At 46.4% G+C, this 60,948-nt stretch overlaps 4 long non-coding RNA genes and 2 other non-coding genes across 6 annotated transcripts; 3 read left to right on the forward strand and 3 right to left on the reverse strand.

Annotated features, from left to right (window-relative positions):
* Window positions 1-1,280: 1,280 nt before the first annotated feature.
* Window positions 1,281-1,353, reverse strand: trnak-cuu (transfer RNA lysine (anticodon CUU)). Its single transcript has one exon. It is a non-coding gene; the product is annotated as a tRNA-Lys (tRNA).
* Window positions 1,354-6,800: 5,447 nt separating this feature from the next.
* On the reverse strand, window positions 6,801-6,882 carry trnas-gcu (transfer RNA serine (anticodon GCU)). Its single transcript has one exon. It is a non-coding gene; the product is annotated as a tRNA-Ser (tRNA).
* A 9,491-nt stretch (window positions 6,883-16,373) lies between these two features.
* LOC125979899 (uncharacterized) lies at window positions 16,374-19,076 on the reverse strand. Its single transcript, XR_007485491.2, has 3 exons — window positions 18,993-19,076; window positions 16,742-16,771; window positions 16,374-16,533 (listed from the first exon to the last, which is right to left on the reverse strand). It is a non-coding gene; the product is annotated as an uncharacterized lncRNA (long non-coding RNA).
* A 6,819-nt stretch (window positions 19,077-25,895) lies between these two features.
* Window positions 25,896-30,316, forward strand: LOC137840840 (uncharacterized). The gene is made up of 5 exons (XR_011087946.1): window positions 25,896-26,081; window positions 26,194-26,298; window positions 28,091-28,178; window positions 29,994-30,023; window positions 30,170-30,316. It is a non-coding gene; the product is annotated as an uncharacterized lncRNA (long non-coding RNA).
* Window positions 30,317-45,446: 15,130 nt separating this feature from the next.
* Window positions 45,447-46,179, forward strand: LOC137840842 (uncharacterized). The gene is made up of 3 exons (XR_011087953.1): window positions 45,447-45,558; window positions 45,736-45,906; window positions 46,052-46,179. It is a non-coding gene; the product is annotated as an uncharacterized lncRNA (long non-coding RNA).
* A 1,820-nt stretch (window positions 46,180-47,999) lies between these two features.
* Window positions 48,000-52,117, forward strand: LOC137840841 (uncharacterized). Its single transcript, XR_011087949.1, has 4 exons — window positions 48,000-48,097; window positions 49,630-49,720; window positions 51,721-51,750; window positions 51,959-52,117. It is a non-coding gene; the product is annotated as an uncharacterized lncRNA (long non-coding RNA).
* Window positions 52,118-60,948: the final 8,831 nt, after the last annotated feature.

Here is a 60,948-nt window from a genome sequence, read left to right on the forward strand (position 1 = left end):
TTAGGGTGAAGATGGAGAAGGCGGGTGTGGACCAGTGCCTGACTGCATGGACAACGTACTTCCTCACCGACCGGCCGCAGTTTGTGAGGTTACATCGCAGTGAGTCCGACGTGGTGCACTGCAGCACTGGTGTCCCCCAGGGTAGGGTGCTCCTTTCCTTTTCACCCTGTTCACGTCAGACTTTACCCACGACACCGCACACTGCCACATCCAGAAGTTCTCCGACGACATGGCCATTGTTTGAAATGTCGCAGAGGGGAACGATCTGGAATATAGGTTGGTCATCAAGGACTTTGTCAGCTGGTGTGAGCTCAACCAGCATCAGGTGAACAACACCAGCAAGATGAAGGGGTTGATTGTGAGCTTCGGGAGGACAGCACCCATCTTCACTCCAATGAACATCCAGGGATCGGACAGTGAGGTAGTGGAGAACTACAAATTCCTGGGTGTTCGCCTTAACAACAAACTGGACTGGACTGATCACACCCATATCCTGTACAAAAAGGGCCAGAGTCGCCTCCATCTGCTGAGGAGACTGAGGTCCTTCGGTGTGTGCAGGGCTCTCCTCCGGACCTTCTATGACTCTATGGTGGCCTCGGCCATCATCTACGCTGTGATCTGCTGGGGTGGGGGCAGTAGTGACCGGGACAGTGGGGGACTGAATAAGATGCTCAGAAGAGCGAGCTCTGTTCTGGGCTGTCCCCTGGACTCCATTGAGGTTGTGGGTGAGAGGAGGACGTTGATTAAGCTTAAATCCATCATGGACAACACCTCTCACCACCTCCATGAGATTGTGCGGTTCCTGAGCAGCTCCTTTAGCGGCAGACTTTTGCACCCTCGGTGTAGGAAGGAACGGTTCCTCAGGTCCTTCATTCCCTCTGCTGTCAGACTTTACAACATGCATTCCGCCTGATAAAGTGAATGTGTTTCGTCTCTACTAGCAGCACTTGTGTTTATCCTTGTCTGTTATTTACCCTTTTTTGTAATTCTGGCACTTGTTTTATTCTTGCACTCGTATTATTATTGCACTGATATGCGCTGCTGTGACAAGTGAATTTCCCTGCTGTGGGATGAATAAAGTTCAATCAATCAGTCAAGAGTTGGTTCAGACTGAAGTCAAGTTTTTGATTTCAAAGCATGACACGTTAAATTGACTATGAAAGGGATCGTCTGATCCGAAGTCAGGTGCCTTATCCATTAGGCCACATCGCCATGTGAAATACTCCATGTTTTCAGTGTGGCCTTGATAAGACTGTTTAACGGTTCCCAACAAGCAAGGATGCCCAATGTGGGAACCGAACCCACGGCCCTGAGTTTAAGAGTCTCATGTTCTCCCCACTGAGCTAACCAGGCTTTTCGACCTTGGAATTGTTTCATTTTTTCATTTTTTTTGAATGGGTTAGGGGAAATAGAGAAATGTTTTAAGTGTGGCCTCTGAAACACATCTATTGATAAGACTAAAGAATCAAAGGTTCCCGACAAGTGTGGGCTGCCCAATATGGGGATAGAACCCACAACCCTGAGATTAAGACTTGCATGCTCTACCACCTGAGCTAACCAGGCTTCTCCTATTAAGAACTGTTTCATTCTTTCACTTTTTTTTAATGGGTTTGGTTCACGAAAACCAGAAGCCACGTTTTAAATCTGGCCTCTGAAACACATTCGTTGATAAGACTAAACATTTAAAGGTTCCCAACAAGTGGCAGCTGTCCAATGTTGTCTCTAGTTGGAAACCCCAGCCCGGGTTGGAAACCCTAATTGGAAACCCTTGCCCCAGTTGGAATTCCTATTTTGAAACCCTACCCGGAGTTGGAACCCTAGTTGGAAACCCTAGCCCTAGTTGGAAATGCTGGCTCTAGTGTGCAATAGAGAAAGCATTTTTTCTTTTGGGTTTTGTCACTTTGTTGCACTGAAAATGGAGATTGGGGGGGAGTCAGCACAACAAAAAAGAAATCAGAAACCAAAACCTTTCTGACAGTATAGAAAAGAATAATAAATAATACATAGAATAAGGTTTACTGTCTGTGAAGTTGAGTTTAATTGAAATGGCCAGTGGTTGAATCAATTTTACAGTAAAATAGCTTTGTAAAACCAACTATTCATGGCCTCGGTAGCGCAGGCGGTAGCGCGTCAGTCTAGTAAACTGAAAGTTGTGAGTTCAACCCTCACACGGGGCTATGTTTTATTTAGTCCTAACCCTAACTCGAGCCCTTGTTGGAAACCCTAGCCCCAGTTGGAAACCCAATTTTGAGAATGGTCAGACAGAAGTACCTTTTTCTTTTGATGAAGTTCAGTTTGATGGAAATGGCTGGTGGTTGAATCAATTTTACAGTAAAATAGAATTTTAAGACAGGTGCCACAAATTCTCGTTGGCGCAGGCGGTAGCGCGTCAGTGTCGTAATCTGAAAGTCGAGAGTTTGATCCTCACACGGTGCATGATTTATATATATTCCAACCCTAAATCTAGCCCTACCTGTAAACCCTAGTCCTAGTTGGAAATCCTAGCCCTAGCCTAGTTAAGTTTGATCAAAATGGGCGGTGGTTGAATCAATTTTACAGTAAAAAACAATTGCACAAATTGCAAATGCATAGCCTCGTTCGCGGAAGTGGTAGTGTGTCAGTCTCATAATCTGGAGGTCGTAAATTCGACCCTCACACAGGGCACACTTTTATATAGTCCTAACTCTAGCCCGAGTTGGAAACCCTCATCCTCGTTGGAAGCCCCAGTTGGAAACCCTGGCCACAATTTGAAACCTTAGTTGGCTTCCCTAACCCGAGTTGGAAACCCTAGTTTCAGAATGCTCAGACTAAAAGTCACTTTATCTTTCTGTGAAGTTCAGTTTGATTGAAATGGCCGGTGGTTGGATCAATTTTACAGTAAAAAAGAATTGTAAAACTGTAAATGCACAGCCTCATTAATGCAGGTGCTAGCATGCCAGTCTCACAATCTAAAGGTCAAGAGTTCGGTCCTCAGGTGGGGCAGACTTTTTATATACCTAGTCCAAACTAGCCCTAACCCTAACTCTAGCCCTAGTTGGAAACCCTAGTCCTAGTTGGAAACCTTAGTTGAAAACCCTATTTTCAGTAGGGAGCAGGTTGCTCAGACTAAAATAACTTTTTCTTCTTTTAAGGGGTAGGGCAGCAAAGTAAGCAGGGATTGTGAATATCAGCAAGCACAGGTTGCTCAACTGGAGTCAAGAGAAACAAATTAAAAATTGTACATCAGATGAAAAATGTGCCTCTTTCTTTTGGCTTTTGTCACTGACATTTGGGGTCACCACAACAAAGATCAAAACAGCACACAAACAGTTTACCTATATTTTCCTCTTTCAATTTGATGATACACTAGACATGAATACCTGTTTAGATTTGAAATCTTATCCATTAGGCCAGATAGCCATACAGGAAATTCTGACAAGTGATAGCAGTGCAATAATTTTTGAGCATATACAGTAAATCTACAGCCTAGATTCAAGTGGAGTTAACTGACTGGATCAGAAGATTAAGGGGTTCAAGTCCCTTCGTTGTCAATTTAATGAATGTCAAGAGGAAAGTAGCCTAGTGGATAATGTGTCTAACATTAAATAATAGTTTTTATTTTGTTTCTGCATTACCCAATATATCTCCTTCACATTGTGACACATTCTCCCATTATCTGTCTGTGTTAGGTAGAGAAAAAGATTTTAAAAGAAAGGTAAGTACAATGTCAGTCACCCTCTGCACTCTGTCATCACTAATCAGAGGAGCCGGATCAGTGGGAGACTGCTCCTCCCCAATTGTAGGACAAGCAGACTGAAGAACTCCTTTGTCCCCCAAGCCATCAAGCTATTCAACTCCTCACTGGGGAGGAGGTGACATGGACATGAACAGGGACATGACTGTACACATTCTTCACGTCAATATACAATGCGCAATATTATGGCAACTACTGTGTAGTGTTTGTACCTCCCTCGATTTTCTTGCCTAGTTTATCTTTTGGCCTCTTTTACATTTCATTGCTATCTCTTGCACTGTGTGTATTTCTGCATCTTCTGTATATCTTGATCTCTTGTGTTTTTCTTGTGTATCTTGTATTTTACTGCTACTGGACACAGAATTTCCCTGAAGGAGTAATCCCAAGGGATTAATAAAGTTGAGTCTAAGTCTAAGTCTAAGTCTAAGTTGTTGTGTTTTGTTGTATTGTGTGTTGTCATTACCGTATTTTCTGGACTATAAGTTACGTTTCTTTTCATAGTTTGGGTGGGGGGGCGACTTATACTGAGGAGCAACTTATACGTGATTTTTTTGTCACAAATTTTCAAAATTAAAAAAAAAACGAAAAATGGATAAACGAACCGTGATGTAGCAAGGGATTACTGTAGTTTGAACTGCAAGTGACATCAGCGGCGCGGCGGTTGTTTACTTAAAGGACAAAGGATTCGATCACGGGATGACAAAGATGACGAAGGGCCCCATGTACTACCGGCATCTTTAGTGGCTTTGCTTGTAAGTGACACAGAGGACGAAGAGTTTTTTTTTTTCCCAATGATCATCACACACACATCTGGGTGTGGTGAGATTTGTCCTCTGCATTCAACCCATCCCCGTGTGATTTTGATCCATCCCCTGGGCGAGAGGGGAGCAGTGAGCAGCAGCGGTGCCGCGCTCGGGAATCATTTGGTGATCTAACACCCAATTCCACCCCTTAATGTTGAGTGCCAAGCAGGGAGGCAATGGGTCCCATTTTTATAGGTATGACCCGGCCGGGGTTTGAACCCACAACCTTCCAGTCTCAGGGCGGACACTCTACCACTAGTTTGAAGGATTTAATGATTTGGAGTGACACAGAAGGTTTGAAAAACTATTATATGTTTCACGCACACCCGGTCCTATTCTATGGAGCTCTCTTCCACCTCTGTGGCTGGAAGTGCCACCTCCAGGGATGGAAGTCCACGCCGCCACACGCCTGGAAGTCGATGCCGGTGCTTGGGGCTGTGTGGCGGTGAACTGTTTATGTTATTGTTATTTGATATATTTGTCATTTTAAAAACTTGTTCAGGAAAAAAAATATTATTCAGTGGTAATGTTGGACGTTTTCAATAAATACAAATTCATACAGTTTTAGGGTTCTCAGGTTAAAAAAGGCAATGCATGCATGGGGGCCCCCAGGGCTGCGTGCTCAGTCCATTGCGCTTCACCCTGCTGACGCATGACTGCACTGCGACCTACAGCGACAACCGCATAGTGAAGTTTGCTGACGACACGACTCTGGTGGGTCTCATCACGAAGGGCGACGAGACTCGGTACAGGTCGGAAGTTGACCTTCTGACCATGTGGTGCAGGGACAACAACATCCTGCTGAACGTCAATAAGACCAAGGAAATCGTTGTTGACTTCCGGAAGGGTCACACAACACACCTGCCGCTGATCATCGACGGTGCTGTGGTGGAGTGGGTGAGCTGCACCAAGTTCCTGGGGGTGCACATCAGTGAGGACCTCTCCTGGTCCGCAAACACCTCGTCACTGGCAAAGAAAGCTCAGCGCCGCCTGAGCTTCCGCAGGAAGCACAGGCGTGCATGTGCTCCTCAGGCAGTCCTGTCTACAATTCTACCATGGGACCATTGAGAGCGTCCTCACCAGTTGCATCGCTGTCTGGGGTGGTAACTGCACTGAACAGAACTTGAAGGCCCTGCAGCGCATAGTGAATACGGCTGGTAAGACTATTGGTGCTTCGCTCCCCTCCCTGAAGGACATTTACACCTCCCATCTCGCCCGCAAGGCAACCTCGATTGCCAGAGATGTGAGTCACCCGGCTCACTCTTTGTTTGACCTTCTGCCCTCTGGGAAGAGGTACAGGAGCCTGCGCTCCCGCACCACCAGACTCGCCAACAGCTTCTTTCTCCAGGCTGTTAGGGCCCTGAACTCGCTACCCCCTTCTGCGTAGCGTGCGGCACTGTTGCGCTATTTTCGGGAATGTCTGCTGTACGCGCACTTGCTCCTTTTTTTTTCTGCTCCTCTTATTTATTTATTTATTTATTTATTTATTTATTGTTGTGTTATTTATTCATTATTTATTCAGCACGCTTTTGTTATACTTGTTTACTTGTTTGTCTGTTGTGAGCCATGTCTTGTCACCGTGGGATAGGGGGGAACGAAATTTCGGTTTCTTTGTGTGTCTTTGGCATGTGGAGAAATTGACAATAAAGCTGACTTTGACTTTGACTTTGACTTTGACTCCACACAACGATAGACAACAGTGTTTCAAAGAAGAGCTCGTCTGGGAGTTTAACCCGGGCAATCAAAGAACCCTAGGCGAGAATCATTCCCCTGCACCAATGAGCCCCATAGTAGACCAGCTGACCCCATTACATTCCAGCAGAATTTCAAAGATTCTCCCAGAAGGTAAACTTAAAAACACATGGAAGAACACACACAGGTGAAAAAAAATGTTTCCTGCTCAGCTTGTGGCCAAAGATTCTCAGAGAAAGGAAGCTTGAAAAGACACACAACAACCCACACTGGTAAGAACCCTTTTTCCTGCTCAGTTTGTGGCCAAAGATTCTCTCAGAAGGTAAATTTAGAAACACATGCAAGAACACACACAGGTGAAAAGCCTTTTTCTTACTCAGTTTGTGGCCAAAGATTCTCAGAGATGGGAAACTTCAAAAGACACACAATAATCCACACTGGTGAGAAAAACCTTTTGCCTGCTCAGTTTGTGGTCAAAGATTCTCAGAGAAGCGACAGTTCAAAACACATACACAGGTGAGAACCCTCTTTCCTGTTTAGTTTGTGGCAAATGTTCTCTCAAAGCAAGCCTTCGACGAGGATGGGATTTGAACCCATGCGTGCAGAGCACAACGGATTAGCAATCCATCGCCTTAACCTCTCGGCCACCTCGTCTTGTGTTGATACGTCATGTTACGTATGTTGTGCCAAGATACTTTGGATGTGAATGAAACCGACGAGGATGTGATATGAAATGATGAGTGGAGAGCACAATGGAGTAGCATGTGCTCCTCAGGCAGTCCTGTCTACATTCTACCGTGGCACCATTGAGAGCGTCCTCACCAGTTGCATCGCTGTCTGGGGTGGTAACTGCACTGAACAGAACTTGAAGGCCCTGCAGCGCATAGCTGTCAATCTTACATGCCAAATCGAGACTCACTTATTAATTATATAACAAAGGCGACCGGATAGGTAAAGTGCAATCAAAAACAAGCATACAATAAGCACAAACACGTGTTCAAGGTCAAAAACGATCTTTATTAAGCCCTAATTAGTCCTGGCCAGCATGGCGGGTGCGGCCGCAACGGGCAGGATGCTCTGGAGCTGGTTGTGGGGTGCGGGCCAGGATGGTAGGACCGTGCCTTTGTTCCTCTCCTTCGGGGGAGGAACTCTTTACCTAACCCTAACCCTAACCCCTAACCCTAACCCTAACCCTAACCCCAACCCCAACCCCAACCCTAACCCTACCCCTACCCCTAACCCCTAACCCTAACCCCGAACCCTAACCCCAACCCCAACCCTAACCCTAACCCCTAACCCCTAACCCTAACCCTAAACCCTAACCCTAACCCCTAACCCTAAACCTAACCCCCCACCCCTAACGCTAACCCCCCCCTAACCCTAACCCTAACCCTTACCCTAACCCTAACCCCAACCCTAACCCTAACCCTACATAACCCTAACCCTAACCCCTAACCCTAACCCTAACCCTAACGCCTAACCCTAACCCCTAACCCTAACCCCAACCCTAACCCCAACCCTAACCCTAACCCTAACCCTAACCCCTAACCCTAACCCTAACCCTAACCCCTAACCCTAACCCTAACCCAAACCCTAACCCTAACCCTAACCCAAACCCTAACCCTAACCCCTAACCCTAACCCTAACCCCTAACCCTAACCCTGACCCTAACCCTAAAACAAAACAAAAAACAAAACAATAAAATATTCAAAATCATAATTCATAATATCAAATCGTAATTGGAAAACATTCAATGAGGCTAAAACCAATTTTATTTCCAAAAAAGAAAAAGTCAGAAACAAAAACTAAAATTTGAAAATAGAAACTCTAACCAAACAGAGACTATAAAAGGACGCGCGGCGCAACAGACGCTCAGTGCGTGGAGAGAGAGCAAAGAGAAAACAACTCAGCAGCAATTACAAACAGTGGATATCAGCATCAATTTCATTTTTGTTTGTTTGTGTGCCAGACCTGAGGAAGGCCCTAGCGGCCGAAACGTTGTCAAGGCACACTTACATTATATATTGGCCAAACAAAATCTAACAAAAGAAATTTTATTAAAAACTATTTCAATAAAAACAACCATATTAAAAACAATTTTTTTTATAAAAACAAATTTATTATATATATAACAAAGGCGAATTCCAGCCATGGAGCAAGGTTGGACCACGGTCCACTATGGCCGACGCCGCCGCTTTGCTCATCAGAACCCTGGGCTGGGAGCTGGGAGGTGTGCCGGATGGATGGACCGTGCTTTTGCCCCTGCTTCCAACAGGAAGGGGGGCTCCTACCGCAACCCTAACCCTAACCCCTAACCCTAACCCTAACCCTAATCCAAATCCCTCCCTGACTCCCAATAGGAAAAGAAATTCAACCTGTAAATCAAAAATTGCAAATTAAGAAGTCAAAAATTTGAACATAAACACAAAATTGAATATAAACTAAAAAGTGGTTGGAAGTAAATATTTACACTATCAAAAAACAATACTTACCTGATACAAACCTGAAAAAAGGAAACATAAACACAAAATTGAATATAAACTAAAAGTGGTTGGAAGTAAATATTTACACTATCAAAAAACAAGACCTACCTGATACAAACCTGAAAAAAGGAAACACAGTTATACTTACCTATGCCGAGATCACATATTCACGCCCAATCGGTGCCTGCAAGAGAAAAAAACAGAAATACACAAGAGCGAAAACAACAAGTTAATAAGCTAAAACAAGTAGATGGGAAATTATCCGGAACGAAACGCAAATTGCTGACATAAAACTATATAAGGACCGCTCAAAGCAGGAAACTCAGTCTCGATGCGGCCATGAAGGAGGAAACAGCTCCACATGCAATAAAACTAAATTTAGCTGCAATTCCCGTGTGCCAGACCTGAGGAAGGCACAAAAGATGCCGAAACGTTGTCGATGGCCACACGGAGGATATAAAAGGGAGCGCAAACTAGCGCCGATAGGAAAACAATTAGACGCAAAATTATAATTTACCCACGCTCTACCCAGATAGGAGAGCGCATGGATGCCGCACAGAGCAAGATGCTCTCGCTCCACCCAAATAGGGGAGTTGATGAATTAAGTGCGAGGTACGACTAATTTGAAAGCAAGTACAGCTGTCAATCTAACATGGCAAATCGAGACTCATTTATTACATATATAACAAAGGCGACCGGATAGGCAAAGTAAAATCAAAAACAAACAACAATTACAACACAAATACTTGTTTATTAAGCCCAATTTGGCCTGACCAGCATGGCTGGCGCAGCCACGACGGACAGGGTACTCTGGGGCTGGTTGTGGGACGTGGGCGTGGATGGTAGGACCGTGCCTTTGCTCCTCTCCTTCGGGGGAGGAACTCCCTACATAATCCTAACTCGCCTGTGCCACCTCCACTGCCCCTCACGTTTCCAGTTTCCATTGAGCTCCTGCTGCGTCTGTGCGCTGTCCCCTAAACCGATCCGATTTCGTTGCATACGTCTTACAACAAAGTAGTGATATTGCAGTTGAATAGAAGTAACATATCCTATGAAAATATATTGTCAAACGCACCTCTTTCAATAAGGTGCCCCCGGCTTCCCGGTAACGGGTTTGTCTTAGCCGGGTTCGGAGATTCGTCCGTAATCTAACCACCCGTGTTAAATTAACTCCACCGGAATCAATCTAATTTCTGTACGACGCCAATCCCTCTCAAGTCACCCGAAGCTCGAGCCGAGTAACTCAATTCGAGGCAAGACTTCGAAGTGACCGCATCGTATTGATGGCTCCCCGCTAATGTTTGAAGTTCTTATTATGTTACGGATATTTTTAGATGTCTTTGTTAAGACCTCAGGGATTCGTTTGTATAGCGCACCCAAGCACTAGTTTTGCCGAAGTAAATGTTGATATGGGTCCGTTCCACTTGGTCGCTCATGCAGCGAGCCGACCAACTTGTTTATTCGAAAGAGAATCGAATTAATAAAAGTGTGACAATAATAGCATTTAAGAAGAAAATTAATGCACTTTATATTATTAATTCTAACTTCTTATATGTAAATCTAGCACTTAACTGTCGGAGTGCTTCACCCCACTTGATTGCTTTAAAAAGAGTAACAACTTTCTTAAAACGAATAAAAATGTCTTACTCTATTTAGATTTGCCCAGTAATTAATTTGGAAGGCAAGTCTATTTTTCGATCGTGTCCTGTTTAACTTTTGACGCGGCCCGACAAATTTAGGAACTGGGCCGCGCCCGACGGACAATCGAAATACTTTTATCCTTCACCAATTCTAATAATCTATTTTAACCATCGTCGTTAATTTATTTAGAGGAAGTAAATTTTCAAACAAATTCACTTTTAACGAAATTCCCTTAAATATCTACGAAAGTTATTTAATTCTCTAACATGTTCGAAGTTACGTTTTACGCGGCCCGTCAAAAGGGGGAACGGGCCTGCGCCCTTCAAATAATTAAATTACTTTGTTCTACACCAAACTAATAATCCAATTTAAACACTTCCGTTAATTTATTCAGACGAAGCAAACTTTCAAACGAATTGAAATTCACTCGTGTCTCAAATAACTACGAAAGTTATTCAATTTTCTACAATTGTCTGATGTTACTTTTATTTATTACGGTCCTATGTTATACCATAATAACCCCCCGCACATTAATCAAATCGTCAAATCAACCCCAAACCATCGATTGCACATTCAGTACAAATCAGAGCACAACCAAGTAAATAATATACGAAACACATTTATTGAAGAAACATGAAATAGAATTACAAATCTCAATTACTCCAGAAACCGAACAATTTCACTCACTGATACCCGTGTTAAAAAATCATTCAATCCCAGAACAATTCGATTGCAAAACACAGTTCATGAAAGAGGGAAAAGGTAGATACCAGCTGCGTGCTATTTTTGGTGGAAGCAAAGTCGAGTGATCAATTCGATCTTACTTCTAAAATCCAAATTAGAGAAACAGGCTGGCCTCGAGGGGGCCGGCGGCCCGATGACTATTCCCCACTCTCGCTAAAATACATAAAAGTCGTTTTCCCTCCCCTAGTTTCTCCTGTAAAGTTGTCCAGTCCAGTTTTTTGGAGTAAATCCAAGTTAATTTCGGACCAGCGATCCTGCGTCTCACACAAAGATCCCGGGACTCTGGAAAAAATCTTGAAGCTCCTTCGGGCTTCTTCACGTATTCTTTGGGGGAAAAAGCCTCTTAGCTGCTCCTGCAGGACTTTTTATAGGCTTGTCTGGTACCTATATCCTCTCTATAGGGTAAGAACGCCTAGTTTCCCACGCCTTATAGATTTTGGTCAGTTTTCCCACGCTGTATAGGGTTTGGACAATTTTCCCACGCTCGTACACCTGCTGTCCTTCAGCAGATGTTTCCGCCTTGACCATGCATTACTTTCCACCAATGTACAGCTAGCCCCTGGTAAAGCCTTTCACTTCCCCTTTTCTTCACTTCCTGTTTCATGAAAATAACTTTTTAAAGTTACGCTTCAATTAACTCTGAAATAAAAATCCAAACCTTTGATAGACTTAGACTTAGACTTAGACTTAGACTCAACTTTATTAATCCCTTGGGAATACTCCTTCAGGGAAATTCAGGCCCCAGCAGTATCCATACCACAGAGCGGGTTTACAAAAGACACACAGATGGCATGAGCGCAACTCAATAGGCCCTCACAAGGCTGCCATACAACGGCACCACAAAGAAAGCCAGAAAGTGCGAAAGATAAAAGCCATCAAAGCAAAGCAAAGCAAAGCAAAAAGACAAAAGAAAAAAGTAACAGTGCCCAACCAGCACCCCTCAATATCAGAAAACACCCCATAACACACAAAATAGCCTCCACGGGGTCCACAGACAGGTGTAAGGGTAGTCCAGTTCAACGGCACCCAATGGACCGTGGTCGTGAATCGGTGAAAACATCACAAAGCAGGCAAACGTGTGAGCAGCGTCCTGGGCACCCAGTCGGGGCACGTGCAGATGGTCACCACGGGGCTAGCACGGCGAAGTTTGCTGGTTCTGACGAGCACGAGGGAGCACAGGGGTCGCGGCTGCAAGGCAAGGGACCCGGTCAGCATCAGCCGGATAAGCAGGAAGCCGTCGTAGAGGTACGCCGGTCTCGACCGATGTGCGCAGCCATCCCGGTCCCAGGGGAAAAAAAAAAAAAAAAAAAAAAAAGAAAATCACATCCAAAGCGATACCGAGGTGCGGTAGAAGGCACCAGCATCGCCGAATGGACAAAAAGACAGAAAGAAAAAGGAGAAAAGAAGGAAATAAAGAGAAAAAGAGAGAACACTGCTGGGAGGCTGCCACTCACGTCGGCGCCATACCAAAAAAAAAAATATATATATATATATCTAAAAGATCTATTTCTTTAAACAATTTATGTCACGCCACTATTCTCATAGTGGCTTGACCAAATTGACTAACAATATTGCTTTAAGCTGTTACAGAATACATTTTTAGCCAAGCAAAGAAATCAAAAAGTAAAAATCACATTTGTGCTTCTCCAAACAATTTATGTCACGCCACTATTCTCATAGTGGCGGGCCTCTTGATCAAATTGACTAACAATATTGCTTTAAGCTGTTACAGAATACATTTTTAGCTAAGCAAAGAAATCAAAAAGTAAAAATCACATTTGTGCTTCCATGCGTGACTCACAATCCGACACCGTGTTCCTGTTTTATTTCTATTTTAACTAGTTTAGCTTATTGTGGCCCCTTTTTGGTCTCATGTTTTGGTCTGGCGCCATCTTTTGGACAAATTTGGAATTTCAGCTCTGCCAATTTATTCCTGTGAACAATCCATATTTTACCATTTGCACCACCTTTACCCCCCATGTTACATGACAATATATATACATATATATATATATATATATATATATATATATATATATATATATATATATATATATATATATAAATAAGTACAAAGTGCAGCAGTGATAATTATGCAATAGTGCAAGTAGGCATAACAGTATTCAAGAGTGTGCAGAGGAATGCTAAACCATGTATTAAACTTCTATTTAAAGGGTTTATACAAGTTCAGTAAAGTTGGTAGTGCGAGATAGTGCAAGATAGAGGTCCGTAGTGTCATAAAGTACAGTTCTGTGAATGTGTGATGCAGAGTTCAGTTTAGAGCTCAACAGTTCTAGTGTTCAACAGTCTGATGACAGCAGGGAAAAAGTTGTTGCAGAACCTGGTGGACCTGCAGCGGATGCTGCGAAACCTCTTCCCAGAGGGCAGCAGGGAGAACAGTCCATGGTGGGGGTGTGATGGGTCATGGATGATGTTACTGGCACGGGACATGCAGCGCTGAGATGAAATGTCCTGAATGTAGGGAAGAGGAACCCCTATGATCCTCTCTGCTGTCCTCACCACTCTCCTCACGTTCTTCCAATCGGAGGCGGTGCAGCCTCCACACCACACAGAGAGACAGCTTGTCAGAATGCTCTCTATGGTGCTCCTGTAGAACGTCCTCATGATGGGTGGGGGCAGGTGAGCTCTCCTCATCCTCCGCAGGAAGTACAAGCGTTTCTGTGCCCTCTTGACCAGTGCCGTAGTGTTCATAGTCCAGGTGAGGTCTTCTGTGATGTGGACCCCCAGGAATTTGGTGCTGCTGACCACCTCCACAGCTGAGCTGTTGATGATCAGTGGAGCGTGGTGAGGCTGTTTTTTCCTGAAGTCGACGATGATCTCCTTCATCTTCTCCACATTCAGGATCAGGCTGTTGTCTCTGCACCAGCCCACCAGCTGCTCCACCTCCTCTCTGTAGTCCAGGTCGTTGTTGTCTCTGATGAGCCCCACCATCGTTGTGTCGTCTGCGAACTTCACGATGTGATTGGTGGTGAACCTGGGAACGCAGTTGTGTGTCATCAGGGTGAACAGCAGGGGGCTCAGGACGCAGCCCTGAGGGGAGCCTGTGCTGAGGGTGATGACATCAGAGGTGTTCTGTCCGACCCGGACTGACTGAGGTCTGTTGGTGAGGAAGTCTAGCAGCCCAGTTGCGAAGGGGGGTGTTGAAGCCCAGGTGTTCCAATTTTCCTACCAGATGCTGTGGGATGATGGTGTTAAACGCTGAGCTGAAGTCCAGGAACAGCATCCGCACATGGGTGTTCTTCTCCTCCAGGTGAGCCAGGCTCAGGTGAAGAACGGAGGAGATGGCGTCCTGAGTGGAGCGGTTTTGCCGGTCGGCAAACTGGAACGGGTCAAATAATGGGGGGAGTCTGGAAACGATGTGACCTTTAAGCAGCCTTTCGAAGCACTTCATCATGACCGGAGTCAGTGCAACAGGTCGGTAATCATTAAATGAGGTGATTTGAGGTTTCTTCGGCACCGGAATGATGGAGGCAGTCTTAAAGCACGCTGGCACTGTGGCTTGGCCCAGCGAGGTGTTAAAAATGTCTGTGATGACCCCAGCCAGCTGACTTGCACATTCCCTGAACACACGCCCAGGAATGTTGTCGGGGCCAGGGGCCTTACGGGGGTTGACTCTCCTCAGGGTCTTACACATCGGCGGAGTCAAGGCAGAGTACCTCCTCTTCCTGATGGGGGACAGTTTTAACTGCTGGAGTGCCGTTTAGTGCCTCGAACCTCCCAAAGAAGTTATTTAGACCATTTAGAAAGTCAGCATCAACTTCACCCACCGGGGGGGTTGGGGGGGGGGGTGATTTGTAGTCTGTAATCGCCCGTATGCCTTGCCACATACTCCTGTTGTTGTTGGCATCGTGGAAACGATCCTGAATTTTTCGACTGCGGTCTCGCTTCGCTACCCTGATGGCACGGTTCAAGTTGGCTCTCGCTGTCCTCAGTGTCTCCTTGTCGCCAGACTTGAAGGCAGAGTTCCGCGCTCGTAGCGTTTGACGTACCTCCTCAGTCATCCAGGGTCGTTGGTTGCCCCGGGTGATGATATTCTTAGTGGTGCTGACGTCCTCTGTGCATTTGTTGATGTAGGCTGACACAGTCATGGCGCTCGTAGCGTTTGACGTACCTCCTCAGTCATCCAGGGTCGTTGGTTGCCCCGGGTGATGATATTCTTAGTGGTGCTGACGTCCTCGCTGCATTTGTTGATGTAGGCTGACACAGTCATGGCACACGCATGTCAAATCTACATCGGGAAAACTGGGAGGGATGGAGGCCGGCAGGCAGGTAGGCAGGGAGGTAGGCAGGGAGGCAGGCAGGCAGGCAGGCAGGCAGGCAGGCAGGCAGGCAGGCAGGCAGGCAGGCAGGCAGGCAGGCAGGCAGGCAGGCAGGCAGGCAGGCAGGCAGGCAGGCAGGCAGGCAGGGAGGCAGGCAGTGTCTGTCTGTTGAGGTTTTCACCTTGTTCTTCTCCTGCTGAAGTTCTAACTGGACGTCCATCAGTTTGGCTCTCAGCTCGTCATTGGCGGCCTGAAAGGCGCCCGTTCACTCCGCCTTGGCCCGCCCTGCCGGAGCTCGTTTGGACATCTCTTACTCGAGTCTCGCCCGGTCGTCAGTCAGAGATCACAACATTTGTACCTGGAGAGCACAAACGCAGAGCTGTTTTCCACTGGCTTCGGACTCAACTTCAATCGGTACCGTAACTTACAACATCATAAACATAGATCTAGCTTGACTTATTCATTGAATAAATGCATTTAGTTCTTCAAAACTGCATCACGCAACATAGCGTGACCGAGACGGCCGTTATCCACCTGCGTGAAGTTATTTGGTGAAATGAATGAGATGTTTAAGACACCATCGTTCTGTCTCTATGTAGATGAAGGGAAATAATCGATTGCTGAAGGTCCAAAGGTGTTGTGATAAACAAATAAACATTTTAGTGATTAGTGACATATTTGTGATAAACATATTAGGCAGGATAATCACATATGTTAACTTGACTGCCCACACTGTATTTATTTATGGTTATTTGTTAAATCGAGTACTGTTAGACATGAAATAGGAAGTGTTTCACATAAATGTACGACGAAAGGGGTACTCACCATTGTAGCTCCTGCTGGTCAATGATATGAGCCTCTTCTTGCAGTGGAAAACATACAGCCAACAAACACCGTGGAACCTAAAGGAATGAAATTAAACATTAATATTTAGCCTCAACCAACATTCACAAACGTAAATCTTTTTAAACACAATGTGTTGTACTTACCGTGTACGCTCTAGACGGTCCACTTGCAAGCAGAAAATAAAGATATTTCTGTTGATAATCGTCGTGTTTGTATCCGTTGTCTCGCTCAAGGCCATTGCGCCCACAGATTTGAATTTTGGCGAGAGTTCAGCCTATTGACGTCATTTCCGCGGTGTAATACCCGCATATCTGAAACGGCAAAGTTAAGAGTAGAGTTAAAGTTTTTAATAAACGCAATAATTTACAACCGTTGACCAGTCGAAATAATCGTCGAAATTTGGCGTCTGTGGCTGGAAGCAGACGCCGAGTTCGACGTTCCTCCCAAACGCCACACTCCCTCGCTTTTCAGGGCTACACAAAAAAAACCATATTTTTCAAAACAACGAGTTGTAGTTACCTTGTACGCTCTAGACGGTCAAGTTGCAAGCTGAAAACAAAAATATTTGTCTTGTTAGTCGTCGTGTTACTAACCGCTGTGTCTTGTTTGCCAGCATTGCCGCTTTCCTACTTCCTGTTGCAAGTAACGCCCACGGATTATAATTTTGCCGTGAGTTCCGCCTATTGACATCATGTCCGCGTCGCATGACTGCGACATAATATTATCTAAAACTGTTTGTGCGGTATTGTGTTGTTTTGTGCGGTATTGTGTTGTTTTGTGCGGTATTGTGTTATTCTGTGCGGCGTCGTGTTGTTCTGTGCGGCGTCGTGTTGTTCAGTGCGGCGTCGTGTTGTTCAGTGCGGCATGGTGTTGTTCAGTGCGGCATGGTGTTGTTCAGTGCGGCATGGTGTTGTTCAGTGCGGCATGGTGTTGTTAAGTGCGGCATGGTGTTGTTCAGTGCGGCATGGTGTAGTTCAGTGCGGCATGGTGTTGTTCAGTGCGGCATGGTGCTGTTCAGTGCGGCATGGTGTTGTTCAGTGCGGCCTGGTGTTGTTAAGTGCGGCATGGTGTAGTTCAGTGCGGCATGGTGTTGTTCAGTGCGGCATGGTATTGTTCAGTGCGGCATGGTGTTGTTCAGTGGGGCATGGTGTTGTTCAGTGCGGCATGGTGTTTTTTAGTGCGGGATGGTGTTGTTCAGTGCGGCATGATGTTTTTCAGTGCGGCATGGTGTTGTACAGTGCAGGATGGTGTTGTTCAGTGTGGCATGGTGTTGTTCATTGCAGCATGGTGTTGTGCAGTGCGGCATGGTGTTGTTCAGTGTGGCATGGCGTTGTTCAGTGCGGCATGGTGTTGTTCAGTGCGGGATGGTGTTGTTCAGTGCGGCATGGTGTTGTTCAGTGCGGCATGGTGTTGTTCAGTGCGGCATGGTGTTGTTCAGTGTGACATGGTGTTGTTCAGTGCGGCATGGTGTTGTTCAGTGCGGCATGGTGTTGTTCAGTGCAGGATGGTGTTGTTCAGTGTGGCATGGTGTTGTTCAGTGCAGCATGGTGTTGTTCAGTGCGGCATGGTGTTGTTCAGTGCGGCATGGTGTTGTTCAGTGCGGCATGGTGTTGTTCAGTGCGGCATGGTGTTGTTCAGTGTGGCATAATGTTGTTCAGTGCGGCATGGTGTTCAGTGCAGGATGGTGTTTAGTGCGGGATGGTGTTGTTCAGTGCAGGATGGTGTTGTTCAGTGCGGCATGGTGTTGTTCAGTGCGGCATGGTGTTGTTCAGTGCGGCATGGTGTTGTTTAGTGCGGCGTCGTGTTCAGTGCGGGATGGTGTTGTTTAGTGCGGGATCGTGTTGTTCAGTGCGGCATGGTGTTGTTCAGTGCGGCATGGTGTTGTTCAGTGCGGCATGGTGCTGTTCAGTGCGGCATGGTGTTGTTCAGTGCGGCATAATGTTGTTCAGTGCGGCATAATGTTGTTCAGTGCGGCATGGTGTTGTTCAGTGCGGGATGGTTTTGTTCAGTGCAGGATGGTGTTGTTCAGTGCGGGATGGTTTTGTTCAGTGCAGGATGGTGTTGTTCAGTGCGGCATGGTGTTGTTCAATGCGGCATGGTGTTGTTCAGTGCGGGATGGTGTCGTTTAGTGCGGCATGGTGTTTTTCAGTGCGGCATAATGTTGTTCAGTGCGGCATGGTGTTGTTCAGTGCGGCATGGTGTTGTTCAGTGCGGCATAATGTTGTTCAGTGCGGCATAATGTTGTTCAGTGCGGGATGGTGTTGTTCAGTGCGGGATGGTGTCTTTCAGTGCGGCATGGTGTCGTTCAGTGCGGCATGGTGTCGTTCAGTGCGGCATGGTGTCGTTCAGTGCAGCATGGTGTCGTTCAGTGCGGCATGGTGTTGTTCAGTGCGGCATGGTGTTGTTCATTGCGGGATGGTGTTGTTCAGTGCGGCATGGTGTTGTTCAGTGCGGCATGGTGTTGTTCAGTGCGGTATCGTGTTGTTCAGTGCGGTATCATGTTGTTCAGTGCGGTATCGTGTTGTTCAGTGCTGTATCGTTGTGTTGTCCGTATTGTGTTGTGTTGTTAGTAATGTGTTGTGTTTTTCGTATTGGGTTGTGTTGTTCGTATTGTGTTGTGTTGTTCATATTGTGTTGTTCGTATTGTGTTGTTCGTATTGTGTTGTGTTGTTCGTATTGTGTTGCCTTTAACACTTAGCCTCTAACACTTAGCCTCTAACACTTAGCCTCTAGCACCTAGAAGGTAAATAAATAGGAAGGAAGGACTCACCGGTGACGTCTTTGCCCACGTCCAAGCGTACTTTGTATTTTCATCCTTCTGACAGTGGAAAACATATAGCCAACAAACACCGTGGAACCTAAACGAATGAAAGAAAACTATCATTTGGCCACAACCAACATTCACAGATACAACACAATGTGACGTGCGGTGGTAGAGGTTAAAGGTTGAGTGAAGGGCCCTTGTTTTAAACAACTTTTTTGAAAAGGATTGGGAATAAGTAAGACGTATTTAATTTATTTAATGGGAAGTAGTAAGAGCTATTGAATTTAATCTATGTATTATATTCTATTGTATTGTATTCTGTTGTATTCTTTTGGATTGTATTCACACTAACCCCACTAAAACTTCAGCCCACAAAAACTCGCCTCTGGCGCCTAGCCTCTGGCACTTAGCCTCTAACACTTAGCCTTTAACATTTAGTCTTTAACACTTAGCCTAGAAGGTGAATAAATAGGGTTAAAGGTTGAGTGAAGGGCCCTCGTTTTAAACTACTTTTTTGAAAAGGAGTGGGAACAAGTAAGACGTATTTAATTTATTTAATGGGAAGTAGTAAGACTTATTAAATTTATTTAATCTACTTTTCTTCCCAGGCAAAATTTGATTTGCTGCAATTCCAAATTTCCAAAGTGAATGAAGGAATGAAATCCTTTAAATTATGATTTTGTATAAATACTAGGCATAAACACAAAATCTACGGCACAAAATGGGCAGACTTTACTTGTTTGAAAATGACTGGTTACAAGACAGACTTCTTTAATTTATTCAATGGGAAGAAGACTTATTTAGTTTAATTGATCTATTTTTGTTCCCTGGCAAAATTCGATTTGCTGCAATTCCAAATTTCCAAAGTGAATGAAGGAATGAAGTCGTTTAAATTATGATTTTGTATAAATACTAGGCATAGACACAAAATCCACGGCACAAAATGGGCAGACTTTACTTGTTTGAAGAGGACTGGTTACAAGAAAGACTTTTCTGATTTATTTAATGGGAAGAAGACTTATTTAGTTTATTTAATCTATTTTTGTTCCCTGGCAAAATTGGATTTGCTGAAATTGTATTTTGCCAAATCTTGAATTGAGACCTGATAGGAAGTATTAAACGCTTAGTTAAATCGATACAAGTTGGTAATAAGAGCGAGTAATGTTGGTTGGACCGATGAATGAAGGTTGAAAGCAATTTAAATTATGACTTTGTATAAATACTAGATATTAACAGAACATCTACTGCGCAAAATGGGCAGAGTTTACTTGTTTGAGAAGGAGTGGCTTATTCAAAACTAAGATTTATTTAATCTGTTTGTTCCCAGGCAAAATTGGATGTGATGCAATTCCAAATTTCACCACATGATGGTGCCCAATTTTGACTTCATAGGACATATTAAACACTTAGCTTGTTATTATGTTCAAGGTAATCAGATTTGTTAATTATTCTAATGGCCTTTTCAAAACTATTCTGGATTACTACTTTGGATCTATTCTACATTACTCGGCAACAACATACTCTGTAACAGATTAGGAAGTATAATCACATATGTTAACTTGAGAGTGCCCACACTCAATCTACTTATCGTGATGTGTTAAATCAATTACTGTTAGACATTATTTGTCTGATAATCTACCAAATCTTTGAATTGAAGAATTTGTGATTTAATTAATAGCTTGCTATTATGTTCAGGGTAATCAGACTTGTATATAATTCTAATGGCCTTCTTTTGAAAACTATTCTGAATTACAACTTTGGATCTTATATTACTTTGCAACAATATACTCGGTGACAGATTAGGCAGTATAATCACATATGTTAACTTCAGTGCCTACACTGTATTTATTTATGGTTATTTGTTAAATCAAGTACTGTTAGACATGAAATAGGAAGTGTTTAAGATAAATGTTATGGCTAAAGGAAGGAAATTAAACATTAACATTTAGCCTCAACCAACATTCACAGATGTAACGCAACGCAAACTACACAAACGTAAATATTTTTAAACCTAATGAGTTGTACTTACCGTGTACGCTCTAGACGGTCCACTTGCAAGCAGAAAATAAAGATATTTCTGTTGATAGTCGTCGTGTTTGTATCCGTTGTCTCGCTCAAGGCCATTGCGCCCACAGATTTGAATTTTGGCGACAGTTCAGCCTATTGACGTCATTTCCGCGGTGTAATACCCGCATATCTGAAACGGCAAAGTTAAGAGTAGAGTTAAATAAAGTTTTTAATCAACGCAATCATTTACAACCGTTGACCAGTCGAAATAATCGTCGAAATTCGACGTTCCCCCTAAACGCCACACTCACTCGCTTTTCAGGGCAACAAAAGTACTTCTTTTTAAAAACGATGAGTTGTACTTACCGTGTACGCTCTGGACGGTCCAGTTGCAAGCAGAAAATAAAAATATTTCTCTCGTTAGTCGTATGTTACCATCCGCTGTGTCTTTGTCAACATCGCCATTTTCCTACTTCCTGTTGCGAGCCACGCCCACGGATTTAAATTCTGGCGGAAGAGCCCGCCCATTGGCGTCGTTTTCGCGTATAGCAAATCCGATTGGTTGGGAAGGGGGCGCGGTTATGCAGCCAAGGGGTCCTGTGATCGGTGGGATGTAAAGTAGGCGTTGACGTCACGTCCGCGTCACGTGACCACGACGTGGCAGACGTCATATAGCAACCGCTGTTTTGTTTAGTAGACTTACACTTGTTATGCATTGACATAATGGCGCACACTCCAAATGGATTTGAATAAATTAAATAATTCTTCTGCCCACTCCCTTTTAAACAAGTTAACTCTCCCCGCGGATTTGAATTCCGGCGGAAGTTTCGCCCATCGACGTCACGTCTGTCACGTGACCACAACGTGGCAGATGTCATATAGCAACCGCTGTTTTGTTTAGTAGATTTACAGTTGTTATGCATTGGCATAATGGTGTGCACTCAAAATAGATTTAAATAAATTAAATATTTCTTCTGCCCACTCCCTTTTAAACAAGTTAACTCTGCCCACGGATTCTAATTTCGGAGGAAGGTCCGTCCATTGGTGTCTTGTCTGCGTCACTTGACCACGACGTAGCGACGTCATATAGTAACCGCTGTTTTGATCAGTAGACTTAGTTATTATGCGTTGACATAATGGCGCACTGGTTAGCATGTCCACCTCTTAAGCATGATGTTGCGGGTTCGACGCCTGATCAATGTGGGAAAATGGGGAGAAAAGCAAATGTCATTTTCCCGTCAACCAAAGAATTTGTGGATGAAAATGACACAACATTCCAAAGCTGTCCACGCGTTTGTCTCTTCTAGAATGTCAAGTGGGTGGAGGAGAAGCAGCTGCTGCGTCAGAGCAATCAGCAGTTGGCCGAAAAGGTGACGGAAAGAAAGGCGCTGGGCGGAGTCGCTTGGCGTCACACCCGTCGGGAAGCCCCGCAGATGAGGTCTGACTGTCTTTTCAGGTCAGGCGGATGGAGGCGGAAGAAGCGCGTCTGAAAGAGCACATCCAGGATATCCGAGACCAAAACGAACTGCTTGAGTTCCGCATCCTGGAGCTGGAGGTGGGAAGACTCGCACAAGCGTGTTGAGGCCAGAGATGTGACAGACAGACGGACGGACGGATGCATGCCTCTGCCTTTCAGGAGAGGGAGTGGCGCTCCCCCGTCTTGAAGTTTCTGCAAGTCCGTTTCCCAGACGGCCTCAGCCCTTTGCAGATCTACTGCGAGGCCGAGGGCGTGAGCGTACGTAAGGCGTCCCTCGCAACCCTAACCTTATTCGAGGTCCCAGAACACCTTACATTGCTCCTTGCGCCTTTCCCCCGGACATCGTCATCAGTGATCTGATGAAGAAGCTGGACATCCTGGGCGATAACGCCGTAAGTGTATGTCGAACTCCTTATGTTCGCACTCCACGAGACTCGGCGGCTCAAATGTGACTTTTGGAAGGCTTTGCGCTGAAAGAAGCTTGTTGACGCTGTGCCTTTGGGCTCTTGCAGAATCTCACCAACGAGGAGCAGGTGGTCGTGATTCACGCCAGGACCCTTCCCACCCTAGCCGAGAAGGTAACGCGCACGTCCACGCACGCTCTCGCATTCTGCTTATGTGACAGCAGCCTTTCCTCAGTGGTTAGAATACATCAAAGTGACCAAGTCAGCACTTCAACAGTAGATGTTGGACATTGAAAGTGAGAAGGTAGACAGACACGCGACATCAGCCAAGGGGAACTCCGGCAATGTGCCCCAACAATTCTGACCTTGAGCTGTGCTAGGATATGTTCTGTAACCAGAAGGGCTACCTGGATGAAGAGTTGGACTTCAGGAAGCGTTCCATGGACCAGGCTCATAAGGTAAGCCGCCCTCAAATCTCCCGCCGGACCACTGATGGACGAGGATTGCGGCCCAGAGGATCATGGAGCTGGAGGCCATGTTGTACGAGGCGCTACCGCAGCGGGACTGCCCCGCCACGGACGGCGAAAAAGCCAGCCACGCTGGTGTGAATGACGTGCTGACGGCGGATCAGAGAGAAGAGCTTAGGAGCGCCGTGGACCAATGGAAGCGAGCCCTGATGTGCGAGTTGAGGGAGCGCGACGCTTGCATCCTCCAAGAGAGAATGGATCTGCTGCACAGCGTGCAACAGGTAAGGGCCCAAAGCCAGCCCGGCACTTACTTGCACGCTTACTGGCTTTTGAAGGCCACTTTCCATTTGTCCGTCCTAGAGGAACAAAGAGCTGAAAGAATTCATCGAAGCTCAGAAGAGACAAATCAAACAATTGGAGGAGAAGTTTCTGTTTCTCTTTCTATTCTTCTCCTTGGCCTTCATTCTGTGGCCCTAACACCAGCTGGTGAGTGAGCTCCAGCGGCACCGCACTCGACACCTCCGATACACTGCCAGCCGGTCTCAGACGTTGGCAGACGCTCCGATGCCAACGTATACCCCCCGCCACGGTGACAGAGGCACCGCGTCACACCGGCGCTCATCCAATCAGAAGGCAGGAAAGGCAAATTCACATGCAGGGCACTCTTGAACCAGAAGAGAGCGCCACAAAAAACGGTTGTTGCCCCAAACGCGCACTAAAAAGGGTCAGAATAACAAGAGTCCCACCGGCCAGCCGGGGCCACCCGTCCATCCATTTCTTCAGGGGGGGAAAAAATTGGAGTCACCGGTGAGTACATTTTGCATTTAGCTCTGCTTTTCTGCTTCTGTCTTCAAGTGTGTGGCATCCTGCGACCAAAGATTCAGCCAACCCCAAAGCGGTTGACCTCAACGTCCCACCACCATGCCGACCAGAGCAGGTGACGTGATGCTTTGGACATCCTTCCGTCTCAGATGCCCAAAAGTACTCTTTGCCACATCTGCGGCAATACGGTGTCTTTTCAAAGGTGCAAATAAATCCAGCGTGGGCGGAACACGCACGTCTTCGTTTTTTCCCGCTTTGTTTGTGTGACAGCTGTTGTGAAAATTTTATACAAATAAAGTTGTATAGTACAGGTTTGGCCAAGCCGCAATTCCTGAACCGCATGCGGCTCTTTGCTTGGATTCATGCGGCCCTTTTATGTTCATATCAACATTTGTGTGTGTGTGTGGGGGGGGGGGGGGGGGGGGGTTGTGCGTGTTGGCTTCACTTGAGTTCAATTTGGTATTTTGGTCAAAAGCGCATGTGGTGAAATTCCACAAAGTAGGATAGGCAAACATTCCAGTAAACTATTAGTGTCAATTGGGCTCTCGAAATGGCAGGAAAAAGATGCACAGCAAAACGGAAATATGTAGATGAACACAGGACGTTTTTATCAGAGTGGGAAAGTTTCTATTTTTTGTTGAACGTGATGGCAAACCATTCTGCCTGATATGTCAGACCTCAGCGCATTTCAAAGATTCAAATCTTCAGCGCCATGCACTTCAGCTCACTCCATGGCTAACATTGATCAGGCGTCGAACCCGCAACATCATGCTTAAGAGGTGGACATGCTAACCAGTGCGCCATTATGTCAACGCATAATAACTAAGTCTACTGATCAAAACAGCGGTTACTATATGACATCGCTACGTCGTGGTCAAGTGACGCAGACAAGACATCAATGGACGGACCTTCCTCCGAAATTAGAATCCGTGGGCAGAGTTAACTTGTTTAAAAGGGAGTGGGCAGAAGAAATATTTAATTTATTTAAATCTATTTTGAGTGCACACCATTATGCCAATGCATAACAACTGTAAATCTACTAAACAAAACAGCGGTTGCTATATGACATCTGCCACGTTGTGGTCACGTGACAGACGTGACGTCGATGGGCGAAACTTCCGCCGGAATTCAAATCCGCGGGGAGAGTTAACTTGTTTAAAAGGGAGTGGGCAGAATAATTATTTAATTTATTCAAATCCATTTGGAGTGTGCGCCATTATGTCAATGCATAACAACTGTAAGTCTACTAAACAAAACAGCGGTTGCTATATGACGTCTGCCACGTCGTGGTCACGTGACGCGGGCGTGACGTCGACGCCTACTTTACATCCCACCGATCACAGGACCCCTTGGCTGCATAACCGCGCCCCCTTCCCAACCAATCGGATTTGCTATACGCGAAAACGACGCCAATGGGCGGGCTCTTCCGCCAGAATTTAAATCCGTGGGCGTGGCTCGCAACAGGAAGTAGGAAAATGGCGACGTTGACAAAGACACAGCGGATGGTAACATACGACTAACGAGAGAAATATTTTTATTTTCTGCTTGCAACTGGACCGTCCAGAGCGTACACGGTAAGTACAACTCATCGTTTTTAAAAAGAAGTACTTTTGTTGCCCTGAAAAGCGAGTGAGTGTGGCGTTTGGGGGGAACGTCGAATTTCGACGATTATTTCGACTGGTCAACGGTTGTAAATGATTGCGTTGATTAAAAACTTTATTTAACTCTACTCTTAACTTTGCCGTTTCAGATATGCGGGTATTACACCGCGGAAATGACGTCAATAGGCTGAACTGTCGCCAAAATTCAAATCTGTGGGCGCAATGGCCTTGAGCGAGACAACGGATACAAACACGACGACTATCAACAGAAATATCTTTATTTTCTGCTTGCAAGTGGACCGTCTAGAGCGTACACGGTAAGTACAACTCATTAGGTTTAAAAAGATTTACGTTTGTGTAGTTTGCGTTGCGTTACATCTGTGAATGTTGGTTGAGGCTAAATGTTAATGTTTAATTTCCTTCCTTTAGGTTCCACGGTGTTTGTTGGCTGTAAGTTTTCCACTGCAAGAAGAGGCTCGTATCATTGACCAGGAGCGAGCTACAAGTATCATTGACCAGGAGCGAGCTACAATTGTGAGTAGCCATAACATTTATCTTAAACACTTCCTATTTCATGTCTAACAGTACTTGATTTAACAAATAACCATAAATAAATACAGTGTGGGCACTGAAGTTAACACATGTGATTATACTGCCTAATCTGTCACCGAGTATATTGTTGCAAAGTAATATAAGATCCAAAGTTGTAATTCAGAATAGTTTTCAAAAGAAGGCCATTAGAATTATATACAAGTCTGATTACCCTGAACATAATAGCAAGCTATTAATTAAATCACAAATTCTTCAATTCAAAGATTTGGTAGATTATCAGACAAATAATGTCTAACAGTAATTGATTTAACACATCACGATAAGTAGATTGAGTGTGGGCACTCTCAAGTTAACATATGTGATTATACTGCCTAATCTGTTACAGAGTATGTTGTTGCCGAGTAATGTAGAATAGATCCAAAGTAGTAATCCAGAATAGTTTTGAAAAGGCCACTAGAATAATAAACAAATCTGATTACCTTGAACATAATAACAAGCTAAGTGTTTAATATGTCCTATGAAGTCAAAATTGGGCACCATCATGTGGTGAATTTTGGAGTTGCATCACATCCAATTTTGCCTGGGAACAAACAGATTAAATAAATCTTAGTTTTGAATAAGCCACTCCTTCTCAAACAAGTAAACTCTGCCCATTTTGCGCAGTAGATGTTCTGTTAATATCTAGTATTTATACAAAGTCATAATTTAAATTGCTTTCAACCTTCATTCATCGGTCCAACCAACATTACTCGCTCTTATTACCGACTTGTATCGATTTAACTAAGCGTTTAATACTTCCTATCAGGTCTCAATTCAAGATTTGGCAAAATACAATTTCAGCAAATCCAATTTTGCAACTAAATAAGTCTTCTTCCCATTAAATAAATCAGAAAAGTCTTTCTTGTAACCAGTCCTCTTCAAACAAGTAAAGTCTGCCCATTTTGTGCCGTGGATTTTGTGTCTATGCCTAGTATTTATACAAAATCATAATTTAAACGACTTCATTCCTTCATTCACTTTGGAAATTTGGAATTGCAGCAAATCGAATTTTGCCAGGGAACAAAAATAGATCAATTAAACTAAATAAGTCTTCTTCCCATTGAATAAATTAAAGAAGTCTGTCTTGTAACCAGTCATTTTCAAACAAGTAAAGTCTGCCCATTTTGTGCCGTAGATTTTGTGTTTATGCCTAGTATTTATACAAAATCATAATTTAAAGGATTTCATTCCTTCATTCACTTTGGAAATTTGGAATTGCAGCACATCAAATTTTGCCTGGGAAGAAAAGTAGATTAAATAAATTTAATAAGTCTTACTACTTCCCATTAAATAAATTAAATACGTCTTACTTGTTCCCACTCCTTTTCAAAAAAGTAGTTTAAAACGAGGGCCCTTCACTCAACCTTTAACCCTATTTATTCACCTTCTAGGCTAAGTGTTAAAGGCTAAATGTTAAAGGCTAAGTGTTAGAGGCTAAGTGCCAGAGGCTAGGCGCCAGAGGCGAGTTTTTGTGGGCTGAAGTTTTAGTGGGGTTAGTGTCCAAAAGAATACAACAGAATACAATACAATAGAATATAATACATAGATTAAATTCAATAGCTCTTACTACTTCCCATTAAATTAATTAAATACGTCTTACTTATTCCCAATCCTTTTCAAAAAAGTTGTTTAAAACGAGGGCCCTTCACTCAACCTTTAACCACCGCACGTCACATTGTGTTGTATCTGTGAATGTTGGTTGTGGCCAAATGATAGTTTTCTTTCATTCGTTTAGGTTCCACGGTGTTTGTTGGCTATATGTTTTCCACTGTCAGAAGGATGAAAATACAAAGTACGCTTGGACGTGGGCAAAGACGTCACCGGTGAGTCCTTCCTTCCTATTTATTTATCTTCTAGGTGCTAGAGGCTAAGTGTTAGAGGCTAAGTGTTAGAGGCTAAGTGTTAAAGGCAACACAATACGAACAACACAACACAACACGAACAACTCAACACAATACGAACAACACAATATGAACAACACAACACAATACGAACAACACAACACAATACGAAAAACACAACACATTACTAACAACACAACACAATACGGACAACACAACGATACAGCACTGAACAACACGATACCGCACTGAACAACACCATGCCGCACTGAACAACACCATGCCGCACTGAACGACACCATGCCGCACTGAACGACACCATGCCGCACTGAAAGACACCATCTCGCACTGAACAACACCATGCCGCACTGAACAACACCATCCTGCACTGAACAACACCATCCCGCACTGAACAACATTATGCCGCACTGAACAACATTATGCCGCACTGAACAACACCATGCCGCACTGAACAACACCATGCCGCACTGAACAACACCATGCCGCATTGAACAACATTATGCCGCACTGAAAAACACTATGCCGCACTGAACAACACCATGCCACACTGAACAACACCATGCCGCACTGAACAACACGATCCCGCACTGAACAACACCATCCCGCACTGAACAACACCATGCCGCACTAAACAACACCATGCCGCAATGAACAACACCATGCCGCACTGAACAACACCATCCCGCACTGAACAACACCATGCCGCACTGAACAACACCATTCCGCACTGTACAACACCATGCCGCACTGAAAAACACCATGCCGCACTGAACAACACCATCCCGCACTGAACAACACTATGACGCACTGAACAACACCATGCCCCACTGAACAACACCATGCCGCACTGAACAACACCATGCCGCACTGAACAACACCATGCCGCACTGAACAACACCATGCCGCACTGAACAACACCATGCCGCAATGAACAACACCATGCCGCACTGAACAACACCATGCCGCACTGAACAACACCATGCCGCACTGAACAACACCATCCCGCAATGAACAACACCATGCCGCACTGAACAACACCATGCCGCACTGAACAACATTATGCCGCACTGAGCAACATTATGCCGCACTGAACAACACCATGCCGCACTGAACAACACCATGCCGCTTTGAACAACACCATGCCGCACTGAACAACACCATGCCGCACTGAACAACACCATCCCGCACTGAACAACACCATGCCCCACTGAACAACATTACGCCGCACTGAACAATATTATGCCGCACTGAACAACACCATGCCGCACTGAACAACACCATGCCGCACTGAACAACACCATGCCGCACTGAACAACACCATGCCGCACTGAACAACACCATCCCGCACTGAACAACACCATGCCGCACTGAACAACACCATGCCGCACTGAACAACACCATGCCGCACTTAACAACACCATGCCGCACTGAACAACACCATGCCGCACTGAACAACAACATGCCGCACTGAACAACAACATGCCGAACTGAACAACACGACGCCACACTGAACAACACTACGCCGCACAGAACAACACGACGCCGCACAGAATAACACAATACCGCACAGAACAACACCATGCCGCACAAACAGTTTTAGATAATATTACGTCGCAGTCATGCGACGCGGACATGACGTCAATAGGCGGAACTCACGGCAAAATTATAATCCGTGGGCGTGGCTTGCAACAGGAAGTAGGAAAGCGGCAATGCTGGCAAACAAGACACAGCGGTTAGTAACACGACGACTAACAAGACAAATATTTTTGTTTTCAGCTTGCAACTTGACCGTCTAGAGCGTACAAGGTAATTACAACTCATTGTTTTGAAAAATATGTTTTTTTGTAGGCATGAAAAGCGAGGCAGTGTGGCATTTGGGAGGAACGTCGAACTCGGCGTCTGCTTCCAGCCACAGACGCCAAATTTCTCTACTCTTAACTTTGCCGTTTCAGATATGCGGGTATTACACCGCGGAAATGACGTCAATAGGCTGAACTCTCGCCAAAATTCAAATCTGTGGGCGCAATGGCCTTGAGCGAGACAACGGATACAAACACGACGATTATCAACAGAAATATCTTTATTTTCTGCTTGCAAGTGGACCGTCTAGAGCGTACACGGTAAGTACAACTCATTGTGTTTAAAAAGATTTACGTTTGTGTAGTTTGCGTTGTATCTGTGAATGTTGGTTGAGGCTAAATGTTAATGTTTAATTTCCTTCCTTTAGGTTCCACGGTGTTTGTTGGCTGTATGTTTTCCACTGCAAGAAGAGGCTCGTATCATTGACCAGCAGGAGCTACAATGGTGAGTACCCCTTTCGTCGTCCATTTATGTTAAACACTTCCTATTTCATGTCTAACAGTACTCGATTTAACAAATAACCATAAATAAATACAGTGTGGGCAGTCAAGTTAACATATGTGATTATCCTGCCTAATATGTTTATCACAAATATGTCACTAATCACTAATATGTTTATTTGTTTATCACAACACCTTTGGACCTTCAGCAATTGATTATTTCCCTTCATCTACATAGAGACAGAACGATGGTGTCTTAAACATCTCATTCATTTCACCAAATAACTTCACGCAGGTGGATAACGGCCGTCTCGGTCACGCTATGTTGCGTGATGCAGTTTTGAAGAACCAAATGCATTTATTCAATGAATAAGTCAAGCTAGATCTATGTTTATGATGTTGTACGTTACGGTACCGATTGAAGTTGAGTCCGAAGCCAGTGGAAAACAGCGCTGCGTTTGTGCTCTCCAGGTACAAATGTTGTGATCTCTGACTGACGACCGGGCGAGACTCGAGTAAGAGATGTCCAAACGAGCTCCGGCAGGGCGGGTCAAGGCGGAGCGAACGGACGCCTTTCAGGCCGCCAATGACGAGCTGAGAGCCAAACTGATGGACGTCCAGTTAGAACTTCAGCAGGAGAAGAACAAGGTGAAAACCTCAACAGACAGACACTGCCTTCCTCCCTGCCTGCTTCCCTGCCTGCCTGCCTGCCTGCCTCCCTGCCTGCCTGCCTCCCTGCTTGCCTCCCTCCCTCCCGCCCTCCCTCCCTCCCAGTTTCCCCGATGTAGATTTGACATGCGTGTGCCATGACTGTGTCAGCCTACGTCAACAAATGCACCGAGGAAGTCAGCACCACTAAGAATATCATCACCCGGGGCAACCAACGACCCTGGATGACTGAGGAGGTACGTCAAACGCTACGAGCGCGGAACTCTGCCTTCAAGTCTGGCGACAAGGAGACACTGAGGACAGCGAGAGCCAACTTGAACCGTGCCATCAGGGTAGCGAAGCGAGACCACAGTCGAAAAATTCAGGATCGTTTCCATGACGCCAACAACACCAGGAGTATGTGGCAAGGCATACGGGCGATTACAGACTACAACTCACCCTCCCCCCCCGGTGGGTGAAGTTGATGCTGACTTTCTAAATGGTCTAAATAACTTCTTTGTGAGGTTCGAGGCACTAAACGGCACTCCAGCAGTTAAAACTGTCCCCCATCAGGAAGAGGAGGTACTCTGCCTTGACTCCGCCGATGTGTTGAAGACCCTGATGAGAGTCAACCCCCGTAAGGCCCCTGGCCCCGACAACATTCCTGGGCGTGTGTTCAGGGAATGTGCAAGTCAGCTGGCTGGGGTCATCACAGACATTTTTAACACCTCGCTGGGCCAAGCCACAGTGCCAGCGTGCTTTAAGACTGCCTCCATCATTCCGGTGCCGAAGAAACCTCAAATCACCTCATTTAATGATTACCGGCCTGTTGCACTGACTCCGGTCATGATGAAGTGCTTCGAAAGGCTGCTTAAAGATCACATCGTTTCCAGACTCCCCCCATTATTTGACCCGTTCCAGTTTGCCGACCGGCAAAACCGCTCCACTCAGGACGCCATCTCCTCCGTTCTTCACCTGAGCCTGGCTCACCTGGAGGAGAAGAACACCCATGTTCGGATGCTGTTCCTGGACTTCAGCTCAGCGTTTAACACCATCATCCCACAGCATCTAGTAGGAAAATTGGAACACCTGGGCTTCAACACCCCCCTTCGCAACTGGCTGCTAGACTTCCTCACCAACAGACCTCAGTCAGTCCGGGTCAGACAGAACACCTCTGATGTCATCACCCTCAGCACAGGCTCCCCTCAGGGCTGCGTCCTGAGCCCCCTGCTGTTCACCCTGAGGACACACGACTGCGTCTCCAGGTTCACCACCAATCACATCGTGAAGTTCGCAGACGACACAACGGTGGTGGGGCTCATCAGAGACAACAACGACCTGGACTACAGAGAGGAGGTGGAGCAGCTGGTGGGCTGGTGCAGAGACAACAGCCTGATCCTGAATGTGGAGAAGATGAAGGAGATCATCGTCGACTTCAGGAAAAACCAGCCTCACCACGCTCCACTGATCATCAACAGCTCAGCTGCGGAGGTGGTCAGCAGCACCAAATTCCTGGGGGTCCACATCACAGAAGACCTCACCTGGACTATGAACACTACGGCACTGATCAAGAGGGCACAGAAGCGCTTGTACTTCCTGCGGAGGATGAGGAGAGCCCACCTGCCCCCACCCATCATGAGGACGTTCTACAGGAGCACCATAGAGAGCATTCTGACAAGCTGACTCTCTGTGTGGTGTGGAGGCTGCACCGCCTCCGATTGGAAGAACGTGAGGAGAGTGGTGAGGACAGCAGAGAGGATCATAGGGGCTCCTCTTGCCTCCATTCAGGACATTTCATCTCAGCGCTGCATGTCCCGTGCCCGTAACATCATCAATGACCCATCACACCCCCACCATGGACTGTTCTCCCTGCTGCCCTCTGGGAAGAGGTTTCGCACAATCCGCTGCAGGTCCACCAGGTTCTGCAACAGCTTTTTCCCTGCTGTCATCAGACTGTTGAACATTAGAACTGTTGAGCTCTAAACTGAACTCTGCATCACACATTCACAGAACTGTACTTTATGACACTACGGACCTCTATCTTGCACTATCTCGCACTACCAACTTTACTGAACTTGTGTAAACCCTTTAAATAGAAGTTTAATACATGGTTTAGCATTCCTCTGCACACTCTTGAATACTGTTTTGCCTACTTGCACTATTGCATAATTAGCACTGCTGCACTTTATACTTATTTGTAATATATATATACAGTATATGTATATATATATTTTCATAGGATATGTTACTTCTATTCAACTGCAATATCACTACTTTGTTGTAAGCCGTGTGCAACGAAATTTCGTTTTGTATGCACCATGTGCAGACAAGATGACAATAAAGTTTGTCTAAGTCATGTCAGGTCAGCTGTCTGGAGAGAGAGAGAAGTCAGGACCTGCGGGCGGAGCACCACCGTGCCACCGCCGCCATGACGGAACTCAAAAGCAAACTCCATGAGGAGAACCAGAAAGAGTTAGCCGTTACCAGGGAGACATTACTGCGGCAGCATGAAATGGAGCTGATGAGAGTGATCAAAATCAAAGATGGAGAGATCCAGCGACTGAATGCCTTGGTCCTCAGCCTGAGGGACGGCTCCATGGACAAGGTGATCCGCTCAATCCGTGTCTGACTATCCGCACGCCACGTCGGGCTCCTATGCGGCCGCTACCGTATTGTGTAGCTTGTCCCCAGTAAGCGTCGCGGCGCTCCGTTGCGGTCTCAACGGCCCGGTGTGGCGCAATGTCTGCTCAGGTGAGGAGCGGGGGCGCTTTGCTGGCGGAGGTGGAGGAGACGCGGCGGTGTCGGGAGACCGAGCGGTGTCGCCTCCACCAGGAGCGCGGAAGAAGCCCTGGCAGCGGCCCAGCAGGCCTGGCAGTCCCGAGCGGCCGAGCTCCGATCGGCTCATCACCAGCATCGGGAGGAGCTGAGCCGAACCAAGAGAGACTGCGAGAGGGAGATCCGCCGACTGGTAGGACTGATCAGATGCGCGGTGCGTGGCTATGTTCCCAATTTCGTTGTATACCTGCAGTGCAATGACACCTAAGGCATTCTATTCTATTCTATTTCACAAGAAGAAAACGTCCGGTTGCTCGCTTCGCTTTTGTCACAGCAATGGTGTTCTAGTCGATTCAAGATAAAAATTGGCCGGTTGCTCTCTTTGTTTTTGTCACAATTCTGGCAAATGAGTTTGCCCGCCTGCCTGAGCGCTCCCCGTTTGTACATCCAGATGGATGAGATCAAGCTGAAAGACAGAGCGGTTAGTGTTTTGGATAAAGCCCTGGGGCCGGCCACGTCCACCGCCTTCAGCTGCAGACTCAGGCTGCCGAGCAGCAGATCGCTGCCCTGAGGGATTCCCAAAGGGCGGGCCTAAACTACCCTGGAAGTGGGGTCAACGGCGCTACTAGCAATCCTCTTCATAGCGTAAGCCACCTCATCACACACTTGCAGTACGCATGACTTAGTTCGTTGCTGGAGGAAGGTAGCACAAAAACAGTTTTGAACTTTGAACGAGTGGTTGTGTGTGTGTGTTGCGGGGCGTTTTCAGTCTCAGGAGGATCGGGACACGCGAAGGTTTCATCTGAAAATCGCTGAGCTCAGCGCAGTCATCAGGAAACTGGAGGATCGAAACGCCCTGCTTTCTGAAGAGCGCAATGAACTGGTAATTTATTGACGGCACGCTTGAAGGTTTGCGCTACGTTTGATGCGCGCCATCCAGCGAGGCACCCATTGCGCTTGCTTATTAGTTGAGCGGCGCGGCGAGTCGGTTGCCTGGTAGATGTCTTTTATTGGGAGCCAAAGCCACGATTCCGTTCAAACCGATGCAAAAGGAATGGATACGTTCTGGCCCGCGTGTTGTGCGTCTTTCACATCCCGCACTTCATGCTTGCAGCTTAAGCGACTGAGAGAAACAGAAAGCCAGTTTCTGCCACTCCTGTGCAAAAACAAACGCCTGAGCAGGAAGAATGAAGAACTCTCGCTGGTGCTGTGTCGCCTTGAAAACAAAGTGCGCTTTGTCACCCAGGAGAACGAGGAGATGGCAAGCTTGGTAAGTCGGCGCGGACAACGGCGGCGTGCCAACAGAGTCCACTGCATTTGTGTTCCACAGAGAAGGCCTAGTTCGCTCAATGACCTGGACCGCGGTTGCGGCCAGCAGGACGGTGAAATGGAGTTCCTTCAAGTTGTGGAGCAGCGGCACATCATCGACGACTTGTCCAAGGTCTTCAGCCAGGCAACTCGGTGCACGTACGGCAGCGCCGCGCTCGCTCGCTGTCGCCAGGAAACCTTTTCCGTCCAAAAAATTGGCCCCTTAAATTCCGACCTTTCAAGCAGGAGCATTGTGCGCACGCGTTTGAACACGCCTTAGACTTGTTTTGCCATTTTCAGCAGCTCAAAGCTCCCGTTTTGTCAGCGCCTTTGCCACTCGCTGTGCGCTGAAAACGACGGACTCGCCCGGCTGCTCAGCCCGTCAACCATGAGCCACGAGCGCGACGTCATTGTCCGTAGGCAGCTAGTGGCAAAATGCACCCTGTTAGAGTTGCGCTCGCTCCAACTTATTTTGCAAGAACCACACGGGAGACAAGTAAGTTCTTTTGGAGACCTGCAGGTGGAGAGTCCATCCGTTGTACGAATGAAGTCTGACTCTCGGCTCCTGCACGAGCATTTTTATTAAGAGAAACAGGGTGGGTGTAAGAGTGGATTGAATAGAGAAAGCCCTTGACCTCTAGTCAAAACATAGCAAGGGATGTTTTACGACTTTGTGTAGGAAGGGATAAGCGATAGGGATAAATAAGGGATAAATAATATTATTTATTACAGGTTGCAGTCAAAGTCAAAGCAACATAATCATACGATAAAGATAATCTGGAAAACCCTGACACACCCTGTAGTTGTCACTTTTGGAAAAGACTAGCGTCCCTCCAATCATCGCCGGTGACGGGTTTTTCAGGCTCTGGAGACAGGAGCTCATGCTAACTCCAAGCACTCATCATCCTACAATTCCGTTCTGGAGGCAGCTGCCAGAGCCAGAGCTTCGGCTGAAGCAGCGGCAACCAAGGTAGCCTATTCAAGGAAGCAGTTGGAAATTAAAAGGCAACGAGCTAGGCTAGACATAGATTTAGAAGAATTAGAAATTGAAAAGGAAGCAGAAGTGGCACGGGTGAGAGCAGAAGTATTGGAAGCAGCTGCAGCTATAGAAAATAAAGATGTGCTGAGCATAAAAAGTAATTTGCCAGCACATGTGGCTCAAAAACGCACTGAAGATTATGTGCAAAGCCAAACACAGCTCAACCCACAGTCCCTTGTAGCCTACAGTGGAGTCTGGCGCCGCGAACCCACGCATAGTCTACCACCTGCGGCAGCTGAGGAGAGGTCCTCACACAACGTCTGCAGACCATCAGTGAATGAGGAACGTGAGGTAAAGGAGCAGTTCCAAGAGGCAATCAACACTCCGTATTATGGCCCCCCATTTCATGGTCCAGTCAGACCTTGTGAGTACAGCCTCCTACGACAGTCATCACCCACACCTACGACACCACCACGCATGGATGACTCCAGGCCTTTGCGTGATAACCTCAGGCCTCTTCAGAGTGACATCGTAACCCCGACTCAGTCTTTACATGCAGCAAGGCACACATCTGCCCCAAAGCCACCTGACAGTCCACATATGCAACAAGGTCGGTATTCTCCTCCTCATGCTAGCCCTCCACAAATGATAGACTTTGCCAAGTTTCTTGCTCGCAGAGAATTAGTGACTACGGGCCTCACAAAATTTGATGATATGCCAGAGAATTTTAGGGCATGGCAGTCCTCATTCCTAAATGCAACACAAGGCTTAGGTTTATCATATAGTGAGGAGCTAGACCTCTTGGTGAAGTGGCTCGGTAAAGACTCGTCTGAACATGTAAAGAGGATCCGTGCTGTTTATGTCACCAAGCCCAAAGCTGCTCTACAACTGTCCTGGGACAGACTGCATGAATGCTATGGCGCACCAGAAATAATTGAAAATGCCCTGTTCAAAAGAGTGGACGATTTTCCCCGTCTGTCTGCTAGAGACAACACGAAGCTAAGATTGCTCAGTGATCTCCTCATGGAGCTATTAGCAGCCAAAAACGATGGATATCTTCCTGGCCTTGCATACCTCGACACGCCTCGTGGGATAAAGCCTATCGTGGAGAAGTTACCTTCAGGCCTGCAGGAGAAATGGCTCGGTGTAGGCTCAAAGTACAAGGAGCGCTACAGGACATCTTTCCCTCCCTTTTCGTTTTTTGTAGACTTTGTGTATGGCCAAGCCAAGGCTCGAAACGACCCAAACTTCAGCCTGTCCATCAGTAGCCAGCCGTACGGAAAAGGTGAGAAAGCTCCATTCAAGCCAAGTGAATTTAAGACTGCTGTATCTGTGCGCAAAACAGACGTGTCTGGTACCACTGATGCAAACACCTTAAACTCTACGGAAGATGGAAAGGAAAACAATGATCCGGCTCGTTATTGCCCTCTGCACAAGAAAACACACCCATTGGAAAAACTGCGGGGACAGATCCGCACCGCACTCTGGCGGCGACTGCGGGGACAGATCCGCACTCTGGCGGCGACTGCGGGGACAGATCCGCACCGCACTCTGGCGGCGACTGCGGGGACAGATCCGCACTCTGGCGGCGACTGCGGGGACAGATCCGCACTCTGGCGGCGACTGCGGGGACAGATCCGCACTCTGGCGGCGACTGCGGGGACAGATCCGCACTCTGGCGGCGACTGCGGGGACAGATCCGCACTCTGGCGGCGACTGCGGGGACAGATCCGCACTCTGGCGGCGACTGCGGGGACAGATCCGCACTCGGGCGGTGACTGCGGGGACAGATCCGCACTCGGGCGGCGTTATCGGGGACATATCCGCACTCGGGCGGTGACCTAGGGGACAGAGCCGCACTCGGGCGGTGACCTAGGGGACAGAGCCGCACTCGGGCGGTGACCTAGGGGACAGAGCCGCACTCGGGCGGTGACCTAGGGGACAGAGCCGCACTCTGGCGGTGACCTAGGGGACAGAGCCGCACTCTGGCGGTGACCTAGGGGACAGAGCCGCACTCTGGCGGTGACCTAGGGGACAGAGCCGCACTCTGGCGGCGACTTGGGGAACAGAACCGCGCTCGGACAGCGACTTGGGGAACACAACCGCACTGGGGCGGCGACTTGGGAAGTCTGTACCGCGATCGGCGGCCACTCACAAAGTCCGTACAGTGATCGGCGACATTCGGAAGGCGGGGCTCTGCGCGGCGGCAAGAGCCATCACGCGCCGCAGCAGTGGGAGTGGAGCCAGGGACGATCGCGGGTCCGACGCAGCTGGCTTGGATGTCTGGCGACGTTCGCGGGTCCTGCGACGCTGGGGTGGAGCCCGATGGCGGCCGTGAGTCTGATGACGCCGGGAGGCACTCCAACGGCGGCCGTGGGTCCGGCGTCGCGGCACCAGAGTCCGATGACGGTCGCAGAGGCGATGGTGCCAGGAGGAACTTCGATGGCGGCCGCGGGTCCGGCGTCGCGGGAGCGAAGTCCGATGACGCTCGCAGAGGCGATGGTGCCGGGAGGAACTCCGATGGCGGCCGCGGGTCCGGCGTCGCGGGAGCGAAGTCCGATGGCAGCTGCAAGCCCATGGCGCTGGAACAAGCTCGGACGACGATCGGGCGTCGCAGCGGGAGCTGGTGGTGGAGGGGGGTCCAAGCGCTGGTCGTTGTGATGGTCGGATCATTCTGTCAAGGTCGGGTGGAGCATGGAGCAGGACGACCAAGTGCAGCTTGGACCAGGGTTTATTGAAGCAACTCAAAATACAGACTCGGTAAACTGACATGACTTAAACAATAACTTGACTGACTGACCGGGACGTGGAACAAGAAGACAGCAGGACATGACGGCACCAAGACAGGACGACAACACCGAACGACAGCAACCAAAACCAAAACCAAAACCAATGACCAAAACCAATGACCCGACAGGGAGAGAGGGGCAGACAGGACTTTTATACAAGACAGGTAACGAGAGGCAGGTGGGAACAATCACACTAATCATGGGCACACAGGAGGGGAGGGGCGAGCACACAGACAGAAACCAAGACAACAGACACATAGTGGAGCAGTTGGGGACGAGACGTGACAGAGTGTGACAGCCAAAGACACAGCTCTGCGATGCACCCAGACACCTCTCTGCCTCCCGATCAATCGGCCCTTCCACAAATAGACACAGTGGCACAAGGCAATTCCCCACTCGAAGTGACGTCACGATGCACTAAAGTTTGTGGCAAGGGCAACCTCCCACGTTCATGCTCAAAGGTGTGCCTGGTGCGCGTCTTCCCTCGGGGACAGCCGGATCGCTCTGTCAAGATGTATGTCATACTTGACGATCAGAGCAACCGGATTATTTGTGTCGACAGGAGAGAGATTTGCTGCTACGATACCGACGTCGAGAATCTCTGAGGAGGAACAAAGCGTGAGGTCCTGCAAGGTGAGTCTGTTTGTTTGCGGCTGCTTGGTGTTGCGCAAGATGAAATGGCCTTTTTCTCGCTATCGTTCCTCTCGTCGATTCATCGTGAGGTGTCGCTTCAGTTTGTTCAGAGAGATGTTTGCTTCCGCGCCCGCAGGTCATCGAAACATTTTACGGCTACGACGAAGACGTGTTGGTGGACTCGGACGGATCGTCCTTGTCTTTTCACACCGACAGAACCCCCGACACGGAACCCGAAGAGGTAGCCCGCCATTTCTGCCAGCGTATTGGCGCCAAACATTCCTCTTCAGCCTGGAATCGGACTCGTCTTTGCGTCGCGGGTGCTTTGTCGCCGGTCTGACTGATTCTGGTACTAGTGCTGTGTTGCATTGGTGTGTGCATGAGGAGGCGGAGCTTCGCTACCGCCAGCTGACGCAAGAATATCAAGCGCTGCAACGAGCCTACGCTCTGCTAGCCCAGACCAGCGGAGGGGACTACGACGCCGAGAAGGAGATCAAGGTGGCGCCCCTTCCCGCAACCCCCGGCCGGGTCGCAGCCTCCCCGTTCTCACCCAGCCTCGGGTGTTCTCTGGTCTGAAAGGAGGAGGAGGAGCCTCCCTCCTCCTCCTTTCAGACCAGAGAAAAGCTGATGGTAGTGTCAAACGCACCTCTTTCAATAAGGTGCCCCCGGCTTCCCGGTAACGGGTTTGTCTTAGCCGGGTTCGGAGATTCGTCCGTAATCTAACCACCCGAGTTAAATTAACTCCACCGGAATCAATCTAATTTCTGTACGACGCCAATCCCTCTCAAGTCACCCTAAGCTCGAGCCGAGTAACTCAATTCGAGGCAAGACTTCGAAGTGACCGCATCGTATTGATGGCTCCCCGCTAATGTTTGAAGTTCTTATTATGTTACGGATATTTTTAGATGTCTTTGTTAAGACCTCAGGGATTCGTTTGTATAGCGCACCCTAGCACTAGTTTTGCCGAAGTAAATGTTGATATGGGTCCGTTCTACTTGGTCGCTCAAGCAGCGAGCCGACCAACTTGTTTATTCGAAAGAGAATCGAATTAATAAAAGTGTGACAATAATAGCATTTAAGGAGAAAATTAATGCACTTTACGTTATTAATTCTAACTTCTTATATGTAGATCTAGCACTTAACTGTCGGAGTGCTTCACCCCACTTGATTGCTTAAAAAGAATAACAACTTTCTTAAAACGAATAAAAATGTCTTACTCTATTTAGATTTGCCCAGTAATTAATTTGGAAGGCAAGTCTATTTTTCGATCGTGTCCTGTTTAACTTTTGACGCGGCCCGACAAAATTAAGAACTGGGCCGCGCCCGACGGACAATCGAAATACTTTTATCCTTCACCAACTCAAATAATCTATTTTAACCATCGTCGTTATTTTATTTAGAGGAAGTAAATTTTCAAACGAATTCACTTTTGACGAAATTCACTCTTCCCTTAAATATCTACGAAAGTTATTTAATTCTCTAACATATTCAGAGTTACTTTTTACGGGGCCCGTCAAAAGGGGAAACGGGCCTGCGCCCTTCAAATAATTAAATTACTTTCAGTTCTACACCAAACCAATAATCCGATTCAAACACTTCCGTTAATTTATTCAGACGAAGCAAACTTTCAAACGGATTGAAATTCACTCGTGTCTCAAATAACTACGAAAGTTATTCAATTCTCTAAAATTGTCTGATGTTACTTTTATTTATTACGGTCCTATGTTATACCATAATAACCCCCCGCACATTAATCAAATTGTCAAATCAACCCCGAACCATCGATTGTACATTCAGTACAAATCAGCGCACAACAAAGTAGATGAATATACACAACACATTTATTGAAGAAACATGAAATAGAATTACAAATCTTAATCACTCCAGAAACCGAACAATTTCACCCACTGATGCCCGTGTTAATAAAATCATTCAATCCCAGAACAATTTGATTGCAAAACACAGTTCATGAAAGAGGGAATCAATTTTTAGCCAAGCAAAGAAATCAAGAAGTAAAAATCACATTTGTGCTTCTCCAAACAATTTATGTCACGCCACTATTCTCATAGTGACGGGTCCCTTGATCGAATTGACTAACAATATTGCTTTAAGCTGTTACAGAATACATTTTTAGCCAAGCAAAGAAATCAAAAAGTAAAAATCACATTTGTGCGTCCATGCGTGACTCACAATCCGACACCGTGTTCCTGTTTTATTTCTATTTTAACTTGCTTAGCTTATTTTGGCCCTTTTTTGGTCTCATGTTTTGGTCTGGCGCCATCTTTTGGACAAATTTGGAATTTCAGCTCTGCCAATTTATTCCTGTGAACAATCCATATTTTACCATTTGCACCATCTCTTCCCCCCATGTTACATGACAGTAGAAATGGGTCACTATCAAAGCAGAGTAGCAGATCTGGAGTCAGCGCTGAAGCAACAAGGACAGGTAAGCTTATCAATGAGCACACCTTTTTCTCAGACAAAATAGCTACATTCTTCAGTCACTCATTCGTCTGGCATTACTGGACCAAACCCCCCCCCCGAACGTGGCTGGGAAAATGCGGAGAAAAGCAAATGTCATTTTCCAGTCAACCAAAGAATTTGGGGATGAAAATGACACAACATTCCAAAGCTGTCCACGCGTTTGTCTCTTCTAGAATGTCAAGTGGGTGGAGGAGAAGCAGCTGCTGCGTCAGAGCAATCAGCAGTTGGCCGAAAAGGTGACGGAAAGAAAGGCGCTGGGCGGAGTCGCTTGGCGTCACACCCGTCCGGAAGCCCCGCAGATGAGGTCTGACTGTCTTTTCAGGTCAGGCGGATGGAGGCGGAAGAAGCGCGTCTGAAAGAGCACATCCAGGATATCCGAGACCAAAACGAACTGCTTGAGTTCCGCATCCTGGAGCTGGAGGTGGGAAGACTCGCACAAGCGTGTTGAGGCCAGAGATGTGACGGACGGACGGACGGACGGACGGATGCATGCCTCTGCCTTTCAGGAGAGGGAGTGGCGCTCCCCCGTCTTGAAGTTTCTGCAAGTCCGTTTCCCAGACGGCCTCAGCCCTTTGCAGATCTACTGCGAGGCCGACGGCGTGAGCGTACGTAAGGCGTCCCTCGCAACCCTAACCTTAACCTGAGGTCCCAGAACACCTTACATTGCTCCTTGCGCCTTTCCCCAGGACATCGTCATCAGTGATCTGATGAAGAAGCTGGACATCCTGGGCGATAACGCCGTAAGTGTATGTCGAACTCCTTATGTTCGCACTCCACGAGACTCGGCGGCTCAAATGTGACTTTTGGAAGGCTTTGCGCTGAAAGAACCTTGTTGACGCTGTGCCTTTGGGCTCTTGCAGAATCTCACCAACGAGGAGCAGGTGGTCGTGATTCACGCCAGGACCCTTCCCACCCTAGCCGAGAAGGTAACGCGCACGTCCACGCACGCTCTCGCATTCTGCTTATGTGACAGCAGCCTTTCCTCAGTGGTTAGAATACATCAAAGTGATCAAGTCAGCACTTCAACAGAAGATGTTGGACATTGAAAGTGAGAAGGTAGACAGACACGCGACATCAGCCAAGGGGAACTCGGGGCAATGTGCCCCAACAATTCTGACCTTGAGCTGTGCTAGGATATGTTCTGCAACCAGAAGGGCTACCTGGATGAAGAGTTGGACTTCAGGAAGCGTTCCATGGACCAGGCTCATAAGGTAAGCTGCCCTCAAATCTCCCGCCGGACCACTGATGGACGAGGATTGCGGCCCAGAGGATCATGGAGCTGGAGGCCATGTTGTACGAGGCGCTACCGCAGCGGGACTGCCCCGCCACGGACGGCGAAAAAGCCAGCCACGCTGGCGTGAATGACGTGCTGACGGCGGATCAGAGACAAGAGCTTAGGAGCGCCGTGGACCAATGGAAGCGAGCCCTGATGTGGGAGTTGAGGGAGCGCGACGCTTGCATCCTCCAAGAGAGAATGGATCTGCTGCACAGCGCGCAACAGGTAAGGGCCCAAAGCCAGCCCGGCACTTACTTGCACGCTTACTGGCTTTTGAATGCCACTTTCCATTTGTCCGTCCTAGAGGAACAAAGAGCTGAAAGAATTCATCGAAGCTCAGAAGAGACAAATCAAACAATTGGAGGAGAAGTTTCTGTTTCTCTTTCTAGTCTTCTCCTTGGCCTTCATTCTGTGGCCCTAACACCAGCTGGTGAGTGAGCTCCAGCGGCACCGCACTCGACACCTCCGATACACTGCCAGCCGGTCTCAGACGTTGGCAGACGCTCCGATGCCGACGTATACCCCCCGCCACGGTGACAGAGGCACCGCGTCACACCGGCGCTCATCCAATCAGAAGGCAGGAAAGGCAAATTCACATGCAGGGCACTCTTGAACCAGAAGAGAGCGCCACAAAAAACGGTTGTTGCCCCAAACGCGCACTAAAAAGGGTCAGAATAACAAGAGTCCCACCGGCCAGCCGGGGCCACCCGTCCATCCATTTCTTCAGGGGGGGAAAAAATTGGAGTCACCGGTGAGTACATTTTGCATTTAGCTCTGCTTTTCTGCTTCTGTCTTCAAGTGTGTGGCATCCTGCGACCAAAGATTCAGCCAACCCCAAAGCGGTTGACCTCAACGTCCCACCACCATTCCTACCAGAGCAGGTGACGTGATGCTTTGGACATCCTTCCGTCTCAGATGCCCAAAAGTACTCTTTGCCACATCTGCGGCAATACGGTGTCTTTTCAAAGGTGCAAATAAATCCAGCGTGGGCGGAACACGCACGTCTTCGTTTTTTCCCGCTTTGTTTGTGTGACAGCTGTTGTGAAAATTTTATACAAATAAAGTTGTATAGTACAGGTTTGGCCAAGCCGCAACTCCCGAACCGCATGCGGCTCTTTTATGTTCATATCAACATTTGTGTGTGTGTGTGTGTGTGTGTGTGTGTAGGTGTGTGTGTGTGTGTGGGTGGGGGGGGGGGGGGGGGGGGGGTTGTGCGTGTTGGCTTCACTTGAGTTCAATTTAGTATTTTCGTCAAAAGCGCATGTGGTGAAATTCCACAAAGTAGGATGGGCAAACACATTCCAGTAAACTATTAGTGTCAATTGGGCTCTCGAAATGGCAGGGAAAAGATGCACAGCAAAACGAAAATATGTAGATGAACACAGGACGTTTTTATCAGAGTGGGAAAGTTTCCATTTTTTGTTGAACGTGATGGCAAAGCATTCTGCCTGATACGTCAGACCTCAGCGCATTTCAAAGATTCAAATCTTCAGCGCCATGCACTTCAGCTCACTCCATGCTAACATTGATCAGGCGTCGAACCCGCAACATCATGCTTAAGAGGTGGACATGCTAACCAGTGCGCCATTATGTCAACGCATAACAACTGTAAATCTACTAAACAAAACAGCTGTTGCTATATGACATCTGCCGCGTGTGGTCACGTGACAGACGTCACGTGATGGGCAGAACTTCCGCCGGAATTCAAATCCGCGGGGAGAGTTAACTTGTTTAAAAGGGAGTGGGCAGAAGAATTATTTAATTTATTTAAATCTATTTGGAGTGTGCGCCATTATGTCAATGCATAACAACTGTAAGTCTACTAAACAAAACAGCGGTTGCTATATGACGTCTGCCACGTCGTGGTCACGTGACGCGGACGTGACGTCGACGCCTACTTTACATCCCACCGATCACAGGACCCCTCGGCTGCATAACCGCGCCCCCTTCCCAACCAATCGGATTTGCTATACGCGAAAACTACGCCAATGGGCGGAACTTCCGCCAAGATTTAAATCCGTGGGCGTGGCTCGCAACAGGAAGTAGGAAAATGGCGATGTTGACAAAGACACAGCGGATGGTAACATACGACTAACAAGAGAAATATTTTTATTTTCTGCTTGCAACTGGACCGTCCAGAGCGTACACGGTAAGTACAACTAATCGTTTTTAAAAAGAAGTACTTTTGTTGCCCTGAAAAGCGAGTGAGTGTGGCGTTTGGGGGGAACGTCGAATTTCGACGATTCTTTCTGGTCAACGGTTGTAAATGATTGCGTTGATTAAAAAAGAAAACTTGATGTAACTCTACTTTTAACTGCCGTTTCAGATAAGCGGGTATTACGTCGCAGTCATGTGCCGCGGATATGACGTAATTGGCTGAACTTCCACCAAAATTCAAATCTGTTGGCGCGATGGCCGTGAGCCACTGAGCAACGACGAATATCAACAGAAATATCTTTATTTTCTGCTTGCAACTGGACCGTCTACAGCGTACACGGTAAGTAACACTCATTGTGTTTAAAGAGATTTACGTTTGTAATAGCAACGTGTAGCTGAGGCGCTAGCAGAAGTGTAGCCGCGTTGCGTTGTACGTGTGAATATTGGTCCAGGCGAAATGTTAATGTTTAATTTCATTCCTTTAGGTTCCACGGTGTTTGTTGGCTGCAAGTTTTCCACTGCAAGAAGAGGCTCGTATCATTGACCAGGAGCGAGCTACAATGGTGAGTATCCATAACATTTATGTTAAACACTTCCTATTTCATGTCTAACAGTACTTGATTTAACAAATAACCATACATAAATACAGTGTGGGCACTGAAGTTAACATATGTGATTATACTGCCTAATCTGTCACCGAGTATATTGTTGCAAAGTAATATAAGATCCAAAGTTGTAATTCAGAATAGTTTTCAAAAGAAGGCCATTAGAATTATATACAAGTCTGATTACCCTGAACATAACAACAAGCTATTAATTAAATCACAAATTCTTCAATTCAAAGATTTGGTAGATTATCAGAATAATAATGTCTAACAGTAATTGATTTAACACATCACGATAAGTAGATTGAGTGTGGGCACTCTCAAGTTAACATATGTGATTATACTGCCTAATCTGTTACAGAGTATGTTGTTGCCAAGTAATGTAGAATAGATCCAAAGTTGTAATCCAGAATAGTTTTGAAAAGGCCATTAGAATAATAAACAAATCTGATTACCTTGAACATAATAGTTAAGTGTTGAATATGTCCTATGAAGTCAAAATTGGGCACCATCATGTGGTGAAATTTGGAATTGCATCACATCCAATTTTGCCTGGGAACAAACAGATTAAATAAATCTTAGTCTTAAATAAGCCACTCCTTCTCAAACAAGTAAACTCTGCCCATTTTGCGCAGTAGATGTTCTGTTAATATCTAGTATTTATACAAAGTCATAATTTAAATTGCTTTCAACCTTAATTCATCGCTTCAACCAACATTACTCGCTCTTATTACCAACTTGTATCGATTTAACTAAGCGTTTAATACTTCCTATCAGGTCTCAAGTCAAGATTTGGCAAAATACAATTTCAGCAAATCCAATTTTGCCAGGCAACAAAAAGAGATTAAATAAACTAAATAAGTCTTCTTCCCATTAAATAAATCAGAAAAGTCTGTCTTGTAACCAGTCCTCTTCAAACAAGTAAAGTCTGCCCGTTTTGTGCTGTAGATTTTGTGTCTATGCCTAGTATTTATACAAAATCATAATTTAAACGACTTCATTCCTTCATTCACTTTGGAAATTTGGAATTGCAGCAAATCGAATTTTGCCAGGGAACAAAAATAGATCAATTAAACTAAATAGTGTCTTCTTCCCATTAAATAAATTAAAAAAGTCTGTCTTGTAACCAGTCCTTTTCAAACAAGTAAAGTCTGCCCATTTTGTGCCGTAGATTTTGTGTTTATGCCTAGTATTTATACAAAATCATAATTTAAAAGATTTCATTCCTTCATTCACTTTGGAAATTTGGAATTGCAGCACATCAAATTTTGCCTGGGAAGAAAAGTAGATTAAATAAATTTAATAAGTCTTACTACTTCCCAATAAATAAATTAAATACGTCTTACTTGTTCCCACTCCTTTTCAAAAAAGTAGTTTAAAACGAGGGCCCTTCACTCAACCTTTAACCTCAACCCCGCACGTCACATTGTGTTGTATCTGTGAATGTTGGTTGTGGCCAAATGATAGTTTTCTTTCATTCGTTTAGGTTCCAAGAAAACTTGATGTAACTCTACTTTTAACTGCCGTTTCAGATAAGCGGGTATTACGTCGCAGTCATGTGCCGCAGATATGACGTAATTGGCGGAACTTCCACCAAAATTCAAATCTGTTGGCGCGATGGCCGTGAGCCACTGAGCAACGACGAATATCAACAGAAACATCTTTATTTTCTGCTTGCAACTGGACCGTCTACAGCGTACACGGTAAGTAACACTCATTGTGTTTAAAGAGATTTACGTTTGTAATAGCAACGTGTAGCTGAGGCGCCAGCAGAAGTGTAGCCGCGTTGCGTTGTACGTGTGAATATTCGTCCAGGCGAAATGTTAATGTTTAATTTCATTCCTTTAGGTTTCACGGTGTTTGTTGGCTGCAAGTTTTCCACTGCAAGAAGAGGCTCGTATCATTGACCAGGAGCGAGCTACAATGGTGAGTAGCCATAACATTTATGTTAAACACTTCCTATTTCATGTCTAACAGTACTTGATTTAACAAATAACCATACATAAATACAGTGTGGGCACTGAAGTTAACATATGTGATTATACTGCCTAATCTGTCACCGAGTATATTGTTGCAAAGTAATATAAGATCCAAAGTTGTAATTCAGAATAGTTTTCAAAAGAAGGCCATTAGAATTATATACAAGTCTGATTACCCTGAACATAACAACAAGCTATTAATTAAATCACAAATTCTTCAATTCAAAGATTTGGTAGATTATCAGACAAATAATGTCTAACAGTAATTGATTTAACACATCACGATAAGTAGATTGAGTGTGGGCACTCTCAAGTTAACATATGTGATTATACTGCCTAATCTGTTACAGAGTATGTTGTTGCCAAGTAATGTAGAATAGATCCAAAGTAGTAATCCAGAATAGTTTTGAAAAGGCCATTAGAATAATAAACAAATCTGATTACCTTGAACATAATAACAAGCTAAGTGTTGAATATGTCCTATGAAGTCAAAATTTGGCACCATCATGTGGTGAAATTTGGAATTGCATCACATCCAATTTTGCCTGGGAACAAACAGATTAAATAAATCTTAGTCTTAAATAAGCCACTCCTTCTCAAACAAGTAAACTCTGCCCATTTTGCGCAGTAGATGTTCTGTTAATATCTAGTATTTATACAAAGTCATAATTTAAATTGCTTTTAACCTTCATTCATCGCTTCAACCAACATTACTCGCTCTTATTACCAACTTGTATCGATTTAACTGAGCGTTTAATACTTCCTATCAGGTCTCAAGTCAAGATTTGGCAAAATACAATTTCAGCAAATCCAATTTTGCCAGGCAACAAAAATAAATTAAATAAACTAAATAAGTCTTCTTCCCATTAAATAAATCAGAAAAGTCTGTCTTGTAACCAGTCCTCTTCAAACAAGTAAAGTCTGCCCGTTTTGTGCCGTAGATTTTGTGTCTATGCCTAGTATTTATACAAAATCATAATTTAAACGACTTCATTCCTTCATTCACTTTGGAAATTTGGAATTGCAGCAAATCGAATTTTGCCAGGGAACAAAAATAGATCAATTAAACTAAATAGTGTCTTCTTCCCATTAAATAAATTAAAAAAGTCTGTCTTGTAACCAGTCCTTTTCAAACAAGTAAAGTCTGCCCATTTTGTGCCGTAGATTTTGTGTTTATGCCTAGTATTTATACAAAATCATAATTTAAAAGATTTCATTCCTTCATTCACTTTGGAAATTTGGAATTGCAGCACATCAAATTTTGCCTGGGAAGAAAAGTAGATTAAATAAATTTAATAAGTCTTACTACTTCCCAATAAATAAATTAAATACGTCTTACTTGTTCCCACTCCTTTTCAAAAAAGTAGTTTAAAACGAGGGCCCTTCACTCAACCTTTAACCTCAACCCCGCACGTCACATTGTGTTGTATCTGTGAATGTTGGTTGTGGCCAAATGATAGTTTTCTTTCATTCGTTTAGGTTCCACGGTGTTTGTTGGCTATATGTTTTCCACTGTCAGAAGGATGAAAATACAAAGTACAACGCTTGGACGTGGGCGACGACGTCACCGGTGAATCCTTCCTTCCTATTTATTTACCTTCTAGGTGCTAGAGGCTAAGTGTTAGAAGCTAAGTGTTAGAGGCAACACAATACGAACAACACAACACAATACGAACAACTCAACACAATATGAACAACTCAACACAATATGAACAACACAACAAAATACGAACAACACAACACAATACTAACAACACAATACGAACAACACAACACATTACGAACAACACAACACAATACGAACAACACAACGATACCGCACTGAACTACACGATACCGCACTGAACAACACGATACCGCACTGAACAACACGATACCGCACTGAACAACACGATACCGCACTGAACAACACGATACCGCACTGAACAACACGATACCGCACTGAACAACACGATACCGCACTGAACAACACCATGCCGCACTGAACAACACCATGCCGCACCGAACAACACCATGCCGCACTGAACAACACCATGCCGCACTGAACAACACCATGCCGCACTGAACAACACCATGCCGCACTGAACAACATTATGCCGCACTGAACAACACCATGCCGCACTGAACAACACCATCCCGCAGCGAACAACACGATACCGCACTGAACAACACGATACCGCACTGAACAACACCATGCCGCACTGAACAACACCACGTCGCACCGATCAACACCATGCCGCACCGAACAACACCATGCCGCACTGAACAACACCATGCCGCACTGAACAACATTATGCAGCACTGAACAACATTATGCAGCACTGAACAACATTATGCCGCACTGAACAACATTATGCCGCACTGAACAACACCATGCTGCACTGAACAACACCATCCCGCACTGAACAACACCATCCCGCACTGAACAACATTATGCCGCACTGAACAACATTATGCCCCACTGAACAACATTATACCGCACTGAACAACATTATGCCGCACTGAACAACACCATGCCGCACTGAACAACACCATCCCGCACTGAACAACACCATCCCGCACTGAACAACACCACCCCGCACTGAACAACACCACGCCGCACTGAACAACACCATGCCGCACTGAACAACACCATGCCGCACTGAACAACACCATGCCGCACTGAACAACACCATCCCGCACTAAACAACACCATGCCGCACTGAACAACACCATGCCGCACTGAACAACACCATGCCGCACTGAACAACACCATGCCGCACTGAACAACACCATGCCGCACTGAACAACACCATGCCGCACTGAACAACATTATGCCGCACTGAACAACACCATGCCGCACTGAACAACACCATGCCGCACCGAACAACACGATACCGCACTGAATAACACGATACCGCACTGAACAACACCATGCCGCACTGAACAACACCATGCCGCACCGATCAACACCATGCCGCACCGAACAACACCATGCCGCACCGAACAACACCATGCCGCACTGAACAACACCATGCCGCACTGAACAACACCATGCCGCACTGAACAACACCATGCCGCACTGAACAACACCATGCCGCTCTGAACAACACCATGCCGCACTGAACAACACCATGCCGCACTGAACAACACCATCCCGCACTGAACAACACCATGCCGCACTGAACAACACCATGCCGCACTGAACAACACCATGCCGCACTTAACAACACCATGCCGCACTGAACAACACCATGCCGCACTGAACAACAACATGCCGCACTGAACAACAACATGCCGCACTGAACAACACGACGCCGCACTGAACAACACTACGCCGCACAGAACAACACGACGCCGCACAGAATAACACAATACCGCACAGAACAACACCATGCCGCACAAACAGTTTTAGATAATATTACGTCGCAGTCATGCGACGCGGACATGACGTCAATAGGCGGAACTCACGGCAAAATTATAATCCGTGGGCGTGGCTTGCAACAGGAAGTAGGAAAGCGGCAATGCTGGCAAACAAGACACAGCGGTTAGTAACACGACGACTAACAAGACAAATATTTTTGTTTTCAGCTTGCAACTTGACCGTCTAGAGCGTACAAGGTAATTACAACTCATTGTTTTGAAAAATATGTTTTTTTGTAGCCCTGAAAAGCGAGGGAGTGTGGCATTTGGGAGGAACGTCGAACTCGGCGTCTGCTTCCAGCCACAGACGCCAAATTTCGACGATTATTTCGACTGGTCAACGTTTGTAAATTATTGCGTTGATTAAAAACTTTATTTAACTCTACTCTTAACTTTGCCGTTTCAGATATGCGGGTATTACACCGCGGAAATGACGTCAATAGGCTGAACTCTCGCCAAAATTCAAATCTGTGGGCGCAATGGCCTTGAGCGAGACAACGGATACAAACACGACGATTATCAACAGAAATATCTTTATTTTCTGCTTGCAAGTGGACCGTCTAGAGCGTACACGGTAAGTACAACTCATTGTGTTTAAAAAGATTTACGTTTGTGTAGTTTGCGTTGCGTTGTATCTGTGAATGTTGGTTGAGGCTAAATGTTAATGTTTAATTTCCTTCCTTTAGGTTCCACGGTGTTTGTTGGCTGTATGTTTTCCACTGCAAAAAGAGGCTCGTATCATTGACCAGCAGGAGCTACAATGGTGAGTACCCCTTTCGTCGTCCATTTATGTTAAACACTTCCTATTTCATGTCTAACAGTACTCGATTTAACAAATAACCATAAATAAATACAGTGTGGGCAGTCAATTTAACATATGTGATTATCCTGCCTAATATGTTTATCACAAATATGTCACTAATCACTAATGTGTTTATTTGTTTATCACAACACCTTTGGACCTTCAGCAATCGATTATTTCCCTTCATCTACATAGAGACAGAACGATGGTGTCTTAAACATCTCATTAATTTCACCAAATAACTTCACGCAGGTGGATAACGGCCGTCTCGGTCACGCTATGTTGCGTGATGCAGTTTTGAAGAACCAAATGCATTTATTCAATGAATAAGTCAAGCTAGATCTATGTTTATGATGTTGTACGTTACGGTACCGATTGAAGTTGAGTCCGAAGCCAGTGGAAAACAGCGCTGCGTTTGTGCTCTCCAGGTACAAATGTTGTGATCTCTGACTGACGACCGGGCGAGACTCGAGTAAGAGATGTCCAAACGAGCTCCGGCAGGGCGGGTCAAGGCGGAGCGAACGGACGCCTTTCAGGCCGCCAATGACGAGCTGAGAGCCAAACTGATGGACGCCCAGTTAGAACTTCAGCAGGAGAAGAACAAGGTGAAAACCTCAACAGACAGACACTGCCTTCCTCCCTGCCTGCTTCCCTGCCTGCCTCCCTGCCTGCCTCCCTGCCTGCCTGCCTCCCTGCTTGCCTCCCTCCCGCCCTCCCTCCCTCCCTCCCTCCCAGTTTCCCCGATGTAGATTTGACATGCGTGTGCCATGACTGTGTCAGCCTACGTCAACAAATGCACCGAGGACGTCAGCACCACTAAGAATATCATCACCCGGGGCAACCAACGACCCTGGATGACTGAGGAGGTACGTCAAACGCTACGAGCGCGGAACTCTGCCTTCAAGTCTGGCGACAAGGAGACACTGAGGACAGCGAGAGCCAACTTGAACCGTGCCATCAGGGTAGCGAAGCGAGACCACAGTCGAAAAATTCAGGATCGTTTCCACGACGCCAACAACACCAGGAGTATGTGGCAAGGCATACGGGCGATTACAGACTACAACTCACCCTCCCCCCCCCGGTGGGTGAAGTTGATGCTGACTTTCTAAATGGTCTAAATAACTTCTTTGGGAGGTTCGAGGCACTAAACGGCACTCCAGCAGTTAAAACTGTCCCCCATCAGGAAGAGGAGGTACTCTGCCTTGACTCCGCCGATGTGTTGAAGACCCTGATGAGAGTCAACCCCCGTAAGGCCCCTGGCCCCGACAACATTCCTGGGCGTGTGTTCAGGGAATGTGCAAGTCAGCTGGCTGGGGTCATCACAGACCTTTTTAACACCTCGCTGGGCCAAGCCACAGTGCCAGCGTGCTTTAAGACTGCCTCCATCATTCCGGTGCCGAAGAAACCTCAAATCACCTCATTTAATGATTACCGGCCTGTTGCACTGACTCCGGTCATGATGAAGTGCTTCGAAAGAGTTCAAGTTCAAGTTCAAGAGTTTTTTATTCGCCATGTTTGAGCGTGCCAAACAAGGAATTTGACTTCGGTAAATCACAGCCTCTGTTCAACATTTAGGTGACTAACAACAACACTCAGGACATGTGAAGACGAAAGATATTCTCAAACACCCCCTGATCTTAAACTCCCAAGAGGGCAAGGAAAAACTCAAAACTCCAGCTAGGGGAAATGAGAAACCTTGAGAAGAGACCACAGATGGGAGGGTCCCTCTTCTAGGATGACCAGGCTGCAATGGATGCAGAGAGGACACATAGTACAAACAGTGTAGACAAAAAAGGTGTGGCAAGCGGGATGTTATTGCACAGTAATGACTCTGAGACTCTAAGAGTGGTGTGAGTTCATCAGAGCGACAGCCTGGGGGAAGAAGCTGTCTCTGTGTCTGCTGGTTTTAGTGTACAGAGCTCTATAACGGCGTCCGGAGGGGAGTAGTTCAAACAGGCTGCAACCTGGGTGCGAAGGGTCTGTTGAGATGTTACTTGCACGTTTCCTGGTCCTGGACAGGTACAAGTCTTGGATAGATGGGAGGTTGATTCCAATTATCTTTTCTGCAGTCCTTATTGTCCGTTGCAGTCTGTGCTTGTCTTGTTTGGAGGCCGATCCAAACCAGACAGTGATGGAGGTGCAGAGGACAGACTGGATGATGGCAGTGTAGAAGGTCTTCAGCAGCTCCCGTGGCAGGTTGAACTTCTAAGATGTCTCAGGAAGTACAGCCTCTGCTGGGCCTTCTTCCGGACAGAGTCTATGTGGCCGGTCCATTTCAGGTCCCGAGAGATTGTGGTTCCCAGGAACTTGAAGGTGTCTGATGAGAGAATAGTATTACTGTGGATAGTGAGGGGTGAAAGTGGTGAAGGGCCTCGCCTGAAGTCCACTGTCATCTCCACGTTCTTGAGCGGGTTCAGGTCCAGGTGGTTTTGGCTGCACCAGTGGACCAGCCGCTCCACCTCCTGTCTGTACGCAGTCTCATCACCGTTCTGGATCAGTCCGATGAGAGTGGTGTCGTCTGCATACTTCAGGAGCTTCACGGAAGAGTCACTTGCGGAGAAATCGTTGGTGTAGAGGGAGAAGAGCAGTGGGGAGAGGACGCATCCCTGAGGGGCTCCAGTGTTGGTGGTCAGGGTGTCAGATGTGATGCTCCCCAGCCTCACACGCTGTCTCCTGTTGGTCAGGAAGCTGGTGATCCACTGACAGGTGGAGGCAGGCACCGCAAGCTGGATGAGCTTCTGTTGGAGGATGTCAGGAGCGATGGTGTTGAACGCCGAGCTGAAGTCCACAAACAGGATCCTGGCGTACTTTCCTGGGGTGTCCAGGTGTTGCAGGATGTAGTGCAGTCCCATGTTGACCGCATCATCTACCGACCTGTTTGCCCGGTAGGCAAACTGGAGGGGATCCAGCAGGGGGCCCGTGACATCCTTCAGGTGGTTCAGTACTAACCTCTCGAAAGATTTCATGACCACAGATGTCAGTGCAACAGGTCTATAGTCATTCATACCTGTGATGGCGGGCTTCTTGGCCACTGGAACGATGGTGGAGCTCTTGAAGCACGAGGGCACCTCACACAGCTCCAGGGAACGGTTGAAGATCCGTGCAAAAGTGGGCGCCAGCTGCTCAGCGCAGACTTTCAAGCAGGAAGGTGACACGCCGTCTGGGCCCGGTGCCTTCCTGATCTTTTGTCTCCGGAACATCTGGCGCACTTCCTCCTCGCGAATCTGGAGTGCGGGCGCGGCCTCTGCAAGAGAGAGAGTCGGTGACCACGGTGATGGAGGTGTGGACAGAGCAGTTGTGGGGGAGGTGAGTATGTGGATTGTGTGGATTGTGCTGCAGGAGGTCCCGTTGTGTGGGAGGACCGATCAAACCTGCAGTAGAACCTGTTTAGCTGGTCAGCGAGCCTTGGGCTCTCCACAGGACGGGGGGTTCGTTTCTTGAAGCCCGTGATGCTCTGCAGGCCTTTCCACACTGTTGAGGGATCAGGATTGGCAGAGAGGTGTCTCTCCAGGCTCTCCCCGTAACACCTCCTGGCTTTCCTGACCTCTCGGTTCAGTGTGTTTCTGGTCTGCTTGAACAGGTCCCGGTCGCCGCTCCTGTAGGCCTCCTCCTTGACTTTGCGCAGCCTCCTAAGGTTCGGTGTAAACCAAGGTTTGTCGTTGTTGTACGTGCAGAAGGTCTTAGTCTGCACACACAGATCCTCACAAAAACTGATGTATGATGTGACAGTGTCAGTGAGTTCATGCAAGTCTGAATTTGCAGCATCAAAAACACTCCAATCGGTGCAGTCAAAGCAGGCTTGGAGGTCCTGCCTTGACTCCACTGTCCACTTCCTGACAGTCCTCACCACAGGCTTAGAAGTTTTTAGTTTCCGTCTGTAGGCAGGGATCAGATGAACTAGACAGTGGTCCGAGAGTCCTAAAGCTGCACGAGCCACAGAGTGGTATGCATCCTTAATTACGGTCTAGCAGTTGTCCAGTGTCTGTGCCCCTCTGGTGGGACACGTTATGTGCTGTCTGTATCTGGGGAGTTCGTGTGCGAGGTTCGCCCTGTTAAGATCACCCAGAACAATGATTAGTGAATTTGGTAGAAGTTTCTCCATATCTGTCACCTGGTCAGCCAGCATCTGCGTGGCTTCACTCGCACGTGCGTGTGGTGGGATGTAAACAGCCGCCATGACGATCGAGGAGAACTCCCGTGGTGAATAGAACGGCCGGCAGTTTATGAAAAGTGTTTCTAGGAGAGGGCTGCAAAACTCTTTCAACACCATGACATCGGTACACCAACGTTCATTAATGTAGAAACAGAGACCACCTCCCTTTGATTTTCCGGAGAGCTCCGCGCTGCGATCTGCACGCGTTAGCCGAAACCCAGCTAACTCCATGGCGTGGTGGGGGGTTCGTTCGCTAAGCCACGTCTCAACAAAACACAGCGCGGCGGATCTGCTGAAGTCCGTGTTCCTTGAAGTGAGGAGCAGCAGTTCGTCCATCTTGTTCGCCAGGGAGCGGACATTCGCCAGATGAATTGACGGTAGGGCAGAACGGAACCCTCTTTGCCTCAGCTTTACGAGGGCTCCCGCTCGTTTTCCGCGTCGCCGCCGTCGCGCTAGCTTGTAGAGCACCGCCGCTCCGGCTAAAATCTCCGACAAACAATCTGAATCAGAGAGAACAGGAGAGAAAATACCAGAAGAAGACTGACCGATGTTTAACAGTGCTTCTCTAGTAAAAGTGATCCGGGATGGACAGCAGAAGACACAGAAAACACACAAAATAAGACAAAGAAACAGAGAGCGACTCACCGTGGCAGCCATCCGCGGCGCCATCAGATGACGTCTGCTTAAAGATCACACCGTTTCCAGACTCCCCCCATTATTTGACCCGTTCCAGTTTGCCGACCGGCAAAACCGCTCCACTCAGGACGCCATCTCCTCCGTTCTTCACCTGAGCCTGGCTCACCTGGAGGAGAAGAACACCCATGTGCGGATGCTGTTCCTGGACTTCAGCTCAGCGTTTAACACCATCATCCCACAGCATCTGGTAGGAAAATTGGAACACCTGGGCTTCAACACCCCCCTTCGCAACTGGGCTGCTAGACTTCCTCACCAACAGACCTCAGTCAGTCCGGGTCGGACAGAACACCTCTGATGTCATCACCCTCAGCACAGGCTCCCCTCAGGGCTGCGTCCTGAGCCCCCTGCTGTTCACCCTGATGACACACGACTGCGTCCCCAGGTTCACCACCAATCACATCGTGAAGTTCGCAGACGACACAACGGTGGTGGGGCTCATCAGAGACAACAACGACCTGGACTACAGAGAGGAGGTGGAGCAGCTGGTGGGCTGGTGCAGAGACAACAGCCTGATCCTGAATGTGGAGAAGATGAAGGAGATCATCGTCGACTTCAGGAAAAAACAGCCTCACCACGCTCCACTGATCATCAACAGCTCAGCTGTGGAGGTGGTCAGCAGCACCAAATTCCTGGGGGTCCACATCACAGAAGACCTCACCTGGACTATGAACACTACGGCACTGGTCAAGAGGGCACAGAAGCGCTTGTACTTCCTGCGGAGGATGAGGAGAGCCCACCTGCCCCCACCCATCATGAGGACGTTCTACAGGAGCACCATAGAGAGCATTCTGACAAGCTGTCTCTCTGTGTGGTGTGGAGGCTGCGCCGCCTCCGATTGGAAGAACGTGAGGAGAGTGGTGAGGACAGCAGAGAGGATCATAGGGGTTCCTCTTCCCTCCATTCAGGACATTTCATCTCAGCGCTGCATGTCCCGTGCCCGTAACATCATCCATGACCCATCACACCCCCACCATGGACTGTTCTCCCTGCTGCCCTCTGGGAAGAGGTTTCGCAGCATCCGCTGCAGGTCCACCAGGTTCTGCAACAACTTTTTCCCTGCTGTCATCAGACTGTTGAACACTAGAACTGTTGAGCTCTAAACTGAACTCTGCATCACACATTCACAGAACTGTACTTTATGACACTACGGACCTCTATCTTGCACTATCTCACACTACCAACTTTACTGAACTTGTATAAACCCTTTAAATAGAAGTTTAATACATGGTTTAGCATTCCTCTGCACACTCTTGAATACTGTTATGCCTACTTGCACTATTGCATAATTATCACTGCTGCACTTTATACTTATTTATATATATATATATATATATATATATATATATATATATATATATATATATATATATATATATATATATATATATATATATATATATAGTATAATTGTACTAAGTTCATTTTGTTTTTCCTTATTTAATCACTTCACTGGTTTCTTTTATATCAAACAAATTGTTTTAGGTTATTCACCTGACATGTTTCGGCGGTTTCTTCCGCCTTCATCAGAGTGTCACAGATGTGATGGTGACGCGTCTTTATCAGCTGATGGATGAAGGCGCGGCTCACCTGTCAGATTTGACAGGTGAGCCACGCCCTCTGCTGTCCATTCACCTCTCCAGAATGCTGTTCCAGGTTTGAGAGAGCATATAGGTTCCCTCATCCCTGTTGATGGTTCTCGGGCCCCGCTTGCGGATCTCGATAGGCTCCCTGATCCAACGCTGATGTTTATTTTCTTCAGTGCGGATGACTCTGGCCTTCTCCCAGTCCCCAGTTGTTTTATATATAGTATATGTATATATATTGTCATGTAACATGGGGGGTAAAGGTGGTGCAAATGGTAAAATATGGATTGTTCACAGGAATAAATTGGCAGAGCTGAAATTCCAAATTTGTCCAAAAGATGGCGCCAGACCAAAACATGAGACCAAAAAGGGGCCACAATAAGCTAAACTAGTTAAAATAGAAATAAAACAGGAACACGGTGTCGGATTGTGAGTCACGCATGGAAGCACAAATGTGATTTTTACTTTTTGATTTCTTTGCTTGGCTAAAAATGTATTCTGTAACAGCTTAAAGCAATATTGTTAGTCAATTTGATCAAAAGGCCCGCCACTATGAGAATAGTGGCGTGACATAAATTGTTTGGAGAAGCACAAATGTGATTTTTACTTTTTGATTTCTTTGCTTGGCTAAAAATGTACCGTATTTTCCGGACTATAAGTCGCTCCGGAGTATAAGTCGCACCAGCCATAAAATGCCCCAAAAAGTGAAAAAAAACATATATAAGTCGCTCCGGAGTATAAGTCGCATTTTGGGGGCAATTTATTCGACAAAATCCCACACCAAAAACAGTCATGAACGAGCAACAACAGGCTAAACGATAGCAACAACAGGCTAAACGATAGGTATGCTAACGTGACAAACACAAACAAAGAGCTGAGAACGGGCCTGACGTAACATATAGAGTGATTAAGGACAACTATTACATGAAGGACAACAAACAATGAATAAATAAGAGTGTTGAATAAATGATAAATAAACAAATAATAATAAATAATAATAATAAATATTAGAGGACCAAAAATGGAGCAAGTGTACATACAGCAGACAGTGGACTTGGATATGGTGCTTTAAAGTGTTAATTAGTTTATTTGATGTTTTCTCTATTTTTTATGTTTTGAATATGTTCAAGATAAAGATATAAAAGCATGTGAAGTGATCAACTATACTAAAAATAACATGGGAAGTGGTCAACTATACTTATAAGTGATGTCTTAATGATCAAGTAAAGATTTGTGAAAAAAAACATATATAAGTCGCTCCTGAGTATAAGTCGCCCCCCCACCCAAACTATGAAAAAAAACGCGACTTATAGTCCGGAAATTACGGTATTCTGTAACAGCTTAAAGCAATATTGTTAGTCAATTTGGTCAAGAGGCCCGCCACTATGAGAATAGTGGCGTGACATAAATTGTTTAAAGAAATAGATCAAAGGTTTGGATTTTTATTTCAGAGTTAATTGAAGCGTAACTTTAAAAAGTTATTTTCATGAAACAGGAAGTGAAGAAAAGGGGAAGTGAAAGGCTTTACCAGGGGCTAGCTGTACATTGGTGGAAAGTAATGCATGGTCAAGGCGGAAACATCTGCTGAAGGACAGCAGGTGTACGAGCGTGGGAAAATTGTCCAAACCCTATACAGCGTGGGAAAACTGACCAAAATCTATAAGGCGTGGGAAACTAGGCGGTCTTACCCTATAGAGAGGATATAGGTACCAGACAAGCCTATAAAAAGTCCTGCAGGAGCAGCTAAGAGGCTTTTTCCCCCAAAGAATACGTGAAGAAGCCCGAAGGAGCTTCAAGATTTTTTCCAGAGTCCCGGGATCTTTGTGTGAGACGCAGGATCGCTGGTCCGAAATTAACTTGGATTTACTCCAAAAAATTGGACTGGACAACTTTACAGGAGAAACTAGGTGAGAGAAAACGACTTTTATGTATTTTAGCGAGAGTGGGGAATAGTCATCGGGCCGCCGGCCCCCTCGAGGCCAGCCTGTTTCTCTAATTTGGATTTTAGAAATAAGATCGAATTGATCACTCGACTTTGCTTCCACCAAAAATAGCACGCAGCTGGTATCTACCTTTTCCCTCTTTCATGAACTGTGTTTTGCAATCGAATTGTTCTGGGATTGAATGGTTTTATTAACACGGGTATCAGTGAGTGAAATTGT

The sequence above is a fragment of the Syngnathus scovelli genome, chromosome 13 (assembly GCF_024217435.2).
Source record: "Syngnathus scovelli strain Florida chromosome 13, RoL_Ssco_1.2, whole genome shotgun sequence".
NCBI classification, from domain to species: Eukaryota; Metazoa; Chordata; class Actinopteri; order Syngnathiformes; family Syngnathidae; genus Syngnathus; species Syngnathus scovelli.